The 68,039-nt window shown below is 46.8% G+C and overlaps 9 protein-coding genes across 12 annotated transcripts; 4 read left to right on the top strand and 5 right to left on the bottom strand.

Annotated features, from left to right (window-relative positions):
* Positions 1-15,578: 15,578 nt before the first annotated feature.
* LOC101765712 (histone H3.2) lies at positions 15,579-16,343 on the top strand. The gene has a single exon (XM_004952633.3). It carries the CDS (start codon positions 15,677-15,679, stop codon positions 16,085-16,087), a length of 411 nt encoding a protein of 136 aa, XP_004952690.1. The 5' UTR covers positions 15,579-15,676; the 3' UTR covers positions 16,088-16,343.
* A 1,273-nt stretch (positions 16,344-17,616) lies between these two features.
* LOC101766132 (protein FAR1-RELATED SEQUENCE 5) lies at positions 17,617-22,136 on the bottom strand. The gene is made up of 4 exons (XM_004952635.3): positions 21,890-22,136; positions 19,216-21,404; positions 18,482-18,639; positions 17,617-18,356 (listed from the first exon to the last, which is right to left on the bottom strand). Exons 1-3 carry the CDS (start codon positions 21,948-21,950, stop codon positions 18,595-18,597), a joined length of 2,295 nt encoding a protein of 764 aa, XP_004952692.1. The 5' UTR covers positions 21,951-22,136; the 3' UTR covers positions 17,617-18,356; positions 18,482-18,594.
* Positions 22,137-27,210: 5,074 nt separating this feature from the next.
* Positions 27,211-31,175, top strand: LOC101766818. Of its 3 annotated transcripts, XR_001163183.3 has the most exons (3): positions 27,212-29,326; positions 29,729-29,884; positions 30,611-31,175. XR_001163183.3 is itself a non-coding variant. In XM_004952637.3 (2 exons), exon 1 carries the CDS (start codon positions 28,075-28,077, stop codon positions 29,281-29,283), a length of 1,209 nt encoding a protein of 402 aa, XP_004952694.1. In that variant the 5' UTR covers positions 27,211-28,074; the 3' UTR covers positions 29,284-29,299; positions 29,729-30,421. The 3 variants fall into 3 exon arrangements, 2 of the variants coding, with proteins under 2 accessions (XP_004952694.1, XP_004952693.1); XM_004952637.3 differs by lacking the exon at positions 30,611-31,175 and having other exon boundaries at positions 27,211-29,299; positions 29,729-30,421; XM_004952636.3 differs by lacking the exon at positions 30,611-31,175 and having other exon boundaries at positions 29,729-30,421.
* An 884-nt stretch (positions 31,176-32,059) lies between these two features.
* LOC101767757 (skin secretory protein xP2) lies at positions 32,060-33,421 on the top strand. The gene is made up of 2 exons (XM_004952638.3): positions 32,060-32,520; positions 32,913-33,421. The coding sequence occupies exons 1-2, from the start codon at positions 32,323-32,325 to the stop codon at positions 33,219-33,221; spliced, it is 507 nt and encodes a 168-aa protein (XP_004952695.1). The 5' UTR covers positions 32,060-32,322; the 3' UTR covers positions 33,222-33,421.
* LOC105913838 lies at positions 32,636-37,173 on the bottom strand. 2 transcript variants are annotated; one of them, XR_001163333.2, is made up of 4 exons: positions 35,190-37,161; positions 33,969-34,031; positions 33,649-33,878; positions 32,636-33,573 (listed from the first exon to the last, which is right to left on the bottom strand). XR_001163333.2 is itself a non-coding variant. In XM_022827203.1 (3 exons), the coding sequence occupies exons 1-3, from the start codon at positions 36,928-36,930 to the stop codon at positions 33,834-33,836; spliced, it is 315 nt and encodes a 104-aa protein (XP_022682938.1). In that variant the 5' UTR covers positions 36,931-37,173; the 3' UTR covers positions 33,696-33,833. The 2 variants fall into 2 exon arrangements, 1 of the variants encoding a protein (XP_022682938.1); XM_022827203.1 differs by lacking the exon at positions 32,636-33,573 and having other exon boundaries at positions 33,696-33,878; positions 36,724-37,173.
* Positions 37,174-38,068: 895 nt separating this feature from the next.
* Positions 38,069-39,709, bottom strand: LOC101768165 (skin secretory protein xP2-like). The gene is made up of 3 exons (XM_004952639.2): positions 39,250-39,709; positions 38,688-39,149; positions 38,069-38,335 (listed from the first exon to the last, which is right to left on the bottom strand). Exons 1-3 carry the CDS (start codon positions 39,355-39,357, stop codon positions 38,249-38,251), a joined length of 657 nt encoding a protein of 218 aa, XP_004952696.1. The 5' UTR covers positions 39,358-39,709; the 3' UTR covers positions 38,069-38,248.
* A 1,845-nt stretch (positions 39,710-41,554) lies between these two features.
* LOC101768572 (abscisic stress-ripening protein 3) lies at positions 41,555-42,369 on the bottom strand. Its single transcript, XM_004952640.3, has 2 exons — positions 42,120-42,369; positions 41,555-42,001 (listed from the first exon to the last, which is right to left on the bottom strand). The coding sequence occupies exons 1-2, from the start codon at positions 42,285-42,287 to the stop codon at positions 41,846-41,848; spliced, it is 324 nt and encodes a 107-aa protein (XP_004952697.1). The 5' UTR covers positions 42,288-42,369; the 3' UTR covers positions 41,555-41,845.
* A 1,393-nt stretch (positions 42,370-43,762) lies between these two features.
* LOC101768978 lies at positions 43,763-47,348 on the bottom strand. The gene is made up of 4 exons (XM_004952641.4): positions 46,941-47,348; positions 45,250-45,644; positions 44,950-45,143; positions 43,763-44,487 (listed from the first exon to the last, which is right to left on the bottom strand). Exons 1-4 carry the CDS (start codon positions 47,297-47,299, stop codon positions 44,092-44,094), a joined length of 1,344 nt encoding a protein of 447 aa, XP_004952698.2. The 5' UTR covers positions 47,300-47,348; the 3' UTR covers positions 43,763-44,091.
* An 843-nt stretch (positions 47,349-48,191) lies between these two features.
* LOC101769381 (protein MAK16 homolog) lies at positions 48,192-51,455 on the top strand. The gene is made up of 9 exons (XM_004952642.2): positions 48,192-48,250; positions 48,346-48,455; positions 49,798-49,916; positions 50,008-50,105; positions 50,305-50,392; positions 50,470-50,580; positions 50,668-50,758; positions 51,008-51,105; positions 51,408-51,455. The coding sequence occupies exons 1-9, from the start codon at positions 48,192-48,194 to the stop codon at positions 51,453-51,455; spliced, it is 822 nt and encodes a 273-aa protein (XP_004952699.1).
* Positions 51,456-68,039: the final 16,584 nt, after the last annotated feature.

The following is a 68,039-nucleotide window of genomic DNA, read 5'->3' on the forward strand; positions in this document are numbered from 1 at the left end:
TCGGTTCGGTTTTGGTTCCAAATGGCTGCTCCAGGACACGTGCTATACGGTGCGGACGGCGTTTCCCACTCGACGTGCTTACACATTGAGGGTTTTCCTGCTATTCTGTGTGACACCTTAAGGTGGTTCGGGTATCAGTCCCCGCCTTTGTACGTGGGACGGATGTACCAGGAGCACGGAGTACAGAGGTGCAACGTGCAGGCGGTGGTACCTCCACCCCCTGTGCGGCCCGAGTGGCCCCAGCTCGGAGTCTCGACTTGCGAGCACACTCTGGAGGATACGTGGGAATCAGCTGCTTTGCAGATCCTCACCCAGTTCTGTCAACTGCACCCGCTTGAGGTCACCTTGGACCCAATCGGCCTATTTCCTGCCAGAGACCGGATGGACCCGGCTTGGCTTGATCGCGTCAACAACATGGAGGTGCTGGCAACCTCCCACTCGCTGGTCACCGTATCTACCACCACCAGATGCATGTCAGCCTTATATCGGCTGATCGAGCTTCAAGGCCGAGCAATGGCTGTCTTGGCTCGGATAGCCATAGACACCCAAGGGCTCTTCAACGCCACCAAGAGAGACTTCGTGGGACAAACATATCAACTCATCCAGAGAGGCATACAGATCCACGACATGCAAGACCGAATCTCCGAACTCGAGGGAGAAGTGACAGATGTGGTGGATGGCATGATTGAGCTTTCCGAAAAAAAGATGGAGGTCGAGATGGAGTTAGCAGTTGCTAATGCTCATCTGGACGAGCACCACGCCGACCTCGATACCATGCATGCCCTTGAGATGCAGCTGGACGAACAAGAAGATCCTGAGGAGGTCATGGGAGCGTCCAGCATGGACATTGAGGATGGCAACGACCCTTCTCCGACTCATAGTGTTCCCTCATAGGTTGAGAGCTGTGGGAATCTAATCTTTTGTTGTACTCCTCGGCAACCTAAATTTTGGATAGTAATGTAATAGGTTAGCCTTGAGTTGAGTATTCCTCCTGTGTTTTAAGACCAGCAATGTAATGACCTCAGTGAAAATAGATCTTAACTTGACCTTTGACTCTTTTGCGACACGCTTGGGATGCCAGGTTGTGTGAGTTTGTGCTATGACCACACACCTGTTTTCTGTAGGTCTGTCCAAAGTTTGGCTGACCCCGGGTCACGAGGTCGGACGCGCCCGACCCCTCAAGGCAGTTCTCCGCCTTGTCCGACCCCTTCTGGTGCGGTTCGCTTCACCCGACCCCTTGTTTCACTGTTTCGCTTAGCCCGACCCCTCGGCCTAAGGTCGGATATAGTGGAACTCCTAGGATATGGTTATGGTTCGCCCAAGGTTGTGTGCAGAACCAATCGAGTGGCCAACTAAGATGGCAAGAGGAAGTGTGTATCTCCTTAATAAGAGATGTGATTGTGTTGCCTTATTGGCAAGAGTCGCATTTGAGGATTTAACATATGCGTTCCCACATAATTGGAATACTTCTGAGATTATGGAATTAATGGAACGTTGGCTCTTGCAGATGGTGCATCGCACCCGATCTGGCTCGGTGCCCAGCAGTAGCGAGCAGAGGCAGGATCTTCCTCCGCCTCCGCCCCCGCCTTCGCTGGAGGCGATCTTAGCGGCTCAAACCGAGCTGCTGAGGCATATCGTACAGGGACAATAATAGCAGCCCCATGGAGGGAGAGCCCATCAACAACCCCAAGTTGCTCGTTATGAGGACTTCTTGAGCACTCAGCCTCCTTTGTTCCAGAAGACACAAGACCTGCTCGACGCCGACGCCTAGATTTGTGCCATCGAATCCAAGTTCTCCCTCCTCACCGCCCATTGCCCGAAGGAGAACAAGGCTCGGTTCGCCGCGCAGCAACTGCGTGGTTCTGCCCTCCTTTGGTGGGATCACTACCACGCCATGAAGCCGACCGACCATGTTATCAGCTGGGAGGAGTTTAAGACGGCGTTCAGGGGCCACCATATCCCTGAAGGTCTCCTAGAGCGTAAGCTCAACAAGTTCCTAGCCCTTACCTAGGGAAATCGAGATGTCCTGCACTATGCGCAGGCTTTCAATGATCTGTGCAGATACACTGGGTATCATGCGGACACAGATGAGAAGAAGCGGGACAGGTTCCACCGAGGGCTGAGCTTGGAGCTCAGAGAGAGATTAAACCCGATAAGGGTGGATATGTACAACGAGTTGGTCAACTTGGCCATCTCACAAGAGGCCTGCATGAAGGCTCTGGCAGCCGAGAAGAAGAGGAAAGCTCCACTACCAACGCCCAGCCCACCTGCACAACATTTCAGAATGGTTCCCCCACAGGCGCCCAGCCGACCCCAGCAGTCGGGAAGATGGGTTGCCCAACCCCCACCAGCGGCAGCACTTCGTTATCCGGGATTTCAACCTCAGGCTCTGCGGCCAACCCCACTGCCACCACCGCACCCTGCAAATGGTAACCGCTGCTTCACCTGCGGCAATATGGGGCATTTCGCCAAGGACTGCCCCAGGAATCAGAATCAGCGCCAGGGGCAAAGCAATGCAATGCTCAATAAAGGGAAGAGGCCCAAGATGCAGGTTTGCCAAGGTCGGCTGAACTTCACCAACGCAGCAGAGCTTCCTGAAGGTGCGCCAATAATGACGGGTACCTTTCTGATTCACAGTTTTTCAGCTTTGGTTTTGTTTGACTCGGGAGCCTCACATAGTTTTATTGGAACAAGGACTAGTGATGAATATGGGTTACAGGAATGCCAAACAAGAGGATCTTTTAGGATATCCACCTCGGGTGGGGTAATCACATCTGATAGGATGAGTGTCAACGTGCCTATCCAGCTAGGCCAAAACCTTTTCAAGGAGAATCTTGTTATCCTCGATCTAGAGGGGATTGATGTCATCCTAGGGATGGATTGGATGACCAGGCACCAAGTGGTGCTAGATATCCAAGCCCGAGCTATCCACGTCAACTCACCCCACCAAGGCACCTCTGTTGTCAAATTGCCTCGCCGAGAAGATGTGAATTCTTGTGCGTATCCCGCAATTGAGACCCGACCGAAGGACATCCCTGTAGTCTGTGAGTACCCCGACGTGTTTCCCGATGATTTGCTGGCATTCCACCCGATAGGGATGTGGAGTTTTCCATAGAGTTGATCCCCGGCACCGCCCCTACCGGATGCCACCCGCTGAGCTGGCCGAGTTAAAAACCCAGTTGAAGGGTCTGTTGGAAAAAGGCTTCATCCGACCTAGTACTTCACCTTGGGGTTGCCCAGCCCTGTTTGTGAAGAAGAAGGATGGGAGTCTACGCATGTGTGTGGACTACCGACCCCTCAATGCGGTGACTGTCAAGAACAAGTACCCCCTTCCCTGCATTGATGTTCTGTTTGATCAGTTAGCTGGAGCAAGAGTATTCTCCAAGATCGATCTTCGTTCTGGTTATCACCAAATCAAGATCCGACCCTGTGACATTCCCAAGACTGCCTTCTCCACCAGATATGGACTCTACGAGTACCTGGTCATGTCTTTTGGACTCACCAATGCACCCGCCTATTTCATGTATCTCATGAATTCGATGTTCATGCCTGAATTGGACAAGTTCGTGGTGGTGTTCATTGATGATATTCTGGTGTACTCCAAGAGTGAAGAAGAACATACCGAACATCTTCATGTGGTTCTCCAACGGTTAAGAGATCATCAGCTCTATGCCAAATTCTCCAAGTGTGAATTTTGGTTAGATAGTGTCAAGTTCTTGGGACACACTATTTCTCGGGATGGCATAGCAGTTGATCCCAGTAAGGTACAGGAGGTCATGGACTGGAAGCCGCCCACCTCAGTTCACCAGATCCGAAGTTTTCTTGGATTGGCAGGCTACTATCGGCGCTTCATTCCGGATTTCTCCAAGATAGCTAAGCCGATGACTGAGCTGCTGAAGAAAGAGGTCAAAATTGTGTGGGACGACAAGTGTGAAGAAGCCTTCAACACCCTGAAGCACTTGCTGACCTCAGCCCCGGTTTTGGGGCAACCTGACTCTTCTAGGCCGTTTGACGTGTACTGTGATGCCTCTGGCACTTGACTTGGGTGTGTTCTTATGCAAGACCACCGAGTCATTGCCTATGCCTCACGGGCGTTACGACCTCATGAGCTGAACTACCCGACCCATGATCTTGGGTTGGCAGTAGTGATTCATGCCTTAAAGATATGGAGGCACTATCCGATGGGCACCCACTGTAACATCTACACTGATCACAAGAGCCTCAAGTATATTTTCACTCAAGCCGACCTCAACATGCGCCAAAGAAGATGGTTGGAGTTGATAAAGGATTATGACTTGGAAGTACATTATCACCCCGACAAGGCCAACGTAGTGGCAGATGCTCTTAGCCGCAAGACCCTTTGCAATTGCTTGTCGGCAACCAACTTCGCCGAGACTCTATGTCATGAGATGGGAAAACTTAAGTTGGAAATTGTTTCCCATGGAACCCTCGGTCACATCTCCTTTGAGTCTGCTTTGGAGGACCAAATTGGGACGGCACAGTTAGAGGATGAGGAAGTAAGGCGAATCAAAAGGAAGATTTCATTGAAGGATGAATGGTATAAGCATTTCCGATAGGATGAGACTGGGAAAGTATATTATGGAAACCGACTTGTTGTACCATCCGACCCCAATCTAAGAAAGAAAATCCTAGATGAAGCTCACTTCTCCAAGTTCTCAATCCATCCTGGCAGCAATAAGATGTATCATGATCTCCGTCAAATCTTCTGGTGGAGTGGAATGAAGCCAGAGATTGCACGGTATATTTCAGAATGCGACACCTGTCAACGTGTCAAAGCCAGCAATTTAAAGGTAGCAGGTACCCTGCAGCCCCTACCTATTCCCTCCTGGAAATGGGAAGACATCAGCATGGATTACATTGTTGGACTACCCCTTACATCGCAGCGACATGATTCCATTTGGGTTATAGTGGACCGCCTGACCAAGTCTGCCCACTTCCTTCCTGTCCACACCACCTACACGGCCAAGAAATATGCGGAGTTGTATCTTGACCGCATTGTTTCCCTGCACGGTGTGCCTAGGACGATCATCTCTGATCAAGGAGTTTAGTTTGTAGCGCGTTTTTGGGAACAGCTACAAGCATCACTGGGCACCAAGCTCATTTGTAGCTCGACTTACCACCCTCAAACCGATGGACAAACCGAAAGGGTAAATTAGATCCTTGAAGACATGTTGAGAGCTTGTGTCATCCATTATGACAAAAATTGGGATAAGTGCTTGCCATTGGCAGAGTTCTCCTATAATAATAGCTACCAGACTAGCTTGAAGATGGCACCATTTGAAGCCCTATATGGTCGGAAATGTCGGACACCGCTGAATTGGTCACAAGTTGGCGAGAGACAGACCTATGGCCCTGGCTTGGTGATAGAAGCAGAAGAACGAGTGAAGATAATTCAAGCGAATCTCAAAGCCGCCCAATCTCGACAGAAGAGTTACTCCGACATGAGGAGGAGACCCCTGCAGTTTGACGTTGGTGATCATGTGTATCTTCGAGTCTCCCTGACCAAAGGAGTGCAACGGTTTGGAGTAAAAGGAAAACTGGCTCCCCGTTACAATGGCCCTTATGAGATTGTGGAAATTTGTGGACCCGTTGCTTACTGGATCCAACTCCCAGAACAGCTTTCGGCCATTCATGATGTTTTCCATGTCTCTCAGCTGAAGAAAATTGGCCAACTCCCAACTGAGATCTTGGGACAGAATCAACTTCAAATTGAGCCTGACCTGACCTACGCTGAGTACCCGGCCAAAGTTCTTGACCGCAAGGAGAGGCATACCCGACGCCAAGTGGTGAAAATGTACAAAATCCTATGGAATAACCACACAGAGGATGAAGCAACATGGGAGACAGAAGAGTATTTGAACAAGCATTTCCAAGGTTTTCTTTCTAGCCAAGGAGGTAAGGACTGCTCACCCCCACTGGTTACCCCTACACCCGAATCTCGGGCCGAGATTCTTTTTAAGGGGGGTAGGCTGTGACGACCATGGTCAAATCTTTTGAGTTAATCTTAATTCGAGTCCCTAATCCTTCTGACCCAGCTCCCCTGAGCTTAAGTGCTCAACCTCCAGTTCCAGTTCCGACCCCTGAAGACCCCAACCAGGACCCCCGATTCCTTCTAAGTCTCCACAACAGTGTCCCTTTCAATCTTGGGCAGAGGAGAAACCGAGACTGACGGGTGGACCTGCAAATCTTTTTCCCAGATCTCCTGAGGCAGACGCACTCGAGCGGCCTGCACCACTCCAGAGCTTCTCCGCCGCGTAGCTCAACTCCTCCGACCCCCGCCACTCCGCCCAGTCGCCGGCCGCGACCGAATGGATTCCCGCGCCCTCCTCCCCAATCGCAGCGGAAGCCCCTCTGCAACCTTTCTGCAGCGCCCCATCTCGCTCGCGCCCTCACCGGCCGCGCCTTGGTGCTCCATCGCCACTGTGGAAGAGCTTTGCCGCCTGCTGCATACCTCGCGGTTCACACCCATCATCACCTCGCCGGACCCCCGGCTGCAAGGCCCAATGCCTTCCAGCTTTAATGCCACCTCTCCACAGTCGCGCCGCCCCGAGCTCGCTACGCGACGATTCCTCCATTGCCAACCACGACCCCGACCGCGACAGCTCCTTTTCCGCCTTGCCAGAGCTGTGCCCCGGCAAACCGCTGTTTCGCACTCGCCCGCGCAGCCGCAGCCCGCCTATCACTTCGCCCGTTGCAACCTCGCTTGTAACGCCGTTCTCCCTGTCACACCAATCAAATCCACCACTCGACGACGCCCGCCTCCGCCAAACCTCGACCACCGGCAAAACCGCGCCTGCGCCGCCCTGTCTCCAGTGCCCAATGGCCGAAGGCGTCATCTCCGAAGTCCTGTTCCGCCGCCCATCGCTGCTCAATCGCCGCCATGGCCGCGCACTCCATCCTTTTCTTTCCGGTCGTCGTGCTGCTCCAACTCTCTCTCTTCCGCGCAGCTATAAAAGGGAATGCCCGAGTCCTACCGGAGTTCCCTTCGCCATCGCTGCCTTACCGCATTGTTTCTATGTTTCGTGCTCAAGCGCTGCCACCTAAGTTCCTGAGGAACTCTCCTCTCCGCTTAACACCCGCACCTCCCAATCCACCCAGCCGCCTGCTCCTCCGCGCTGTGCTAGAGCTTCCTTGTTGCCCACAAGAAACTCCATCGCCACCGGAGCACCGCCGGACATCGCCGCCGCCCAAGTCTTAGTACTTCAGTTCTTCCGCCCAAGTCTGCTCCTTCGCGATCTCAAAGCTTCACCTATAAACCGAAGGTAAGCTACCGACCCCTTTTTTCGTCTCACCCGACCCTGTCTGTTCGCTGACCCCTTTTTCCATCTCGCCCGACCCTGTCTGTTCGCCGACCCTTTTTCCGTCTCGCCCGACCCTGTCTGTTCGCCGACCCCTTTTTTTTCCGTCTCGCCCGACCCTGTCTGTTCGCCGACCCCTTTTTCCGTCTCGCCCGACCCTGTCTGTTCGCCGACCCCTTTTTTCGTCTCGCCCGACCCTGTCTGTTTGCCCGACCCCTTCGCCGTTTTACCCGACCCTGTTTGTTTCGCCGACACTTTTCCACCTCGCCCGAGGACTCGGCTGTATCCTTTTCCTTAACCCGAGGGTATATGTGTAAAAAAATCGGGGACTTCTCCGCGTTAAGTCTGAGGACCCCAGCACAGCTATTCCTCCAGTCTAAGGGTCAGATCATGAGTTTCTTCCAATACGACCCTTGGTCTTGTCCTCTATCCACTGAAGCTTGAACCTCCACACTTTTTTCGTAGTTTTTGCTACAAGTTTCCGGGCTAAAACTTGCAAGTGTTGCTGTTGAAATAACCGTCTAAGTGCTAACTCCTGCATTTGCATTCGTGTAGAGCTAAATCTCGCCGACGGCGTCTACGAACTGCATTCGGTGCCAGAAGACGGAGCAGTAGCTGAGCCGCCGACCGCAGGAGCTGCAGCAGAACCCTCAGAGGACCAGTTTCCCTCCCCTCCGCTTGAAGGCAAGCCCCGGAGCATGAGCCCAAACTTTCTAAACTTACACATGCCTTCCATTTGTTGTATGTGCTTTTAAGTACAGGAGTTGTTTGAAACCATAGATGCATGACTTAGTTCCCTTGATCTGAACACTAGCCTGATGAGTCCGAGTAGTTGCATTGCTTAATAGGACTCGGTAAAAGTCGAGTGATTTCCTGTCACTCGCGAGTTATAGGAGTTGGTTGTTCTCCTTCTGGTTACAACTACAAGGACGATGGACGGGGCAGGGCCTGGTGAACTCTTTTGGTGGTCGGTGGATTGCCCTGTCTATCTATATGAAGTTGCTAAGGTCGAAAAGTGTTCGTGTTCATGATCAAGTGTTTGAAAGTACTAATCTCATACCTAGTATGGGATGGGGAAGCCTAGTACCTGATTGAACTAGGGCGTGGCTTATACCCCTGCTATCCCTGGAACAAGGTTCCCATGGTGCATCATGTGGGTGCAAGTGCGGTCACAGTACGGTAGAGGTCGGGACTGTGGAGCATTGCATGCCAAGGGAAGTTTGGACCTGACACGTGCCTCGGAATTGATGGGGACGGCCGACACAGGAAGCGACCCTTGTGGTGCGCGGATGTCGTGAGATTAGGTTCGCCATGCATGGTTAAGAAACTCGAATCGATTCGTCTGCCTCTCACAGTTTGAGACTGCTTAATCGCTATGCTACACTGAGTAAAGATGGAACATGATGATGATATGAACTTGATACTTGTTCTATGCTTTTTTGTTGGAAACTATGGTTGTTTAGCATAAGTCGCCAACACAGACTAGTTAATGAACTTAGAACTTGAGCTAAAACTTGAAAGCAAGGACCCACAGTAGTCGCTTTTGGCAAACAAAACCCCTCAGCCAAAGAGCCTTGCATGTCTAGAAGTGGTGGAGTAGTTTACCACCGGTCGGTTAAGTCTTGTTGAGCTTAGAAGCTCAGCCTTATTTGTGGTTCTCTTTTCAGGTGAAGTCGCAGCTCCTGAGTTTGTTCCTGTTGGCACTTGGCCGCCCCAGCTCCCTCCGGGTTGGACGGTCGAGTGGGATCCCTCCTCGGACGGCGAGGAAAGGGATCACTGATGTCTTGGCTGGCCTCACCAAGGACATCCGACCCCGACGAGTAGCTTCCGCTTGTTTTTATCTTCTGTTGTTTTCTTCAGAACTTGTTAAACTCTGATTTACAACCAAGTGTGTAACAACTTGTTAATCTTTTGGTGGACCTGTTGTATTCTCTGGAACCGCTCACCTTCGTGTGAGTTTGCTAACTCGGTCCTGTTAAAGTGGTTAAATCGGATGAAACCCGATGGCACTTCGTGTTAACTTGACTAAGGTATGAGTGTCGCGTGTTAGGCGACTTAACCATGCTTTAATCAAGCTAATCCGAGGTGGATCCGCCACAGTTCTTTCCAAGTAAAATGGTATTTCATCCCAAAGAGTCAGAATGAAACACCATTTGTCACCTCTCGAAGAGCGCAAAGAAACTGGATGGTGAGGGGCCGAGAACCAAGCTCCTCAACCGACGAAAACTCGTCCCACCCAATAGCAGACCAAACAGAGGCAAAGTCGATATCCATACCAATTTTCTCCAGAAGTTCCGGTTCGTAGGCCTTGGTGTGACCGAAGGCCCGGTCCTTGAGGATGGCGTAAGCTTGCTTCTCTCGATCGCCTTGCAGGTCGAGGTAGGGGGCATCACTTGCGTCCACCCCCATAGCTTTGGCTTGCGGTTCAGCTTGCCCTTCTTGCTCTTCTTCATAGTCCATCGAGGTTGGCCTCAATGTTGGTTTGGAGGAGTGCGGAGAGCTCACATTAGCTCATGAACGGGACAAGCTTGAACCCGTCATCCTCCTGAATGCACCAGCAACCCGCTTCATGCTTGCCACCGAAGACAAAGGAAACACAAGAGCAACTTGGAATGGGTTAGCATAATCAAATGAAATTCTTACCTAAAGTTGCTCCTCCAATGCTTCGCCAATCTTGCAGCAAGGAAATCAAGACACAAAGATTGCTTACATTCAACTTTCAGCAAAACTTCCAAGAAAACTCAAGAGCAAAGAGTAGAGAGGGAGAGACTGAATGAAATGTGTTGAATGGGTGAAGCTCACCCCCCTCGGCCTCTATTTATAGAGCAATGGGGACAAACGGTCGGATTCCGACCGTGCTCAACGGCTACTAGCCGTTGGCGCAGGTGGGACCCAGGAGCTGTTGCGCCTGGTTCGGCTGAACCCAGGGGTCGGCCAACCCCTGGTAGGCCCCACCAGCTACCCCCTTGGGTCAGAGGCTCCCCAACAGCTACATGACGTCACGCCTGGGTGCCTCAACCAAAGTTCGCTCCATAAATGCTCAAAAGATTTTTCAAAGAGATATTGGCTCAAAAATTATTTTCAAAATTTTTTACGAAAAGGGAAAAATGGCTAGAAAAATTTCAGCATGCAAATGTGGGTTGGAAAATCAAATATGCATTCAGAAAAATCAAATGATGGGACAATCAAAATTTTGAAAGGAAAATATAAGATAACTACCAATTTTACCTTTCGACAAAGGGCTCACCATTTTGATTCCGACAAGTGGGACTCTTATCCGTCGTGTTTTACCACTCGACGTCCCATCCTGGAGAAGTGCATGAAGACGCTCATTCCACCTTCTGCACACCTTCTTGGTCTTCTTTGATTTTATCGGTGCGGTCGATGACTTCTTGGATTGGGGCTGTGGCTCCATCCACTCCCCGTGCCACTCATCGTCTTGATGGATCAGGTAGCATTGCTCCTCCCTTGGTTGAAACTTGAATATATTGTTCTTCCTCCCAATGCGGAAGTGGACTTCTCCAGCTCCAACATCGATCCTTGCCTTGGCGTCATTCAGGAATGGTCGCCCGAGAATGAGCGGCATTCCCAAATCACCTTCCATATGGATGACCACGAAATCCATGGAGACGTAGGAACCTCAAATTTTCACCGGAAGATTCTCTACTATCCCTCGGGGTATCAGATCGTCGAGTTGGCTAGCTGCAACCTTATCAAGGTAGCGAAAATAGTAGGTCACAAAGGGCCTGCTTGATGTAACAGTCACATATCAAATAGCTGATCGTCGGATATCCCAGATCTTCTTTGCTTGTAGCTACTAGTTCATCCCATGATTCTTTCCTTGGTGTATGGGCTTTTTCTGCATGGTTAGCAACAAATGGCCTTCGAGATGGCTTACCCCATCTAGCGGTCACCACACTAACATTTTCAAAGAGAAGACTCGAGTTGCCCCGGAATCTTCCCGATCTTAGCAGAAGCAGCAATAGTGACCAACTGAGCTAACTAAGTTTCTAGCATTTTATGTGGTTTTTTGAAAGCAGAAGAAAGACCATCAAATTTTATGTGGAGGCTATCCAAGGTTTTCTCATTGGCAGCTAACTTTTTAGTAAAACTTTCATTGATCTTAGCTTGCTCAAAAATAAGATCTCTGAAGGAGGGTTGGTTTGGATTGAAAAAATTATCATTATTACCTCCTTGGTAAGGGCGTTGTTGATTCCACCCTTGGCCTCCTTGTGGACGATATCCGTTGTTGTTGCCGTTCATGTACAACACATCCTCCCGAGTCTCAGGGCAATTATTCTTCGAGTGTCTAGTATTTCCACAAACCTCACATGTCATGTGAGAATCCATAGCTTGGATAGTGTTGGACATGGTAGCTTTCTCTTTGGTGTAGTCATCCAATCTTTTCATAAGGAGGTCCATCTTAGCGGTAAGCATGTCCACTTCCTTGACAGTATGCGTACCTCTCTATCGGGGTTGGAGTTGTTCATCGCTCCACCCTTGATTAGAGACCATCTTCTCGATCACTGTTGTAGCAGCATCAATGGTAAGAGAAAAGAAGGCTCCTCCAGCAACAGCATCAACATGGCCTCAGGCTGTCAGAGTCAACCCGTTGTAGAAATTCTAAATAATGAGCCATTTATCCATCCCGTGGTGAGGAACGGCCAGGATGTACTCCTGAAGCCTTTCCCACACCTCGGGAATTGATTTTGTAGCTGCTTGCTGGAAACTTGAAATACTCCCACGAAGGGCATTGGTTTTGCCCAATGGGAAAAACTTCACGAGGAATGCCACAGAGCATTTATCCCATGTATTAATATCCAAACGGCTCACATAGAACCATTGCTTCGCTCTCCTGAGAAGAGAAAATGGGAACGGTCGAAGATGAATAGCATCTTTACTCACCCCTCTAATGGTGAAGATGCTGCAGAGCTCAAGGAACTGTTGCAAATGGGCGCTAGCGTCCTCGTTGGCTTTCCCACAGAATGGGCTAACCTGTGCCATGGTAATGAGACCTATCTTGATCTTGAAGCTTGCATTCCCCGTGTCCACCTCAGGACCTTTCAGCACCTGAGAGGCTGAGGGAGCGAAGTACTCACGAAGAGTCTTCTGGGCCATAGTTTTTGATGTAGATGGTGCAAAGGAAGCTAGGCCGACTGCCGAGAGAGTAATCTGAGGAGAAACGACACGAGATCGTACCCTTCTCACAAGTGACTCCGGATTCTCAGTGAAATTTGTCGGTAAGTCAAAACCGACTAATACACTACCTGTCTTCACATCAAAGATAGAGAAGACATATCAAGGTTAGCCTGCTTGAGTAAAGATCTACCAACTATGAATATAAACATATACAAAATAAAAAAATTTAACCAGTGCCTTCCCTGGCAACGGCACCAGAAATGCTTGTTGCTATATTTAGTGATCACGAATAAATCCGCAAGTGCATGGATATACCATTGTAGCATTTCACCCAAGAGTATTCCCAAGGGTATCGTATTTCCCAAAGGAAGGCGGGTAGGTCAAAAGAGTTTACTATGCATATGAGTATACCATAGATGGATAGAGACAATACTCAAGGCAGGGGTAAGATAGATAGATATGTAGTATGGCACACACAGGAATCATCTCAAGATAACTAAGTTAGGGAGAAGGAGTAAGAGTTAGCTCTAGGTTCATATGTACTTCCTATATACTGCACAGATCATACAAGCATAACATACATACATATTGTATAGAACTCAAGCCTATGCACCTAGGCACACACGGGGAGACAGTACTCGTACTGGTTCCACCTAGTAAAGTTACTGCTAATTACAAACTCTTACAGCGTACCTGAACGTGGAGGATTACAAAGGACCAACATGGCTGTCATCACCTGCGACCTACCTCTACGGCCTGTGGGGCAAACTAATATCCAATGAAACTAAGCAATCCAAGCACCATGCTTGCATTGTTAACAACACTCCAGCTGACCCGAGCTATTGTGACAAGGGCTGAAGCCACCATAGAAATGGTCATTGAACCAATGTCGTAGCATAGATCAACTAAGCTATACAAGGTATATATGCACACAGAGTATGTACTGAAGCATGGTCTCAAGGCATACATGAGCGCATATAAGCCTATACAATGATAGCAAGGGTAGTTTGTGTTCTCCGGTCGAATTTCATAAGGCATACATTGGTGGGTCCCAATGGAGGTTGTGTGTGTTCTCCAGTGGATTGAGCCGATTGTGGTAGTTTGTGGACCCTTCAATCTATGGGATGCACACGTGACAACCTCCCATTGGTCAGAAACGTATTTTTTGGATCCATAGAGTGTGCTTTCTCCATCCTTTTATGCTATTTCACCTGCAACCAAATATTTTCTAAGGACAAGTGGAACTACATTATTCGAAACCAAATATGCATGTAAGAAATGTCAATCCTCCTTTATTCTTGAGTATATTGATGGTCATATTTGGTACTTAACAACCGTCAACAAAAAGCAAGCAAACCCGAAAAGGCATAAAACTATAGAAGGAGATATTTAGATCGCTAAGAATATGAACACATCTATTACTTCACCATGAATGATTGTACATCACAAGATCACCACCGGGATCCTACCTTGATCTTTATTACTCCTAGCTCCGAAACTCCGGCATGGATCTTCCTCGCAGGGTGATCACGTCGGCCAGGGCTTAGCTATGTTAATCCCTAGATAACTGCATGGCCCTGGTTCTCCAAAGAGGTGTCCCTCAAGCTCCTTCTGCTTCTCTGCTGCTTCACTTCGAGTACGTCATCTTGGATATGGGGCTCGGTAGATTTTTGGAGTATTTATAGTCTGGAGAGCGTGTGGCGAAAATTGGAAGGCGAGAGGGCAAAGGAAACCCCTGGGCTAATCGGCCTAGGTGGGTCCAGGCCGATCGCCCTGGGCCTTTCCTTTGGCCCCTCGTGTCCTGCTTCGTTCCCAAATCATCTCAGGTATTCTAGAATCTTCTTTTCACTTGCATGTGGGTCTAGCATGACGATAGTTTCAGGATGAGATTGATCTTTGATAACTTTCCAAATCTCCACTTGATCCTCTTTGATCCCGAACTGATCATTGCCATATCTTCATAAACTTAGCCTTTAAGTCATCTTGGAGGACTGCTTGCTAGAAACAAGCTCGAGAGGGGGTCCTTAAATCATCTTCCTGGGTCTGCTGGCCTTCGTCTTCGTTTAGTTCGTTGCTTGTTTCAGGTTTTATCAAAAAATGTACCTTTAGGTCAATTTCCTACAAAAATAGAATATCCTTCAAAATATGATACACATGTGAAAATGACCGGTTTATTAGGTATGATTAATAATTTACTTATCAAATTCATGTCTTTATTGAAGATAAACAGGGGTAAAAGTGTGTCAATAATGAGCGTCAACAAGGCCATGCGCGGCTGTGCTGCCGGAGGTCGCCGCGCAGCTCTGCCTCGTCAAGCGCCGGTGTAAAAGTTGAAGGGAGATAGAAGGGAGAGAGGGGGAAGAAGAAAGGACCTCTTACTCATTGGCAAGTGGACCCGATGTGTCAGGAGAAGAAGAAAGGGGAAAGGGGATCTACTGTAGCATATCTACTCAAAATTATCAAATTATGAAAGGGGATTCCCCTGTTAGATGATAAAGGGGAAAGAGGAAGATCAATTTGCCGGAGATGCTGAAGCTAGCTAATCATGAGCAGCATGCCACCGTCCAAATAAGGCTTCCCAACAAGTCAAGATCAAAATTTGTGTCATGCTTAAAAAAACCCACCAGTTTGCGTAAATCTGGAGGCAGGAGCATTACGCAGTAATCCCACAAGCTGCGCGCGCCATTAGCAATATTTTCGAAATCGAAATCATAATTCAGCGCCGAAACACGAAACGTTTTTCCATTTCCGCAAGCCGCCCACGTAGCAGTACTTCTTTCCGCCCGCGTATTTTTACTTCTCCCCCCGGCTCCTCACCGTTTCGTTTTGACCACCAAAGTGCCCAAACCAAACCAAAGCCGCCAAAGCTGGCGCGGCCTCGAAACAAACCAAAAACCACCTTCACTTACCGACTTGTGGGCCAGTGGATCCTCCACGACCAACGCCAGCCAATAGGAACCCACCGCCACCCATCACGCGGATCGCCACACCGTATCCGCATCATCCGCGCCGTTCATTCCCATCCGACGCCTCTCCCTCCACGCGCTCATCCCCCGAAAAATTTCCGACTCCCGCTTCCTCCCCCGCTCCCCACCTACAAATACCCGCCTCACTTTCCTCCCAAATCTCCCAGCAAATCAAATCCTCCTCCAAATCCCCCGCCCTCTTCTCCCCTCGCCGCCGGCTCGCCGTCCTCCGCCACCCACCAAAAGCCCGCGATGGCCCGCACGAAGCAGACGGCGCGCAAGTCGACGGGCGGCAAGGCCCCGAGGAAGCAGCTGGCGACCAAGGCGGCGCGCAAGTCGGCCCCGGCCACCGGCGGCGTGAAGAAGCCCCACCGCTTCCGCCCCGGCACCGTCGCGCTCCGGGAGATCCGCAAGTACCAGAAGAGCACGGAGTTGCTCATCCGCAAGCTCCCCTTCCAGCGCCTCGTCCGGGAGATCGCGCAGGACTTCAAGACCGACCTCCGCTTCCAGTCCTCCGCCGTCGCCGCGCTGCAGGAGGCCGCCGAGGCCTACCTCGTCGGGCTCTTCGAGGACACCAACCTCTGCGCCATCCACGCCAAGCGCGTCACCATCATGCCCAAGGACATCCAGCTCGCGCGCCGCATCAGGGGCGAGAGGGCCTGAGCGACGCGATCTGCCCCCATGGTCGTCGCCGCTGTTGCTTCCTTCCTTTTGGTGTCTGCTTGTAGTTGTAGGATCTGTGTTTCTCTTGGGTTCCTCCTGGTCGCTTGTTATTAGTATCGATATGGTTGTGTCAGTAGTGCTGGGAGCTGTTTTCGGTCGCTTGGTAATCTTCTTGTTTATCTTGCACTGATGATGCTGCTGCTGTAATTTGATATGTTATCTTAATGGAAATGAAATGTGCTTCTCAAATCTTCAATCTTGTCATTCTGGCCTCCGAGCTTCTGTGCTGTAGTTACCATGGCGAAATGCAGTATCAGGGCAATACCATTGTGAATTTGTGCTGTATGTTATGGATTCTGTAAGCATCATTTTGCTTCTGTTAAATTTCAGGCAACTAATAACTGGAAGACCATTTTAGGATTTCTAGAACTTATAGCTGACTGATTTTTTCAAAAATCCTATCTGAAATCTGTTTTGGTCTCATCAGCATGTTCAGTGCTGACTGTTAGTTCAGCAGTTCTAAGGCCTCTTCCTAGTACCTAGCTCTAAGCACTCTTAGGCTTCCTAGTACCTAGCTCTAAGCACTCTTAGGCTCTAAGCACTCTACTCTAAGAGACAATCAAACAAAATTCTTCTGATGATCTAGTTTTTAGCACTTTAGCACATAGCTTATAACATGAATGACCATGTCATCCTCACATAATTTTGAAGTGTGTATGAGATATCTCTGGTCAAGAGGTAGCTGTTCTCTCTTCTCTTAAAATATAAGAGTTAACCATTGGAGGAGGCGTAAGTGTTTTCTTGGAAATGCGTTGTGGAGGTGTAAGTGTTTTCTTGGAAGTGCGTTGTGAAGTTTTGGTTAGATTTTTGTTTTAGGGGTGTTTGGTTCTTTAGGAGCTTCTAAAATTCCTGTACATCGAATGTTTAGATACTAATTAGGAGTATTAAACATAGACTAATTACAAAACCAATTGCACAGATGGAGGTTAATTTGCGAGATGAATCTATTAAACCTAATTAGTCTATGATTTGACAATATGATGCTACAGTAAACATGTGCTAATGATGGATTAATTAGGCTTAATAGATTCGTCTTGCGAATTAGCTTCCATCTGTGTAATTAATTTTATAATTAGCTCATGTTTAGTTCTCCTAATTAGCCTTCGAATATTCGATGTGACATGAATTTTAGTCCGAACTAAAGATCCAAACACCCCTTTGACACCCCTTGGATGGTTCCCAGATTCGTAGTCAGTCACCATCTTAAATTGTTTTTTGAGGTGCTACCATTTTCATTTGGTACTTGTGCTGTGCTTGATGAATGCTGGATGAATTCTGTGCTGTATGTTTCGGATTCATGAGACAGGATTTTGCTCACATTACTATTCAGCTGCACCATTCTCAACAAATCAAATGGCCATTCTAGCAACCAACGAGTTAATGACCTGAAGAAACCATCATTTCAAGTGTTTCTGGACATATACCTGATTGATTTATAGTCCTGCGCAAAAGAATTGTAAATTGACATGTGCACAAATACAAAGCTGGCAGAATTCGCAAGTATAGAACATGAATCTCCTCATCAAAAGGTAAGATCCAAACAAGGTAATGTGAAAGATTTGTACAGTTAGGCCTGTGCCATCCATAATAGTAGCAGCTAAGAGCCTAAGACTATGCTATCTATCCTAGAAAACAAATCTGGTTTTAAAAGGTTATGCACAGACTGTCGTCTACCACTACAGATTCTGCTCGACTGCTACTTCTAATAGCTGTACAGAGCGATCACAGTTAGGGGCTGCTTGGTTCCTGGCCTCCATTGGCCACGCCACGCACGCCCGCGCCACAGCCTGTGGCAGGCTTTCAAGGCGCCACAGCCAGCGGGCGCAAATGCTGTTGGCTATGCTGTGGCGTGGGTACTGTAGCTGTGGCGAGCTGTGGCCAACAACCAAGCACCCCCTTAGTCACAAAAGATGAATGCTCCTCCATGCCTCGCGTACGATGTGGATGCACCCATGTGAATTAGTCTGAAATAGCTAATCAGATTACATCTGAATTTAAGGTGCCAATTGCTGATTGATGCACAGAATCAGTCTGAATTTCAGAAACCAGCCAGATATCAGACTTCATTTCTGCATGCTGCGTGGCTTGTGGAAACTCAGGAAGGCAAATGCTGAGTGCTTCCAGTCACTGATTGATAGATAGTAGATATTATCCTGACGAGGTGGTCGGTCCATTGCATCATAACTGTTATTTACTGCAACTACAAGCCCTGAAAAATATGGAAAACAAACAGACGAAACCAGCAAGTAATTTTATCTCCTCTTAACTGATGCATTAAGCATAGTTGACTCAAACAGAAAAAGGCACGGAAATAAACAACTGTACATCATATACCTGCTGATTATGTTGGCTGTAACTTGATGGATCAGAAGCACAATATGGATCAAGACCTAAATCCTGAAAGGCTATGACTGTGTGAAGCTAGGGCTTAAGCCTGGCTGCATTTTCTAATAGTGCAATTGGCCCATTGGAAATGGACTTGAAAGGCCTTCCTGTACAAAAAAAAGAGGAAGAATCAGCCTTACAATATATTTGAAATGAAATGAGCATAGTTTTCTCAAAATACATGAATATATAAATGGAAAAGCTAATAAATCTCACCCGAGTGTTTTAGAGGGCCCTAACATCTCACGGTGAGTACATAAGCTAAGATTAAAGCGTTTTATTCATCTTAACGGCCACCCCCTCCTCTCGTTGTCCCTGAGTGCTACAGATTTTCTATGCTTCCAGGGAAGTTCATATGACATATCAAGTACAACAATCTGAAGAGTTCCATACTATGCTTCACTCCTAGATTACTATGCAAATATAAAGCACAAGTCAAGGTTTTGATTCTACCTACTTAGCTCCCATCACAAAGGTGAAGCATAGAAGGACTACCCCGAAAGGAAATCCAAGGATTTGCTGCAGGGTTTAACGGAAAGGAAGATTTAATAAATAGCACATTCGTGCCATTAATGAGGGTTTACACATGGATATTTTTCATCATAAATTCTAGCACAATGCTCAACTACAAGAGACATATAATGCAAATCCACCACTATAATAAAGGACAATGATGAAATTACCCTTAATGAATCCTGTACAGTTTGGGTAGGAGTATCCAACATGAAAAATTGCACCGCAGGTTGTTCTAGCTGCAGTGTTTTCTTATTCTGCAACCCTTTTTTGATGCAACTTCTTGTTTGACTTTTATCTTTATGACCTTTCTTTTTGGTTTTCTTTGATCTTTTATTGCTTGAATAATTCATTGCATGTTCTGACTCATTGTCCGTGGCACTAACAGACAAGGATATCTGGATGTCCACAGTATCAGGCTCACAGGCTGATGCATCTATGCTGGTTTGTTTCCGAATAATTCCTTCAACTTTCTTACTCATTTCTACTGAACATTGCTCTAGAGCTCTGTATGATTCCTCACATACTGATGCCCTAGCAACAAGTCTAACAAATACAGGGCACAAGTATTGGTAGCGATTAGAAAATTCTAATGTAGTATCTTCCTGAACTTTTCGATCATCAACTTGTGATGTCAAACACCTCGCATATTTGGTCCACCTCTTCAAGATATACCTATGAGGCAGGTACTTTATATCCATTGTATCTAAAATTTTCAAAGCATGGCTGCACAGGAAACCAAGAGTCTCAAACTTCCTACATGAACATAAAACAGTCTGCTCGGAAGGATTTCCATAGACTTTATGCTTCCTTTCTTTATCAAGAATGGCAACAATATACTCACGGCAGGGGCCACTTTCATCACGACTCACAATGTATGCTGACTGGAACTCTTCGTATTCTTCTTGGAAAAGCTGAAATATCATATCGGTATAGGCCTCAGAAGCTTGTATCAGAATAGGAGCTCTAATCTTAAAGTCTGGCAACTTTAGCTTGGAACTGAATTCGATCTCCAATTCTGTATACCGTCTGTCATCCACCACTTTCTGAAGGTGCTTCATGAACAGAGTAATATCTACATCTGTTCTCAAATAATCCCCAACATCAGAATGCAGACGTTCATTCAATTGTGTGTTCTTCATACCAGCTGAAAATGTCCACTTCATGTACGGCCCAGCCCATTTTTCTTTTTCTTCAAATACCTTTTGCAACCACACATTGCCATGAAGGCTATACTTATTGATCATAACTTCCCAAGAAGTAAAAAGCTCCCTCTCTTCCTCATAATAATTGATGCACGCCTTGAATTCCTTCATGAAATCACAGTCCCTTTTAATAAGGTAATTTATGTTACTTTTTGCAGTCTGCTTCAGGTGCCATGTACATAGAGCATGGCATGTATCAGGCATTACCATTGAGATGGCCATCCCTACATATGCATCTTGACGGTAAAAAATAGTCCTAGGTGCACGTCCAGACATTGCATTCAAGAACGTGTCAAACAGCCAATGGAATGATTCTACAGTCCCATCATACATAAGTGCCATTCCTAGCAAAACGGTCTCCCCATAATTGTTAAACCCAACAAACGAAGCAAAGGGCCGGAGATCCATGCTGTCTCTGGATACAATATCAAAGGAAACAACGTCACCAAATTGACTAAAATCAGTGATCATCTTCACATCTGCCCAGAAAATGTTCGCAATTTTGTCTTCAGCGTCCAGCTGTACAGCATGATAAAATAAAGGGCCAGCTCGAGATTGGTCTTGGAGGTAGTTCAAAAGTGCAGCAGCTTCTCCATACTCGATTTCCCTTTGCCTCCTAGTTCTTAGAGGGCGTTGCCATTCTCTGGAAGTAACGGCATTGTCCCCTATAACAGAATTTCTGCTTTCAGGCTCACATGCACTAGTCACATTACTGGAATTGTTGGCTTGTGCTGATTGAATATCAACTAACTTCCTCTGTAAGGGATTAGCACAGGATGGAACAACCAAAGGATGGTTGTGCTTTGGCTCAAAACCATATACTTCATACTTTGTGCTATCATTGTTGCGCCTCACAGTCAGACATGCCTTACATCCTGTTCTTGTATCGGGCTGCGGAGTCTTGGAACGGTTGGTTCTTTTATCCATGGACTTAAATCCTTCCCTTGAACAAACATACTTGCTGGAGCTTATCTCTCCACTTTTCCTGCTTTTATTAGCACATTCCCTTCGGACAGTAAACCCCACCTTCCATGCATAATTAAGGTAGAACTCATATGCCTCGAGTTCAGAGTCAAATTCTCGACCCAACCTTGGCGTATAATCCCCAGCTGCCTCTTGGAGACTTGCAATGCTCCAACGAGCTTCTGTGTCCCCTAAAGTGTTTCCATGGTAAAAAGTTGAATTTCAGTCTCTAATTTGGTGATAAACCCACAACTCACAAGAAACTAACATTAAAAATTTAGGAGCCTGATCAACGTGGAATGAATGGATAACATTAGTTTTTCAGGTGTCGAATAAGGAATAGTCTTACTTTGTCTCCTTGAAGAACTTAATTTTACAGCACAGCTGGTGTGGTAGTTGAAGCAAATTACTGAGTTTAGCCCTAGTGCAGGACAGAACAGCAGGACTACTTGCCCAGCACATTTAAAATCAGGAGTTAGACAGGTAGGAAGCATTATTGGCTAGGCAATATGGAATTAGGGTGTGCTTGCGCACACTGACTAGCGAATTTACTCCATTTCTAGGCGAATCCCGAAACGGAACCCACATAGCTACAAGAATAGGATTCGTAAGTTTAGGAACTATTCTAGCGATGGAGCCATCGACAAGTCAGTAGAAAGGGTCATAAAAGAGAGACCTGCTCGGGCCGGTGGCGGCGCAGGAGGATCCGGCGGGGGTTCCCTCGAGGTCGAGCCCATCGCCGGAGTCTGCGGGCGAGCGGTCGGGCGGCGAGGCAGCGAGGGGGCGCGAGGACGCTGGGAATGGAGAAGTCCTAGAACCGTGGTGCGGTGTAGGGCAGGCCGCTCTCCGGTGTCCGGTCGCTGCGCGCCCGGGCTTACCGGTCCCCCCGGCGGCGAGGTTGGGTTGGGTTCCTTCGCTTCGCCGGCGAGAGAGAAGTGATCTGTGGGCGAGACGTGAAGTGGGCCGAAAAGGCCAGCTGGTCCGTTTTCCTGGGCCAGGCCCATAATCTGCGGCCCGTTATCCCCATCTTCAAGTTCAACGGCTAAATGCATTTTCTCCGGAAAAGGAGGCGGAGATCCGGTGCAGTGGCACGATCCACTGCAAGTTTAAGCACTGCTGCTGCATGCAATCCTGGTCATCCATTTCTCCGGTGAACGATTCAGATTTGTGCTACAGTGTTCAACAGTTCTGTACAATAACCAGATGAATAGCGTCGCACAGTATCTATGATGCAGAACAGTGTCCCCTCAGTCCCTCACAGCAGCCGATTGCTTGAGTTGCAGCCACTGCGTGGGATCCTCATCTGAAGAAAGGACTCCTGCTAGATTGCAAACACGAGATCTGCACACTGCTCGAGCATTCGATTCGAATTTCAATAGCTACCTCTTCCTAGTGTCGACGCGAACACGATCGAATCGTCTCGCAATGACATTGCTCAAGTCAGTTACGAATAAATTTCAAAAGAAAAAAGTCAGTTACGGGAGGGAGAGGTGAAAATATACCCAACCACTTTGCCACTTGCAACGGCGAGTATGCAATAGGCAGAGATGACCATTCCATCACTTTCAAGCAGAAAAGGCTTTTTTTAAAAAAAAATGGCTAGAGAATCACGCCCAGGATTCTCATTTCTCAAGACGATGCACAGAATTCCCTTTGTCGTCGTCGTCAGATGTCCAAATGCTCCTCGACCGCGTGTTTGTTTTTTTGGCTCGCGATCACGCCTAACTTTGCGCCCGTAATCGACGAAAAAGAAACCCGAGGCGCGGAACACTGTTAGCTCTGTCTGAGCCGCCGGTTGCGGCGGTTGGCAAAAACGAATCGGGTTGCGTCAGTTGCCACTACCTCCGGTCGTCGATCGTTCCAGTACTCGTTCACAGCAATTAAATTGATCGCATGTTTTTCCAAGGTGAAAGCTACACTCGCTCGAGTGAGGGATGTTTGGATACTTAGATGTTAAACTTTAGCAGTATCACATCAGATGTTCGGATGCTATTAGGAGAACTAAACATAAGCTAATTATAAAACTAATTGCAGAACCATGTGCTAATGATGGATTAATTAGGCTTAAAAGATTCATCTCGCAAATTAGACTACATCTGTGCAATTATTTTTGTAATTAGCCTATGTTTAATATTCCTAATTAGTATCCAAATATCCGATGTGACAGGTGCTAAACTTTAGTGGGGTGTATCCAAACACCCCCTGATTTGTGCACGTGATGTTGCGTTTCTTCTCCAACTCTGACTAAATTCTAACAAAATTAGAGGTTCCGAGTTAGAGATTCGAGTTAGGGGTTTCTAAGGTGAGAGCTCACCGGCAACTCTAGGGGGAAGGTGGGCCCGGCAGAGGTAGCGAGCGCGGAGGGTGGTGAGGCGCGTTGGCAGTGGCGCGGCCGATCGGGAGGCCGGTTGGGCGGTGCTGGGGTGGGGGAACGACATCCGTGATGGCGGTGGTGGGAGCTGAGGTGGCGGCAGGAGGAGTAGGAAGGCGGCCGCCGTGGGCGGGCTAGGGTCTCGCCGGGTGGGGGCATAAGGGGGTGGCGGGCAAGGAAAAAATACAGCAGCTAGTTGAAGCTGATAGGAGGTAGAAGATACATTTGAGCCGTCGGATGATAATTGGATGGCTCAAAAATTGAGTGAGGAAGCTTTTGTTTCAAGTAGACGGGCCATATTCCAACCCAAAAGTCTGTTACCGCTCTTTACATTTCACTATTAGGTGATTCCTCTGAACGCACGAGCTCATATACGAGTATTATATATTTTTCTTTCTGATGGCAAAGAGGTTATTAGGTCTTCGTATGGAAGATGGACTGAAAATTGATGCCGTCGTGCCCGTCTTTTCTCCTCCTACTTCCTGTAGCCTGAAGGTCTGTTGCAAGGAAGAATTCATCGGCTCAGAGCCCTGCCAACAAAGTTTTTTAGCGGGATATTGAATTATTTGTCATCCTTACATATGGCACGGCGCGGCTCGGGGCCAGGAGGCGGTGGCCGGCGGCGCAGCTAGGCGAGGGCGAGCAGGAGCTCGGGAGGAGGCCGGCCATGGTTGAACAGAAAAAAGATAGAGAGTAAAGAGGGATCATCTAAGGCTGATAGTGGCCTCGGCGGCTAACGGAATACAAACACTATTATTTCATCTGTCCTCGTCCCTCCAACCAAACAACGAAACTAGGACGCCTCCATCCCTCCAACCAAACACCAAGTGGGATCATCTCATCCTAAAAAAGAGGATGATCCTGTCCCGTCCCACTTGTCCTTCATCCAAACACACCCTAAATATCCCCCTTTTGGTGCCCTGTTCAGAACAAAGGAAGTCTTTTTCTCCCAATGGTATGACTGGCTGGGAAACCCTTTGAAGTTTATATGACTAGGCTACTCCCATTGTGCTGTACAATAACACTTTACATTGTCATTTTAGGTAAATACAAGTATGATAGCCATATATTGCATAGTATCCTAGTGTCATTTAAAGCATTCACAAAATTGTCTAGTATCAAATATCGAGCTCAAAATATAACTTTTTTTTTGCGAAATACTGTATCTTAATTGTTGCATATGTCTTACTGTCTATGACAAGGACCCAAAGCATCTACACAATTTTCTAATTTGGATATCAAGCCTAAGTTATATCTTAATTGTCGCACAACAATTGTACGTATGTCGACGGACCTCAAAGGATTTACGCAATTTTTTAGTCTTGATATTGGTCCAAGCTATATCTTAATTGTTGAGTGTGCAAACCTATGCCAATAGTCTAGATAATTCGTAATTTTCTAATCTTGGATATCTAGCCTTAGCTTGATTTTAATTGTTGCATGTGTTCTCCTATGATAATGGATTCAAAATGTTTATTATTTTCTAATTTTGGATATCAGGCCCAAGCTATATCTTATACCTATGCCAATGACTTTAAATCATTTACATGTTTTCCTAGTATTGGATATCAACTCCAAGATGTATCTTGATTTTTGTATTATGGTATCTATGACAATGGATCCAAATCATCTATAAGTTTCTAATTTTGATATCTAGCCTATAATGTATCTTAGTTGTTGCTTGTGTTGTACTATGACAATAGATCCAAAGCACTTATAATTTTTGAGCCTGCTTGGTTGGGTGCCAAAGTTTGCCCTACCAAAATTAGGACATGCCTAAAAATTTTGACCATCACTTGGTTCATAAAAAAAGTTGCACCAACATTTGTAGCCAAAATCATGGCAAGACGTTAGAAAGTTCTTGAAGCTCACATGAAGGAAAATATTGGTTGCCATATTTTGGCACTAAACCAAATGAATACAAAATTTTCTTGCCCTAATCTTGATAGACCTTGATTTTAGCTATATTGGGTTGGCAAAAGTTGGTATCCAACCAAGCAGGCTCTTAGTCTTGATAAATGCCACATACTATCTTATTTGCATGTCTTGTACCTACGACAATGGATTCAAAGCATTTATACAATTTTCTAGTATCAGATATCAAGCTGAAGATGTATCTTAATTATTGCATGTGTTGTGTCTACGCAATGGATTCAAAACATTTACAATTTCCCACTCCTCTCAACACATTCGAGAGACCTACATATTTTCTTGATTGGGTACCGTTATGCTGTGGCGCGGCGCTGATCAACGCTCAGGCTTAATGTTTTCTCTTAGCATGTGATTTGCAAATTACGCAACAGAATAATGAACGTGAATTAGACCAGCCTAATTAAACATATCATCCTCAACAGAAGGAATATAATCCCGAATTTATTTTTTTTTAACACACTCCGTATTCTTCAACTTGTGCTTGCCTGGCTGTCAGTTCGTTGCACGCTGACATTTGACAAAGTAGGGATGCTTCAATCATCTGCGTCATGCCTCAAGAATTCACAACGGAGGCGGAACTATTTTTTTTTCCGACTATATTTATTTAACAGCCTACTCGTAGGTTCAGAAAAGGTGGGGAGCAGGCAGGTTGGTAACCATCGCTCTACTGCTAATCCCGTGACGTCAGTGGCCGAAAACGACCCCATCGCATCCTAATCCAGTGAATAAAAGCAGTAGCAAGGTTCTATGAATCCCATGATAATAAACTCTCTAATACTTCATTCATTCTAAATTGTAGGTTATTTTAACTTTTTAGTTCGTAAATATTATTATGCATCTAAACACACACTATATCTAAATGTATAATAATATCTATGAATTTAGAAAACCTAAAACGACCTATAATTTGGAACGGAGAGAATACAATCATTTGCCTCATTGTCGCCGTCACCGCTAGCGCCGGCTTTGAAGGGCACTATGACAAATATATAAAAAAGAATACACTATTTTTTGTGAAGAGAAAAATTCACACCGTAGACTCTTTAGCCTATACATACTTTTGACTTGCAAAAGTAGTTTTTTTTTGTGCATAATTCCTCTTCAAATTGTGACACAAATGAACATGGGTGACATAAACCAGGTAATAAGCGGTTAGCCGGTTACTTGTAATGACATGTTCGTAGCTCTTACTATTGCTGAACGATGTCAATATTACATAGAAATTCTAAAAAAAGAAGACAACAAAATGGATCTTTCAAGTTAAAAGGAAAAAGACTTGCTGGTCCATTCCTTTTCTTTTGGCGAACCGACTTACTAATTGATTTGAACACGCAAAGAGGCAAGAGCTTTGAATCGAACCATTACCAATGCATCTCCAAGTTGAGGAATGGCAATATTTGCAAAGTGAATTGATTGCAATTAGTGACAAATGACAAACCGAAGACTTACTGATCGCAGAGATTAGTCACCGCCTCAGTTTTGGAAGTACAGTAAAGAGTAAACATGGCCTTGCCGCCACAGCGAGCAGGCGAGAGCTTGGCAAGCGACGAGCGTCTTCGTTTGGCCCACACCAGCCACTTTCCAAGCACACCTCTCTCACCTTCAAGCGGGGCCCGCCGCAAAAGCGCTGCGGACGTGTGCTTGGGTGCGTGCCGCACACACTCCCCGTCGAGGCCAAATGCTCCGCACCGAAGGATCCCCCTCCCCCAGCTCCCCAACTTGCCTGTTTCGTCTCGTTGTTTACTCCCTTCTTCGCAAGCGATCTTGGAAGCGTCTAGGATCTAGCGTTTTTTTAATTAAGCGCCTCCTCTTCTTTTATCAGCCTCCATCGTCACCCTCCTGCGCTAAGCCGCTAATTAGCCTCGTCTGTTTCTCCTGCCTTCCTGCCCGTGTCTGCTCTGCTGCCAGTCGCCACCAACCGAGCCAAGAGAGGAGGAAGATGGCGGCGAAAGAAATCCTGGAAAGCTGACCCCTTGCTTGATGCACATGAGGCCCCCCTTTTGTTTCCGCCCAGATTAGCTGCTGCGATTCCTCACCCGATTTGCCTCTTCCTCCCCGGCCTCGAGTTTGCATTCTCTGCCGCTGCTGCGACTCGCCTCGGTATGGTTCTTCCCCCATCCTAGCTCGTCGTCTCCTTCCTTGGTCTCGAGGATTTCGTGTTCGAGGATGGGGGATTGATTTCTCGTGCGCCGATCCGGTTTCAGGCTTAATCTTTGTGCCTAGGATTCCCCTTTCTTGATTCCGTCGCCATAATTGCCGTGCCACAGATTGCAGCAGCAGCAGCAGCAGCCCGCGCTTTGCAGCCCCTTCCAAGAAACGGCTGCAAGCTTTGGCTGTTTCCGCCTGCCCGCCCCACAAATCCCGCACGAAACCCTCCACCGCCCAAGAAAAAGCGGCGGCTTTTCGGCCGGCTGGCGTCCATCTTCTCACGAGTTTGGTGAGGTTCTGGAGCCGGCGCAGGCCTTTCTGCCGAATATCCCAAAGGCCCTTCCTGGTCCTTGGTGTCGGAATCGGAGAGCTCCGCGCTCAGGCCGGAGCGGGTGTTTTTCTCGTCGGAGATGGAGGGGAATCTGCCGCCGCGAGCGCTGATCCCCGGCGGAGCCCCCTTCGATCTGGGGCAGCCGTTCCACTTCGCCGCCCAGCCCCAGGCGGCGGTTCAGGTTCACCAGGGCGCGTTCGCTGCCCCCGCCGCGAACCAGATGCAGGAGCCCGGGAATGCGGTGAAGGCCTCCCTGAGCGACGAGGAGGCCGCCGCCGACGGCCACCACGGCCGCGGCAAGGCGGCGGCGGCCCCGGCCTCCCAGTGGCACCGGGTCAAGTGGACCAGCGACATGGTGAAGCTGCTCGTTTCGGCCGTCTCCTACATCGACGACGACATCGACGCCGACCACGGCACCAGCAGCGGGAGGAAGAAGCACGCCATGCTCAAGAGGAAGGGCAAGTGGAGGCTCGTCTCCTCGGCCATGACCGAGAGGGGGTTCCCCGTGTCACCGCAGCAGTGCGAGGACAAGTTCAACGACCTCAACAAGAGGTACAAGAGGCTCACTGAGATCCTTGGCCGGGGCACGGCTTGTCAGATCGTCGAGAAACCGGCACTCCTCGAACAGGTGAGCCTATCTGCAAAGCTCAAGGAGGAGGCCAAGAAACACCTGAACTCAAAGCACCTGCACTACGAGGAGATGTGCTCCTACCACAACCATAACCGGCACTGCCTGCTTGATGATCCGGCCCTTCAGAGGTCGCTGCGTGTGGCGCTTAGGAGTCCGGATGAACAGGGAAAGAAGTGCTCGTTTGGATATGATGATGAGGATGATCAGATGTTCCTTTTTGATGACGATGACGATGATGACGGGTTCAATGATGATCTGGAGGCCAGTGCTGAAGATCATCTTCACCACAGAGTTCATGGCAACAAGAAGCTGAAGCATGACCATGAGGGGGGACACTGTGGGTCTCATCTGTCAGAAGTTGCTGCCATTGACATGAATAAAATGTTTGCTGAGGGTGCTGGTGGTTCTGCTGCTGAGAAGAATCTAAGTGGTATGAATGCAACTCAAATTGAGAGAGAACGTCTGAAGATTAAAGAGGGGATGCTGAAACTCGAGCAGAGCCGTTTGAAGTGGCTGAGATCCAGCAAGGAGAAGGACAGGGAACTGGAGAAGATGAAGCTGGAGAATGAAAGGATGCAGCTGGAAAATGAGCGGCTGGAGCTGGAGCTGGAGCTTAAGGAAATTGAGATGGGCATCAAACCAAAGAGGATTTGGTGATGACATGGTGGAAATGGTAGAACTAGAAACTCTAGAGTTGCTGGTAATCCTTTTGTTTAGTGCAGTAGCTTACATATTAGGATATATTACATAAATTTTCATCTTAGCTAACTGCATATCGGTTAAGTTAATGACTCTTCCAGTGTTAGTCTTAAATTAAGTACAGTTTGACATCTGAATATGGTACTTGGTTTTATCATTGCTTATGTTATCCATCTCACTGCAATTGGGTGTGTTATGCGTTGCTTGAGCTGTGTATTTTCTGTTCCGTTTGCTGTGGCATTATTATGGCATCTCTGATCTCTGCAATTCGAGGATCTGTCCTGGTTCATACCGCATCTCTGGGATATCAGGATATGTCGTTGAATCATTATCTCAATGTGTTTTATGCATGTCATTGTTATATCAATGTCACCAGATTTTGTATCTTCACCATGTTTTCCAGGTTGTTAAGGATAGTGTCGGGGGAATATACCGGCAGTCCCACCACGGGGCTACCCACGGTGGTAGATTATTTGTGGGATCGCCAGACCAGGAGCAAGATGGTAACGCAGGGACACAAAGACACAAGATTTATACATGTTCGGGCCACCAGATTAGCGTAATACCCTACGTCCTGTTGGTGTGGATTGTATTGCGCCCTGCGCTCAAGTATTTTGGTGTTCTAGGCTCTAAGTCCTGATGTGGTTCTGCCGATCTAGGGACCCCTGCCCCTCCTTGTATACTCCGGAGGGTAGGGTTACATGGAAAGTCCTAGTCGGTTACAACAAGAGACCTAATTGATTACAATAGGAGTTAATAGGAGTCCCAGTTCGGACTCTATCTTCTACCTTCCTTGGTACCCGGGGGGTATATCCCCCGCAGATAGCTCACTGTTAAGTTTCAGCAATGGTGTGTTTTTTTCACTGATGTTTAGGAAAGCTCAGCTAGGTTCGTGTATTGTATGCTGTATCGGCCATCTCAGGACTAATATACATGACTAATACTAGTGTACTAGCAGCTATTCATCTCTACAAGCTACCATTTAAAAGCAATGGTGTGTTTTTTTCACTGATGTTTAGGAAAGCTCAGCTAGGTTCGTGTATTGTATGCTGTATCGGCCATCTCAGGACTAATATACATGACTAATACTAGTGTACTAGCAGCTATTCATCTCTACAAGCTACCATTTAAAAGCATGTTCTGCATCTGTTTGGTTGGACAATTGGTGGGCCACAAGCCTACAACTCCTGTTATACACATTCTAAAGATTTTTAATCTGTTCGTACTTCTGTTTATATTCTGATGGTATGTTGATGCATGTAATATCTACTTTGCATGTCATTAGGCGACAGTAGTTCCTGGACAGAGTGGCCAGTTTTGAACGGAAATGGATGAAGAGGTTGTGATTGCTTCCTTTGAGGTCCTTTTGCTGCTTTCACTTCAGGGCAATTGTATATACAGTTGACACCTGAATAGGATATGTAATGTTATAGCATTACTTTGTTAATCATATCGATTGGTCGTGTGTTTGTGCGTGGCTATATTGATCTCAATAACAAGTGTATATCTTCTTTGGCTTGCTACTATTGTTGTTCTCTGAAGAGTTTGTCCAAGGTCTGTCCTGGCCAATACTACTCAACAATCAACATTGATATCACTGAAGAGTTTGATATCGTCATGGTTTCCAGGTTGGCTAGATCTAAGGTACTGCACAGTTTGAGAAGCCATTTTTCACTGATGTTTAAGTTGGTACCATGCACGATTGTATTGTATTGTCACTAGTCTTTGCGGACTATAACTTCAGGAGCGTTTGCTGTCTTATGCAGGACGATTGTACTGCACAGTTTGTATTGTACCAGCTATGAGCTAGTATAATTGAAAACTCTGCGGGTTATGCATTTGCTTTGGCAGTTGGACGATTTCTATGCAGTGTCCTTGATATTGTGATATATTTTGTTTGTTGGTGCTGGTGCTGCCTTTTGCGTGTAATAACCTGATCCTACATTCCTACTGCTTCCTGATGTGGCAGACAAGAGTGCCTGGTTTTGCTGAAAAGGGTTGAAGGCTCTGCACTTGCTGCCTTTGCGGTCCAACTGCCTTTGAGGCTGAGGCTTTGACCTGAGAACCTGATGTTTCTCTGAAACGGTATGCAGTGGAGATGGTGCGGTTACGGACTGGTTTTCCAGTTCTTGCTGTTGCTGGATGAATGTCTCTGAAAGCAGTGCTGTCAAATGTCTGAAACGAACTGCAGGTGTATTTCCCTACCATTTTCATTGAACTGCATGTTTTCTGAAGAAAACACGTTTGGAAACAGCAATCATGGTGGGAAATACATCTCAGACAGACTGGATGTTTTCTGATCCGGATACAAGGGACCATAATTGCGTCCGGAGTATACTAACAGGAAAGGAAACCACTTGTGCGTGATCATGCCAGAAGAGGGCCCTCGGGGCACGAATGCTCTTCTGCATTTGCATATGGAATCCAGAAATACAGAGAGTCATTTGTCCGTGAAAATTCAGAGATTGCAAAGGCTGCTGCTCCCTGGTGTGGTGGTGTCGAGTAAGGAAATTCTGGGTGCTGTCCTGCAGATGGCTGAGAGATGCAGCACTCTCCTGCTCCGGTAGCATTTTGTTTCACTTATTATGCAACCTGCTACCTGCAATATGATTATGATACTGCTAGTATTTCTTATTTGCAACGGGGAAGCATGCTGGCTGGCTGTGTTGGAGTACAGCAATAGAAACGCGAGCTGCCCGGCCGGCCGGGTCCTGCGCCCCAGGACGCTTGCCGGAGGGACCCCTGACCCTTTGGGGCCTAAAAGTCTCTTAAAGACTCGCACGCTTTTGCAGTTTCTCAGCGCTGATGATGCCGAGGCCGGCGGCAAAGCCACATTGCCCGCGTTCTCCCTCTCGCTACATATACAAACGCACGCATTGCTCTCTCCATTGACCACTGTCCACTGGGCATGCTCCACTAGATTAGATAGGTTGATTAAGCCGGCCCGGACCTCGTCTCCTTCATATCTCTCTCACACTCCTGCTGGTGGTGCTGGCAATGGGAGCGTGCGCCACGAAGCCAGGTGACCTCAAGGTCAAGGGAGAGGCGCCGCTGGTTGTGGAGGACGCCGCGGCGGTGCCGGTGGTGGTGGCAGGCGAGGAGAAGGCGAAGGCCGACGGGGTGGTCCCGGCGGCCGCCGAGGCCGACCCGGCTGACGCCAGCCGCCGGAGGTCCCTCAGCGACCTGCTCAAACAGGTGAGCTGCAGCAGCTTTGTTTCCTTTACTGCTTCAGGCCCCCCTTGGCACGGCTCATCCCTCCTTTACTGCTTCAGGCCCCCCTTGGCATGGCTCATCTCAAAGCGGCTTCACCGGTGAAGCCAAAACCGGTGAAGCCAAAAAAAACTAGCTTCATCCGACTTATAGTTCATTTTAGTCCCAGCTTACAAAACGGCTTCACGCTACAGTGTCTCGATTTGCGTGAAATAGATGAAGCCAAAGCTGAAATAAACCGTGCCAAAGAGGGTCTCAGTGCTTGAGTGCTGCCAAGCTTCAGCTATCTATGCTTCTTTGAAATGACAATGGAAAAAAAAAACAGCTAAGCAGCAAAGGATTAACACAGTAACCAATCGCTGCACTTGCTGTCTCAGGATGCAGCGACTAGCGATGGAGAGGCTGATCAGGAGGCAGGGAAGGTTGTGGCTGTGGAACCAGAGGGCGACGACGCCGGAGCAACGACGGTAGCACAAGCACCAGTCCAGGCCTCAGCCGCAACCGAGCAGCAGGACGACGCGGCCGGCGAGCTGAAGGACGATCCGCATGGCGACGTGCAGGCGGAGGACGAAGAAGAGAAGCGCGTCGATCCTGACTCGGTCCAAGTTGTTGTTCCTCCTCCTGCTGCTGATGCTGCTGCCCCAAGTGCCGAGGGAAGCAAGGTTGCTGATGATGCCTCCGCCTGAAGAAAAAAGAAAGGACATTGTCTTGCAATTCTTTCTCTGTTTTTTTGGGTGGGGTAGTTCGGTTTAATGGCGTGGCGTGAGATTGAGAGCCTGTGCTTGCAAGCTTATCTGGAGCACTGGGACTTGGGAGGACAGTTGTTGTGGACCAGGGTGTGCATCGCTGGATTATGTTGCTGTTTAAACAGATTTTTCTAGGAGTATATCAAGTTGTTCTTGTGCTATAAATGTCTTAAACAACTTCCATTTGCAATCGGAGCGAATATACTCGCAGATTGCAACCCCCGTCCTCCACCACGCACCCTGCTCCGATGGCCACGTCGGGGCCGATCAGATCAGGCACCCCTCACCGATCCTGGCCGTCTTGGAAAAGTCAGTTGCTACGAAAAATGGTTACGCCACAATGGAGACCGCAAGAACCTTTATTTACCTTCGTGACCATAATTCTAGTCTCACCACTATGGGTCTTCTGAAATCTTACGAGCTCAGCAAAAGGGTATTCACTTATGTTATCACAGTTTAGGACGAAAAAGGGTTCACCAGATCCATCCACAAGCTTATGATCAGCAGTCCCTAAGCTAGGGGCTCTGTCTATTGTGACTGTGACTAAGATTTTCACGCAAGATCCTCCTCAGAATCCTTCAGTAAGTTGTGCATATCCTGAAGAAAATAAAGAGGCGGCATCATTTACAGCATGAAAACCAGAGTACAAAATGACCAATTGCCATACTAATCCCTCATGCTGTTTACCTCTGGATGGTAATTGATGGTTGGAACAATTTCTGTCACACCAACATGCTTCAAAGCTTCAATCTGCTCATATTTGAAAAGAAAAACAATTTGAATTCAAAGCATCCTTTTGCACATCAGTTGAAAGAATAACTTGTTTGGAGCACACAATGCATAATTGGATGTACAAGTCATCTGCGCAATGATTAGCATAGTTGGTTGGTTCAGCATCAACATCATGAGCTTGGACATAAATTAGAAAGAATAAAATTCAGAAGAACTTGCTAAAAGTCCACTTTCTGTTATGACTTGTTTACACAAAATACAGATGCTATGGGAATGGCATCAATGATGCCCTGCGTATGAAGAAAATGCTGATTTTATCAAATGCAAAGTTTGGGTCCATGATTTTGGTTTTGGTTTTGGTGATTTTACATAGTACCGATCATTGAGTGAAAGAAATAAGAAGGAACTCTTAAAAAACCGATGAACCTAATTATGTGCATAATCTACTAATATGAATTATGGCCCTCTTATATAATGAACTAAGATGCCCACATACATGGGTTTGTTAGCAAAACCCACTAGTGGCTTCATGATAATATGTATGTCAAAGGCAGAAGTCAATTTCCATGTCCTCCAACAAGAATTAGGGCCTTCATGTTGAACTGTTTGCTTCCCTTTTCGATGATGTTGCGGCACAAAACAACCACAAAGACAACAGTGCTCTAATTAGAACATGGGGTAATAAAATCCTAAAATGGCATTATGACAAACTCACTGTATGAACAGCTATCCCAAGTCAGAAACAAGCCAAATTGGACTTGAGAAGTCGACGAAAAGGACATTGAACGTTGCTATGGAAGCCAGGAAATCATTATCGATTATATTAATAAAGCTGTTAGAAATGCCGGCTCCAGCACATGTGGGCATACAAATCTCTTTGTGAAGTTGATAACTGCCAGGCTTCAGGGTAGTAACACCTTTTCTTTCTCCCTTTCTTTAATTCATAGCACGCCTGTTCCAACTCGGGCCATCTTGCTCAAATGCAAGAATGGAGTGAGAGCACAAATAAAAAATTTCGGCATGCGGCATTCGCCTCGATTTCTACTACCACTAACATTAATTAGACAAGCGATGAGAAACAGTATTAGATCGTTAGACAAAATGCCTTGAGACCGAAGCTTGCCCACATCGTTAAAATAGCATCAGGGTTGGGAGGATGGTGGAAAGCGATCTTACCTGACAAGCGAGCCCACCGGGGGGGGTCGGGGGGGGGGGGATTCGTAGACCGGGGCGGGAGGGGCGTTGCCGGCGACGGAGGAGGAACAGGGATGTCGTCGGAGAGCCGGGGAGGCCAGGGCGAGGCGAGGCGACGCACGCGAGTGGTTGGTGGGGGTGGGTTCGGTTCGGTTCGGTTCCTTCCGAGTTCGGTTAGAGAGGAGGCCGCCGCGGCGGCCCGCGGGCACAGTGAACATGGGCCGCTTGCCGCTTTTTGTGGGCTTCTTGTGCATAAATTAATTGACACGAGCATGCCTGATCTGATCAATTAGGCTGTGATTGGAGCCTGGCTAAGAGTAGCCCATAGCCAGCTCAAGCCTGGCTTAGTGCATTTCCAATGGACTATCCATTTTCGATTCTCTATTTCAATTGGCAAAAAGATTCCTCTTCATATTAAGTTGCTCGTTTCAACAGACTATCCATTTCTCACTCTCCAAATTCCAACAGCCAGTTGCCTCCACTCCCTATTCCATTTCCTTTTCTTTTCTTTCCATTATTTCTTCCCTCTCTTTTCTTCTCATTCTCTATCTTTTCCTCATCCATTCATTTCTTCCCTTCTTCTCCGGCTCCCTCTCCCTCCCAGCGCCTGTCACCATCCCTCTTCTCCGGCTCCCTTGGCGGCGCGTCTTCTCCGGCTCCCCCGCGCCCGCGCCACCATCGTCGCCGTCATCCAGCCTCTGCACCCACGCCCGCCGCCGCCTCTCCCTCTTCTCAGGCTTCCCGCGCCCGCGCCACCATCGCGGGATGGCAGGCGCGTGGGGCCCACACTTGGCAAGCCAGTTTGGCCAGCGGGATTGGCTTGCCAAGTTTGGCAAGCGGGAGGGTCAATTTGGCTAGCCGGATAGGATAATAATTGAGATAGTAAGTGATTTTAATGTTGAGTTACTACAATTTTAGCTCGGGGAGTTGGATGGCAACTCTGTTGGAGTTGCTCTTATAGAGTCATTTTGGCTCGTGATTGGTTTGCCGCTAGGCCTGCATTGGTTTGATCGTGTTCGTTTGCCTACTTTGCTTGGATATAGTCACCTTATCTTTGGTAGGGTGAGTTTAACTCCATCTCTCACCATAGGAGAGGAGTGTAGGTTCGGTCTTCTCCCAAGAAAGAAAAATTGCATATATAATCAAGGAGAAGAAGATTAATTACTCCATCACCGGCCAGCTTCAATACGGAGGGTGTAGCGCTATCCGAATGCTCCGCATGCTGCTCCTAGGCCACAACTACTCCGAGGCCACGCACCAGAACCATCCATGTGTTATCCTAATGCTCCTCCGCCTCCTCTCATGTTCGTGATGAACTCAATTTAGACATTGTCTAGCTTCGATTCGAGGGTAGGAGCTCAATTTGGACTCTTGGGAGCTAGATTTGGTGCTGTGGAGGCTTGATTTGTGTACTGAAATGCTGGATTTGGTGAACGGAGAAACAATCAAGGTCAGCCACAGCTATTTCCTATGGTCTGCGGTGGCTGAAGCCTCGATGGGGGAGGAGGACGAGCACCTCGACAGAGTGGGCAGAGCCAACGGCGGCGAAATCGACGAGCAAAAGCGCCGCGCCTTCACGCACCACGTGCTGCGATCCTCCAGCAGCTTGCGGAAGAGAAGGAGAGCCCGAGCCGCCGCCTTGTCTCTGGCCGCCGTGTGCCGCAGGACCGCCGCATTGCTGGACTCCAGCACCTCCCCTCGTCGGGGGCGCCGAACTTGGCATGCCTCAGTAGCGCCGCCTCTTTGTTCCCTCCCCTGCACATCCCCTTCTCGAGCATGGCGTGAGGAGGTAGGTGAGGCAGAGTAGCACGCCGAAGGTGTGGAACGACAAACTCGACTCCGCGGGGCACTAGCTAGGCTGCATAAGCGGAAACGGGACTGGTTTTCGTTTCCAGCTATGCAGGCCGGACTAGCCTTTTTGCATAGCTTAAGCCTGGCTCACTGGCTATGCAGGCTTCCATGGTGGTCTGCACTATACAAGCCTGGACAGAGGGTAATGCACCCTACCAATCATTAGCTTAATGGTTGCCTTGGGGCTGAGTGATGGAGCCCATGAGTCTCACGCGGGCTGATTAATTTAGCGGTGCGCTCCGTGTGACCGTGCAGCTTGTCACGTGCACTGAGGTCGTCGTATAATTTCGCCCGGCAAAAGTCCCCGTTTCTTTGTCTACGTCGACCTGGTCTCCTCTATCTCCTAACGAGGGTGAGGGGTTAGGGCAGTCCCAACTCGGTGACTAGGATTGTTTCTATAGCACTAAAAATAACAGGTTATGTAAGTAAAAGAGTGACGTGGCATGTGAGTTAACGAAGGGAGAGAAGGAAATAATTTCTCATGCGATAAATCATGTCCACAAATAATCCAAGAAATAGGGAAGGGAGATTGAAGAGGAAAGGAGAGAGAAAAGAGGAGATTGGTTAATACTTTATTTTGAACAAACTATTTATTGCTAATGTCTATATGATATGACATGTGTAGAAATTACATGGTGATGGTGGTGTCTTGGTTGGGTCTGACTCGGGGACACGGAAGACTAGAGTTCTCTCCCACCTTCATCTTGCCCGTGGCGTGGCATGCATTTGCTTGAGAAGGACTGCTTCGAAGACGTGTGGGCCATGGGCGGTGACATTGGTGGGTGCTGAACGTTGGGGGGAAAAAAGGTTAGCATCCAAAGACGTCACTGATCAATCGCTGGACAACAATGATGGACCGAGGAACCGTATCACAGTCTTCCTTTTTTTTTTCCCCTTCCTTTTTGGCACTAACCCTCTACGTTTTGAGTCAGTGTCACTGCATATACGAATATACTCCTACCACGCAGTGCTTTTTCGCTTTGGTGCACATCAGTCAGTGAACGTAAAAGGATGACAATAACGTGCGTGGCAGATAAAAAGGAAGACGAGCTTTGTTTACAGAGGATTTAGCCGCCGCAGAAAGCAAGAACGAGAGAGAAGAAAGGAAGAAGCTTTATCTCTACTACAGTGCTAGGTAGGACTACTTTAAAGTTCAAGCCGCATGCATGCATCTACGGATCTACCAGAGCTTAAAGCCCAAAAGACGCCATCATGACGATGAGCCCAAGCAGCAGCGGCACCAATCCGGCTCGAACCGAAGTGGCTGCTCCCACTTCCTGCAACAAGAAAAATGATGGAACAAGTCAGATACATGACGAGAGAATCAAAATGCAAATAAAGGACCAAATGGCACATGATAATTGAGGAGGAGAGAACGCAATGATCCAAAATGGCACGTGAGAAGTGGGCTGTGGTGCATTTTTTTTTTCTCCTCCAATACATCTTTTAAAAGTTTTTAGCAAAAAGAAGCACTCCTAAAGCCAAGGATGTGAGAATCAGCAGAGAAAAGACTAGGTAGGTAAAAGCGTGCGCGATGAATCATGGAACCATGATTTTATTTTTGGATAAAGATGATGTAACCATGCATGGGCGGCGGCGTCGGAGTGGCACTAGGGCACTAGTACCTACCTGCCGCTTCTCGCCGGGTGCCGGCATGGGCAGGATGGTGGCGGTGTCCGTGACGCCGCGCGGGACCGGCACGGCCGGGCTGCTCTTGATGAACGCCGAGCCGCCGCTCCCGGAGTCCGGCGCCGGCGCGGGCGCCTCGGCCCCGGCGATGGGGGCTCGGGCCGGTGCGCCGGCGCGCGCGGGGCCAGGGCTCGCCGATGGCGCCGTCCTTGGGGCGCGCGCGTCGTGGGAGGAAGCCGCGGCGGCCGCCGGGGGGTGCGCGGCGCTACGCCTGACCTCGCCCCTGCCCCGGCGCCAGCGCTCCGTCGGCAGCCTGGGCCTCATGTCGTCCCCGCCGCCGCCGAACACCGGCGGCGGCGCGGCGAGCGGCGCCGGGGGCAGGTTGCTGCCGGACAGCTCCGGCGAGGGGTCCGGGACGATGACGGCCAGCGGGACCTTTTCCTCCTTGTGGCCGCCGCGCAGCTGAATCACGTTACATTGTTCAGGCACCGACAGTTAGCAGCTTACTCCTGCATGCGACTTCACCGACCGAACAATGGGCGGCGTCTGGTGCTTTACGTACCTCGAAGGCCTGCGATGTGTGCAGGAGCTGGAAGCAGAGCAACAGCGCGAGGAACGGGCGGGAACGCCCCAGGACGTTGCACGGCGTCGTCGTCGCCGTTGCACCCATCTCCTCTTCCCCTCCGGTCCTGATGAGCTCTCGTGTCCTCCCACTACTCTACTGTCTACTCCTCTTGCGATGCCGGTGCCGGTGCTCTTCGGTTGGTGGCTAGCAGTGGGCAGCGAGTGGGAAGCCTTTGAGGGCGTCGTTGAAGAAGGAAAGGGAAGGGGAGGCACACGGTGGTGGGGAGCAGCTAGCGCAGTGCGGTGGCGACTGGCGAGTTTGGTGACCTGTGCGCAGTGCAGTGCAGGGACTGCAGGGGCTAGGTAAAAAGCCAAAGCCCAAAGCCCGACGGGAGCCACCACCGTCGAGACTCGAGAGTGAGAGCACAGAGCATCACAAGAGGTCAAGAGCTAGGCGAGGAGAAAGCAAAGCCTGGCACAGGATAACAACAAAGCGGGGGCAGCAGGCTTTGCCACTTTTCGGGCACCATGATGATGGGGCAAAGGGTTATGTTAATCGGCGGCCAGATCTTCATGTGGATTTGCAGCTAATCACCCGGGCCTTTTGGGCGGTTAATCACCCGCGGCCTCAGCTCAGGTCAGACGCGGACAAAGAGAAGGTGGTCGGCACTGCCGCACTGGGCAGGGCAGTGCAGAGCTGTGCAGACTGCAGCGTGGGGTTCCCGGTTCCGGTCGCGGCTTTTGTTTGAAGGCCAAGGCCTTTTGCTCCGTGTTTCGGATCCGGATGGGATTCCGATGGGGGAGGGAGGGAGCGCGCGTGGGTTCCGAGGACGAGGAGGGCGCCTTTTTGGGCCCGATAATTGCGACATCAATGGCTGGCACGGGGGCGCACGCACTCGCTTTGGTTCCCCCTCTACGGCTCTACCCTCCTTGCCATTGCCACCCTCCTCCGTCCTTTCATAGGCCATAGTGCCATGGCGGGGCCCCCTACCACCGACGAGCTCTTCATCAACAGCCGAGAGAAAGAGAATCTCTCTCGGTGTCCTGGGAAAAATGTATACTGAACCCACAGCCCTGTTCAAGCTGCAAGTTCATTTCTTTCCAGAAAAAGGAAAAAAAAAACATGCGGAGTTCAAATACACGTCTCGTCAGCTCTGCACCAGCAGCCCAGCTTCACCGCGCGGCCGGATTGCCCGTCACCGGAGACGATCCTCTCATCCTCTGCAGTTAGTGTGCCCGGACTCACACGTCAGTGACCCAGACACACCAACTGCACCGTCACCTGCGCACACGCGAATCTCACGGCGGGGAGATGCGGCCGGGAGCAGAAGCTCGACGGGCCAGGCCAGCAGGGGCAGGTCCAAACGCGTACGGACAAAGGCGCTCGGAAGGACTCAATCATGGTGTCATCATGTGGATGTTTTACATGCTGAAGCTGCCCTGCCATCATCATTATAACGGAAGGATGGTGCAGTAGCAAGAAGCAACCGGTTGCGTGCGTACTCTACTGTTGCTTTCTTCGTATCACATTCTGGTTGCCCCTACCAGAGTCGTCGTCGTCACTGACTCGTCGTTCTTCCGTGGATTCCTAGTGCCACGGTAACCGAGATATGCGCTGCGGTTCGCCGGTGACTACGCGATGCAAAGGCGAAAGAGACCCTACTCTGCTGCTGCTATCGGTCAGCCCCCGCTGGCGCCAAGGCAAAGGAACTTTGGGCCCCCCAATTGCTCAACCCGGCGAAGTCAGGGAATCCGCCCTGCTCTGATATCGGTCAGCCCCCGCCCGCCGGCGCCATTAGATAGCCCGCGAGTGCGACGTGCGATTCCTTGGGCCATGCTTCCCATGGTCGGTCGGTCTCACACACCAAGGCAAAGGAGCTTTGGGCCCCCAATTGCTCAACCCGGCGAAGAAGTCAGGGAAGCCGGGCCTGGGCCTCTGGCCCCCTCGCAGGCCGGAGATCACCAGTCACCGCGACGGCCGATGCGATGTCCTACGGCGACTCCGCCGGCGCCCGCGCCACCGAGGCAGAGAAACGCTTGCTCCACGTTTGATTTGCAGCACGCGCGGTACGAGGAAAAGGGTTAAAACGTAAGGCGTTCATAGCCCGATTGTGTGAGTACTCCCTTCATTTCAAATTGTAGGTCATTTTATTATTTTTAGATTCACATATATTTATAGCTGGATAGATTCATATACATTTATATCCGGATAGATAGTAAAAGTTATAAATCTAAAAATAAAAAAATAATCTACAATTTAAGACAGAGGGAAGTACCTAGCGGCAGCTAGCAAATCAACGATGTACCAAATAAGTAAGAACTAGACATGTATTTTAGTAATACATATATTACACATCTGTGCAGAGGAAACAGACACAGTTATTTTAGGAATACGGATCGGTCGAGCCCAAGGCGATCTGGCACGCAGGAAACCAGTGCCAGAACGTCGTCCATGGCTCTGGCGCGTACAAGGAACAAAAAGGACGACGACGAACCAATCTCACAATCGCGAAAAGCAGAACAAGCAATGGCGAAGCAGGCAAGCAGGCGCCTATATGAATTTATTTATAGCTCATCATCATCATCATCATCGGTCAGTTGTCAGCGGCGTGCTTCTTGGCGTCCTTCTTCTGGTGGTGCTCGTGGAACGCGAAGCCGGCAGCGCCCAGCGCCGCCACCGCCGCCGCCTCCTCCTTCACCCGGTGCCCGTGCGCGTTCTCGGGGTCCTTCTTCGCCTTGTGCTTCTCGTGCTGCATCATTTTTTGGAGTCGCGTTCAGCGCCATATACGCATAAAACACGCGTGCGTGGTCAGCACACAGTACGAGCAACGACGAGAATCAATGAATATGCGTGCGTGCTTAGCGTACAATGGCGTAGGCGCCGGCGGCGATGGCGCCGAGCCCGCCGAGCTGCTCCAGGTGCTTGTGGTGCTTCTCCTTCTTCTCGTAGTCCACCTCGCCGGCGCTCGCCTCCTCCTCGCCGTCGTCCTTGCTGTGTCGGTGGAACAGGTGGTGGTGCTTCTTCTCCTCAGCCATGGCCGGTCGTCGAGAAACTAGTGATGACAGCTGTAAGACCTTTCGATGGTGTCTTTGGTTGTGGCGATGGATATGAATCGGGAAACCACCGGTATTTATAGGACGAAACGAACCCTCCGTCTGCTCTTCCAATAACACCACCCCCACTAGCCAGTCAAATACCACCATCTCTCCACTTGCGTTTCTTATATTGACCAAAAACAAATTACGCGTCCTAATGGTGCTGCGCACATCGCATCGATATTTTCAATAGCCAAACGCTGAAAAGTACCTTAAAGCAGGTGGATAAGAGAGGAAAAGAGAGGTCGAAAGTATTGGTTGCTACTTCCTCTATTCTAAATTGTAAGTTATTCTAATTTTTTTAAGAGGTCAAATCATTTTATGTTTGATCAAAATTATAGAAAGGATTACAAAAATTTATGACGCCGAATAGATATATACTATGAAAATATGTTTAATGAAGAAACTAATGGTACTTATTTGGTATCACGAATGTTAGTATTTTATTATTGTATAAATTTGATTAAATTTGAGATGTTTTGACTTTCAAAAAAAGTTGGAATGGCCGGAGGGAGTACTTGCTATGCTTTCTATGGCCGGTTGGAAAAAACGGGAACGCGCTATCAATTGAAGTCTTAATCTGTCCTGTCATTGTGAACCCACGAGGTCATGACTTGGTTATTGTCAGTCCAACGCGCACGGCCCGAATGGAGCCAAAGGGAAAGGTACACATCAAATGGCCATTTCGCCAGTTTTCTTCGGAGCTAAGGATGCAAATCACCTTATCTGATTCCGATTTTTTATTTTTATTTTGGGTGTTGTTAACATTTCTACCAGAGAATTGGCAACAAGAGGACCGCCAATTTCAATTCATACTGCATAAGGTTCCGGTGCTCTGAATGTGAACCCTGAACACATCGAGAACTTGGTCTGTATAAAAACTTCCTCAGATCCAGTCCGCGCAAATAATTCTAAGGAACAGAAACTAGACTTTGAAAATGTAAAACTGATGCTATATAGATACAGACAGTCTGCAACTCCCTCTACCGCAATTCGAGGGCACTTTTTTTTTAAGCGAAGCGGACAGGTTAACTGACGGTCTATGTATTTAGATCAGTCTCAGTGCACAGTTTTATATTATAGTTACCAAAGCTGATAACTTGGTAACTATGTCTGCTGGATTTCATCATATATGATGAAACTCCCTCTCCTCTCTCCTCATAATGACCTTGCCACGTCAGCAAAATTGATGATATAGCATGTTATTTAATAGTTATAAAATTTTTAATGAAACCTCCACTGAGACTAGCCTGGTAGAGAAGGTGTGGCAATTGGAGGGCACTAAACCAAACATAATTGCAGACCATTTCTAGGTAGCAGCCACCGATGTGCGCACAAGTTAAATTATGTGAAAGTTATCATATATAGTCAACTGATAGAATGCTTTTGAAAATAAGAGCTGCGTATGCATCATGTATGTACATCTCAGCTTACAATATTTCTCATGAAAAGTTAATCTATACAATTCAGCTGACAATATGTTTTATGTATGTAGCTGCCCCTGTCAAAACAAGTTCTGCTTAGATTATTGCACTAAAATCCTTTACAATTGTTGCCAGCCCCTCGGCTTGGCATGTCTTATGCCCTCCTTCCTTAGTACCCTAAACAACCTTTGAACCGAAAACCAAGTATCAAAAAAAAACCCTTTGAACCGAAAACCCATAATTTTTAACTCACTAAGCTGACTAAAATAAGCTCCTCCTAAAAAGAATGGGAATGCCAAAATTGGTGGGACATCAAGAAATCATCCGTCATTGGTTAGTGTGAATGCCAGAAGAACAAACAAGAGGATGAAAACAATCGTAGCTGCAGCGAAGGAGAAGATGATGCGCTGTGAGAAGCCCTTCTTTTCTTGACCAGCCGACTCAACCTCACTTAGCAGGCTCCTTATTTCAATGATGTCTGAATCCTTTGCAGAGTGGAATAGTCTGTTATGAACCTCATCAAGCTTGGCAATCCTTCTAGATCGATTGGTTTCCCTTGCAGACCAGAGGAACCCAGTCATCCTCCACAGGAGCATTCCAACGTAGATTGCTACGATGCAGTCAGCGCTGTAATGATGACGCTCCCGTATCTCCCTCTGAGCGCTGTGGACGACGAGGAACCATATCACAACAGAGCTCCATCCCCCATATGCTTCCTGTGAGGTAACGTAGAATGATAAGGCACTAAGGTGTTAAAATGATATTTGTTCAAGGTGACATATGAACACATAGATTCAGCAAGACAAATTAAAAAGAGGGAAGCTATTGTTAAGTCTTCATTGCAAAGTTCGCAACTTAGCATTAGTTATACATACCATATATACCAATGTATTGATTTGTTTTTGAGGTAGCAATGAAATGGGTTGATAGACCAGTAATTATCACAGAGTATCTAGGACAGTACAGAACACATTATGATACAATTGCAAGGAAGTAAATACAACTTTATATATAGGATGTACAAGTCTATCTTTTTTTTTCCTGTGCACAACATATCCTAAAATAGGATGATTCTGGCCAGTTAAAATCTATTTCAGTTGCAGCAGGAGTGCAGGAAAGGAAGGTAAACACATGGCACAAACAATCTGGTCAGTTGGGAAGATGAAAACATCGCATACCATCCATGCCATAGCAGTTAGGACAGCAACAAGCATATGTCCACTATACAGAAGATCACTACAACCACCACTTGATTTCTTCAGCAAATGATACCATGAGGGCCCCTCTCCAGTGCTTGGCCTCAAAATGTTTACTAAGAAGCTCATCAGTCCCCACTCAGGTTTATACTCATCAGGGTAGTCTTGAGGAGTAGCTTTAATCAGGAAGGATGAAAAGCAAATGAGCTCATACTGGTCTATCAAAGCAGCTATATACCTATAAACAGCTAACAGTAAGGGTAATAAGCTGAATGTACTGACCATATGGCATGCCCTCTTTCATAACCCTCCAGATCATGTACCGATCAGAAGCATATGGAGCATAATATTTCTGTGCCCAAGGATGTGGATAGTCAGGTATTTGATATCGAGCTTCAGCACACCAAGGTCGTGCAGACGGAAGAATTGTAGCAAGAAATGTTATGGTCCGGAGCAAACGCCCAACTGCCATAGTGAACATATATCTTGAGCCTATTCCAAGTCCAGGACCTTTGATGCAGTCAAACAATGCCGAAAACCCCAACATGATAAACAACATCAAGTAATGATGAAGAGCGATGATGCGAGCTCTGAGTAGATAAACCACAGTTTGAGGAAGCTTCTCATTCAATGCTAGAAGAATCCACTGGCCAGTGTCAGGAAGAGGAGCAGTAGATCTGTTGATAACAGTGGACCTGTCTTAGTGTAGCTTCTTTGATAGTGAAATAGTTTTATTTATTTAATGAGAGTGATAGTGAAGAGTTCTTATGCTTTAGAAGTGCAGAATACTGATTGCACTGAAATGAATCGAACTGAAATATCTACAAAGTGTAGGTTGAGGAAAAATAAAGCTACTAATAGCCAAAGGTTTTTAAAAAAGAACATGTGTCTTAGAATATGTTGCAGACTTGCAGGCTTATAAGATATCATGCTAACTAAAGAAATCATTCAATTTTCAACCAGAATAACACTCTATGCAGGGTCACTAGATGATGACACCACAATTTCTTTAGTTCTTGTCTGCAATTGGAATGGGATAAGTTGATGTTCAACCAGAAAGCCTGACCATGGACAGATGGTTTCATATACGCAAAAAGGCTGATGCAGCGATGCCTAATTTCAGAAACTATTGCTGCATTAAGCTGCATACTAAACTGTAGCCAAAGTGAAGACAAGTAGGTAACTGCTAAAGACAAGCTAGAAACAGGAAGTACAGCCTGATCCCGTCACCACTCGACCATTAAGTGAAATAGTTTGGTAACAGCAATAATTTTTCCAATTCTGAAATGCCAGAGAGTAGAAGGAACTAGGAAGGAGCTGGCCACATCAGGTGTTGATGTGAAAAAAAAATCAGAGCTTATCCATGTATAGGGCAGTGAATTTCACTGTCATGACAATCAACGCCCAAAATGCCAAATTTCCACATTGCTATTTACTAAGCCATACTTCTACTAAATTTTGATTATAAATAACCATAATTCAATATACCTAGTGCGCACTGCAAATTGCAGTCAAACACCAAACTGCGTTTGGTTGCTTTGCTTATTTTTAGCATGTGTCACATCGAATATTTAGATACTAATTAGGATTATTAAACGTAGACTATTTACAAAACTCATTACACACATGGAGGCTAAATGACGAGACGACTCTATTAAGCCTAATTAAACCATCATTAAATGTTTACTGTAGCAACACATTGTCAAATCATGGACTAATTAGGTTTAATAGTTTCGTCTCGCCGTTTAGCCTCCACTTATGTTATGTAATGAGTTTTGTAAATAGTCTACATTTAATACTCCTAATTAGTATCTAAACATTCGATCTGACGGGTGCTAAAAATAAGTAAGAGTAACCCAACCAAACCTAAACGCCACCGTGGATGTACTAATCACACGTTTGTGTAGGAGAATCCGAAAACGTTTCAACATTTGGTCGGTTTCGCAATGCCTCAATCACGAGGAGGAGCTAACCTATGCCACTGGAGGCCGAGCACGGTGTTGATGAAGCGGACGGAGATGGCCTCGCAGAGTAATGCCGCGAGCATGAACACCAAGGCGGCGAGGAACCGCGGCGCGGCGCGGAGCTCAGCGTCCCACCGGCGGTAGAAAGGCGCGCGCGCGGCGGTGGCGAGCGCCAGGGCCGCCCAGAGCGCCGGGCGCAGCCGCCCATGCCACGACGGGGATAGGTGCCGCAGGTAGTCCACGCCGACGTACGCCGCGGCCGCCAGCCCCAGCCCGCCGCCCGCCGCGACGGGTCGCCAGCGACCTCCTGCCCCCCGCCGCGGCAGCGGCGGCACGGGCCTCTTCGCCTTCCCCTTTGGCTTCGGCATGGCCGGGAATTGGGGGGGACAGCCTCTCTTGGGCTTGCCATGCTCATCGGAAAATTCAGAATTGTTTGCTGTAAATAGCGATTGTCCAAATATAGCTGTGACTAATATCTCAACAGCATCTCCGTTGTCCACTGTAAGATGCCATTCAGAGATCCAAACATTCTTAAGCAAATACATAATTACATCTTCCTAGCATATGCCACGGTTCCTACATTGCGTACAAAAATAACTCTTCGCTCTTCTGAGTTTCATCAAAATCTAATTTCAGAAAAGAAAAATAAAAAACTCATCAGAAAGTTTGTGGTACTTTAAAATCAATAGAGGTTAAGATATCCACTTTGTTCTTAGTCAGAATTTCATCAAAATCTCATTTCAGAAAAAAAAAATAATCTCATCAGAAAGTTTGTGGTACCTGAAACTCAATAGAGGCTAAGGCATCCACTTTGATCTTGGTCAGAAGTTTTATCAGAAGTTCTTAGCTCACGGAATGCTGAAGCAAATGAATCAGAGTCCAGGTGTCAGCAAATGCTGTAATGAACAATGATGACCATTGAATTTTCCCTTCCATAAACAGTGTGATACGTGTCAGGATTCTATTGGTTGAAAAATTGACAAAAACAGCAAAATCCCTCTAGTATGCACTATGTAGTCTCCTCCCAACCTTAAAACAGAAACCCCAGGCTTATCTCGAAGCCCAAAACTTCCAGCCCGGCCCACACCCTCAGAAAAACCCCTTCATGCACGTACTCGCCGCGGTGCCCCTTCCCCCTGGGCCCTGGCCAACCCATCACCGGACACCAAAACCTCGCCGCCGTCCAAAAACCCTAGGCAATCAATCAAGCATTACTAGCAGGAGAATACCCAGCCCCCAGCGTCAGCGCCGTCGTCGAAGATGAGCGACGATGTGGTGTGGCACTGCATCCGCCACGGCCACTGCAGCTTCATGGCCAAGTACGACGGCGGCCGTCGTATCTTCTCGTGTTTATAATTTTGCTTTTTCCCCTTCTTCTTTTCTGATGATGGAGCGGCTGCGGCGTTTCTCGCAGGATCGAGACGGGCATCTTCTGCAGGAATCCCTACAACGTGACGGGCATCTGCAACCGGAGCTCCTGTCCCCTCGCCAACAGCCGCTACGCCACCATCCAAGATCACGATGGTGAGTGATCGATCGCCTTTCCATGGTCTGATGTCGCCTCCTATCGGTATGAAGTTACCTGAATTGTTTGTGTGTTTGGTGATTCATAAAGTGATGGTAAGCCTTAGTTAATGGCCGTGTGTTATGGACCTCATAACCTATGGTCATTTGTTATTAGTGCATAGTATGTGTTGTTTGGGGATATATACTACTTTATTTTCCTATCACGTCTGACAGTGTCACGATGTCACGAGTGAAATTTAGTTCTTAGATGTGATGATTATTTAACCAAAGTTAATTATAGTGCCCAATTGTAGCTTGTGCAACAATTGACTGAGCATAATACCAAGGAACATAGTCTTTACCGTCTAGCTTCGGCGTGTAGTCCCCAAAGCAACTGCTCCCCAATTTGGACATAATCTAATCAGCTACGGCCAACAGATTGTTAATGAACCAAGTTAGAATTCTATAACACCAAAGTTAACTAAGACGTTTTGGTTGCAGCCGACGCACCAAATGATCGACAACTAATGGACCAGGTTACTCCAATAGATTGATGCTTGGGTGTATCATTAGAAGTGTAGAACCAATGTTTTCAAATCGCAAAATTGAATCTAGTCGCTTGGGCAACAAATAGTTGTTATAGTGCTAGTTGATCAAATCGACTAGCTGGTTCAGGTCAGCCTATCGCCTACTGTAAATCTAATTCAAGATATTAACATCTCGTAGAGCATGTTCTGGTATATATATTTCATTAATTAAAAATTAGTTGATTATTAGTCGACTAGCCAATATAATTGAATCGGTGCATCTGATCAGTGTGCAGGGAATGATTTTTTGATTAATTGAGCGACTTGACAATGATAATTTTTATACTGTTTGTGTTATTTACGAAAAAAAGTTGTATAACCTACAATATAAATGAACAATCACTGTTGACAAAAAATTAATAGTTACCAAGCAGTTCTAACGATCAATCTTTATCATGTAAGAATTGGTTAGTTCGGTTCTGAGGATTATCTGATTGTTGTGGCTGTGCTATATATATCCTATTGATGATGTAGAAGGCGATATTGAGGCTCATTTATCGGTCATTTTAGGACTAAGGAGAATGGAAGAGTATTGTATCATCCTAACAGCCCTTTAAGTTGTGTTTCTTTATGGGTCAAATTAGCCCACAAGGACGAGTTAGTAATAGAAACATTGGAGTTGAGGCATCTTTTTGTCCAAGGGTGTCCTGTTAACTTGCCTATCAGTTCTAGTTAAGCTCTTGATCTTTTCAATTGTAAGCTATGCATAGTTATCATATGAATATTTTTGTGATATTGTTATATATTCTGTTTTCCCTTTACGGGCTATGCAGGAATTTTTTACTTGTACATGAAAACTGCGGAAAGAGCTCATGTGCCAAATAAATTGTGGGAGAGGGTTAAATTGCCAAGGAACTATGAGAAAGCAATAGAAGTTATCAACAAGCATCTTGTGTGTATCTCTTTATGTTGTACTTTGTATTGAAAACTTCAAGTGTAAATTTTCTCAAGCCCTGATAGCATGCCTTTATTCCTTCCTTTAGGAATTTTGGCCACAGTTACTTGTGCATAAAATCAAGCAGCGCCTGACAAAAATGACTCAGTATCGAATAAGAATGAGAAAACTTCAACTGAAAGTGAGGTGGGTACTTCTGCTACTGATTTCCATACTATGATAGTTTCTATCATCATCATCATCATCATTATTATTTTGCTTCTGAATGTGATAAGAAAAAGGGCTATGAATGATACAGCAGTACATTGTTGTAGAAAAAACTTATTGATTACTTTATTCTCTGGCATATGGAAATACTGCTAATCATATTTTCCCACTCTTTTAGGGAGAAGTTAATGACCGTACCCAGGAAGAAAACTCAGATTGGTAACATGAAAGCGAGCAAAGCTGAACTGGCTGCAAAAATAGATAATGTCATTTTCCTGACATTCTTTATCAGGTCCCGATTATCCATTGACACGTTCTAACACATGCACCTCCTAGCTTGCAGTGTATTCAAAGTGAATTACTCGAACGTCGGAAGAAAGGCATATATTACCCCTTCGACAACATTGTTGAACATGATGGAAAAAATGTTGTTTTTGTGCCAGAAGATGAAGAAGTAAGCATTCATAGTCACAAGCTCATTTTTTTGTTTTCTCGCTGTTCACATGCATTCCAATATACTTGAGTTCACTTGTCAATGCAGGAATATGAGATGGAGTACATTGAGCCTGATGAGATCCAAATGGAAATGGAGGACATCGAAGACTTTGAAGGCCTTCATAATGGTGAAGATGGTATAAGAAGCTCCCATCTTTCTATTGATTTATCATGTAACCATTGTGGGAGTTGTGCCTTGCAAAGATTCTTCTCCTATGTTCTTGGTCCAGTAGTTTCCATGAAGAAACCGCATGTCACTCGAATTCTTGATTCTAAACCTTGCCTAGGCCTGCTTAAATATGTTACCAGATGTGAGGTTTACTTGGCACAAGAAGGGAAAAATACCAATTTTAATATGATTTAAATGTTTTTGAAAATAGTTGCAGGTTATACAGATGCTGATGATGATCTTTTAGATGAGCAAGCAGCAAAGAAACAAAAGAGATCAAAGATAGGGAAGAGGTCTAGGAAGGTTACGAGTGAGGTAAAAACGTATAAATTCAGTCTGAATATTCTGACTCTATGCCAGGTCATTTTCAGTTTCCACAATAATTACCTTCCACTTCTCGAAGACCAAAATGCAAAACAAAATCCCATAGCTATTTCGTCACACCTCCATGGTACCACACACAAATAAAAAGTTCTGTGAATGATTTCATCGCTGAAACTTGTGCAGACGCATGCATTGGGGTTCACAGGACTAAACTGCTGAAGAAAATTTGAAGCTGGTTTTGTGTTTTCCATAATTTCTGGTTTGTTGACTCATTCTTTTCCTGTATGGAACAGCTGGAACAAGATGAAGACACGGATGGAAGACGAAGGATGCTTGTGTGAATTTAGCAACCACGACAACCTCTCGATTGTCTGCTTGGTGCTGATCGGTCGTAGTTTAGATCATTTGATTATCTTAGTCTGACTGATGAAAATCGACATGGAACTTTTATACTGCTGAGACTTTGGAGAATCAACACGATCTGTTGATTGGAACACTATCTGACCCAATTACACAAACCAGGGTCGTGCCTTCTTGATAAATATGCACTCTGCCGAAGTGACCTTGTAGTAGTAATGTGGTAGATTTATCATGAGCAGGCCAGGTAGAAAATTGTGAATCTGGCGAATGTTGTGCCCGCGTGCACGTAGCCGAGCGGGGGTAGGCGAGATAGCTTTCTTGCGGAATACGGGAGAAGCTGATGCCCTGAGCTGATCAAAATCAACTGCACGTCAAACAATTCACGTGACGGCAGCTTAATCGAAAGTGAAACTCAGTTGTGTCATGTGGAAATTGTTCTTGGTGTGTGTCCGCTGTGGTGCTCGTTTTTATCAATAATGCAACCTTAAGATCAGGGTATTTATAATTATCTCGTGGGCTGCAGCCTACAGCCCATTTGTTAGTTACATATTCATCCCCACCCCTTTGCATGGAAGTGTCTTTAGTTTGAAAATTTTCTAGAAACATATTCCTCCTCTAAAGTAAATGGCGAGTAATATGGACCATCACTTTAAACGTAACGGTGTCGTACAGGGTAACAACAACAACAACAACAACAACCGCCTTGTTAAAGCCTAGTGAAGGACCGAGGGTAGGGATATATAGCCTTGGATGATTACTAATATCTGGTCTGCATGTCCACATGAGAGGCAGGAAGAGAGACGCCAATGCAAGCTGTAGCTGCTATCTATAGAACATGATAAGCTGTGGATCCCAGCATAGTTGGTGTAGGATACAATACTGCTTTCTTTGTTTGCTTGGTGGTCGGTTGTTTTATAGCCTTATAGGAATTAATGAGAGGAATCAGGGATCTCTGGATCATGTTGCTCGTGTTCCTCACAGCAACACAGTAGTTCGGGGCTGTGCACGACGAGCAATAAGCAGTGCATTGCAACCAGGGTTCTCCTCGTGTTGCGGGATCACCCACCCGTACTCTGGATGCATCCACCGAGGACTGCATATGACGGCGAAGACTTTACCAATGCCACCATGTCGGCAGCCCATAGTAATACAAATCGTGCATGTGTTTGGCTTAGATGTTATTGGAGATGTTGAGGCAGAAGTATATTCTCAACATGATTTGGCTGTGTTCTCTCAAACCCTTAGTGCAATTTCTTATTTGACATTACAAGATAACTCAATTTCTTCCTTGGTCCTGAAAATTTTTCCCTCCCTAATATAATCAAGTTCTAACTTTCATTCTTTTTTGACATTCTTTATTTGACATTCCCGTCACTTTTATCAGTTCACTCAGGCGAAATGATATCCAAATCACCTCAAAAAATGATGAATCTTTTTGCAGTGATAAAACAAATGAAGATGAACCTTTTTTCATAAAAAAACTCACGTGTACCTTTATAGTTTTGAAACTAAAAATTCATGAGATTAGGCTACTTTTAAAACTTGTCTGAATTTTTATGGTAATAAAACACTTTAAAAAAATTATAGTAAAATAACTAATATTCCTCATACTAGATTCATTAATGTATAAAATTATTGCCTAGCGTAAGTTACATAGAGAACTATGAAGCATGGAAATTTTAGAAGAACCTCATAATTCTCCATTTAGCTTATGATGAGAAATAATTTTATAAATTACTACATCTAATCTTCTAGTGTATATCGGCCACATTCTTTTTACCCCTCTAGCTATACGTCAACATTTTATTTTCTTTTACTTGATTGTGCTTAAAACCTTCATGCTTAATTTTTTTTAACCTGTGGTAACTGGTAATCTGTACAGCAAAGAAGCATCTATCGATCACTTCAACAGGATCTTTCAAAAGCATAACAACATCAGCCAACTTATCAGGATAAGAAACAACTGACTAAATTGGAAAGTCTTTCAAAATTTCTCATGGCATGCCACCGAATTTTTATCCCCAGTTGATACTGAGTGGGTGAGTGGCTAATCCTGTGACTGTCACACGTTAGAATCGCTCGTGTATTGGCGTAGCAGATCATCATGGTGTAGATGATGCTTCCGTAATTTACCGCCCTCTCTACAGAAATGGATGTTCATTAATTTGGAAAAAGCAAGCTTACTTTTTTAAGAAAAAATTAGCTAGACTATTAATATGGACAAAACCATTGATGGTATTGTAGGGAGAAACAACCACCACCGTTCTCTTAGTTAATAAAGCCTTGGATAGGTGAGAGAAATGGTCGGATAGACGTGGCCATGTAAGCTGTAGCTGCTGTATATCTAGAGTGTGACAAGCTGTTGATGCATCATACATGGTGGTGTAGAGAAAACATTGTTCTTCTATTTCTATAGGCTTGGGAGGAATCAGGAATCTGTGCATCCCAATCCTCTGTTTTCAGGCCACGGCTCCGAGCAACGTCTCTGTGCACGGCCAGCCACCAGCAGCGCATCGCGACTAGGTTGTCGCGCTCTTGTAATGTCGGGTGAGGTAATCACCCTTATTCTGGGTGCACCCACCAAAGCCCAAAGGCTGCACCTGACGCTAGGCCTGGCCCATTTGGAAATCTTTGGCCATGGGTGCATGCATGATGCTAAACTTCATCCTCTGTCGTCACTCTCTCTCGATCGTGTAGTGATAACTAGCAAAGAAAGACAAGCCAGGATTTTGCAAATATGGAATTAAAGTCACTCGTGCGAAAATAAAAATAAAAAACGTTTGATGTGCTACTGGATTTGTTGATCACCACCGGCAAGTGGGTCGTGTTTCTTTTTTTAACTTCTGTGCTTAATTTCAAGTTTGACTGCAAGAGCACATCCTGTGATTGTTACATGTTAAGATCACGCTTACTGGTTCCTGACCGTAGGGTGCTCATTTCATCGACAAGAGATTTATAAAAAAAAATAACGAGCAAGAGTATTGATACGGACAACACCCAGTTGATGGCATTATCAAGAGAAGCAACAACTACTGCACCTCTCCTCTTAAAGTCAAGTGGAGGACAAAGGGTGCCATAAATATGATGAAGGGAAGGATGAGATCATGAGACACCATAGAAGCTGTAGCTACTATCTGGAGCATGACAAACTGAGGATGCTTCATACATGTGGGTTGACTTTATTCTATAGGCTTGGGAGGAATAAGGAATCTGTGCATCACCGCTCTCGCTTTCCAGACCATATCATTGTACATCGTAGCTATGCACAACGAGCGATCAGCAATCCATCGCAACTAGGTTGTCCCTACCTTTTTGGAAAAGGTGGAAATCAACCGCATTCCGAGTGCATCCACCAGAGATTGCACATGATGCTACTGATCGCACGATACAAGGTGAGATAGTGGTGTAGGTAATCTCGTCAGGTTTATCTAGTGCTTGAAAGAATTTTGTTTTCATATGGTATCCTAATTAACTTCTAATAATGCAAGTGGTTGGATGTTTTTTTTCTGGAGCAAAAGGAGGGGGCTGGCCCCTACTAGTTAATATATTTTAAAATAAAAGAAGGGTTATAAAGAACTACTAAAGATATAGAAAATAAAATGGAAACTTCTGACACCAGCCAATATTGTGTATTCTCTTCATTCTAAAAAGAATGCAACTCTAGTTTTGTCATAAGTCAAATTATCTTAAGTTTGACCAAATTTATAGAGAATAATATCAACATTCATATATAGCACCAAATAGACATACTGTAAAAATATATTCCATGCTTGTCGGTACTTATTTTGTGTCATAAATATTGATAATCTTCTCTATAAACTTGATCAAACTTTAAAAAGTTTGACTTTGGATAAAAACTAGAGTTGTATTGTCTTTTGGACAAAGGGAGTATGCATTATTCTATAAGAGGAAAGTAACTCTTGTTTGCCCTATGCATAAGGAGAGGAACTCATGCTTAAATTTGAAATCTTGCTATAGTTAAGGTGGGAATTTTACTATTGAAGATATAATCATTCCTTGTTATCCAAATGCTTATAACAATTAAATTATATCGGCTCCAAATGCTCCAGGCAATGAGTACAATTATATTTGCTTGCCTGTCACCTCCAATCACCCGTGCCAGCCCACACCCCTGCTCATCCGTGGCTCGACCCCACCACTGAACTCAGTAACTCACCCTCACGGAGTCGCGCTCGGTGAAATGTATCTCCCGGCCAACCTCTGCCAGATCTTAGCCTTGGCCATTCCCTCAAGGACAGATTCTACATCTATGATGCTAGCATTACAGAGATGAAGGGCATGCATATCACAGAGAACAAATGGGATGGATCAGTTAGGGTTGTGCATGACAAGTGATAAGCAAAGCAATGCAACTAGGATTCTCCCAACCACCCAAAGCATCCACCAGCCGTCAGCCTTGCTGGCCATTGCTGTCGCTGACCAATGGCGGTGGCGGTGGCGGCGACCATCTCCTCCCCATCTCTCCTCCTGCTCTCTCATATCTCTCACTCCTCTCATCCCTGGTTTCGGTTCATGTCCGTGTTGGGTGAGGTGGGACTTGCATTCAGCATGGGTGCCTAACGGCACTGGTGTGTGGTGAGATGTAGGGGCGAGTAGGTGTCTAGATCTAGAAGTGGTTGTGGCCCCATGCGTAGTGGTGTGATGAAGATCATGTTGATTGATTAGGGACACATCTGGTGGCAGGTGGCGAGTTTGTGCAGGCTGCAATCTTACCTCCACAAAGGGAAACATCATCAGTGGAACGGAGAAAGTGGCTGAAAGAGACCCAGGCTCAAAGGAAGGAGTTGAAAGAGAATCATATCCTAAGAGCTTGCTCAACAGAGACATAGGGTTCATGGTGGTGAACCTGGAAAACAACTCCTCATGTCTCTGATTTGGTTTGCCTCAATTGTTCATTTCTAGCAAGTATTCCTTCTTCCGCTTCGATGTATTTTGGTGTATGTGGTTGTGTTGTGTGAAGGAACTACTTGAACCTCCTTGAAATCATCTACAAATCATATATCCAAGTTTAGTTTGTGCTAGAACTCTTAGAGGGGCTTGAACACTGATTTCATGTGTCACTGCCCAAAACCGGCCTGACAGGTTTTGGAAACACGCCTGACTGGTTTTGCTCTGTTAGCAGTGTTTTAGTTACTGTTTGGGTTAATCTCCCTAAAACTGGCCTGACCTGTTTTGGAAACCTGCTTGACCAGTTTAGTTCTGACAATTGGCAGTTAGTTTCATTGATTGCAAGATTTATCTATTTACCCTTCACCTCTAGGCGACATCTTAATCCTTAGTTGTATACTGAGTGTGAGATTTTGTGTTGCTTAGAGCACACTAAGTCTCATTCGTCTTGGGGCGCGCTAGCGCGCCCCTCTTGGTTGGTTTTTCTCCGCAAGCAGAGCAAGCTAGTTCACATCCGATTAGTTCACATCCGATTATCCTTACCGCACTAACCATTGCAGGCGAGGTAGCCTTGCTCTAACGTCATAGAGAAGACTTCTACCATTTCTTTCTTCTCTCTATTTTATATAGGCTGCGTGTATCGGCTTGCTAGAAAGGCCAGAACTTTATTTTTAATAAAACTTCTTTCATCTAAAAAAGCATATGGAGTTATCTTGGTGCTTCCATCGAGGGCTCTTGTGATCGCAAAGACTTTATGATTGCCACCACGGCCGCAGCCTACACTTGTACAGACTGTGCATGTGCTCAGCACGCTTAGATGACATTGGAGACATCTAGCCAAATGCATATCTCAGATGGTGTTTTGTGCTCTACGCAATAACCCACATCGTAGATTCTCCTTTCGATGCCTGGTGTAAGGAAGCCTCTGCTAGATGTAGTGTTTTGTTGTGCCGATGTTCTCTTAGTTAGTCTACTCGGGTGTCTTCCTAGACAATCAGTTCCAACCCTGTGTGTTGGTTTGTTGTTCTGGTCTATATTATATGATCATAGGTAAAACATTAAATCTGGCTGAGATGGTTTAAACTTGTATTTTCATTGCTTTTGCAATAATGAAATTCAGGATTGTCCGGTTATGGGGAAAAAAAATCCTTACCGCCATAGAAGCTTTGGTGCTAGGTATTGATGGCTGCTTTCTTTTTTCCCTTGTAGTTTAGGTCAATTTTTTATACTTTCACTTGACTGAGCTTTAAACCCATTCTTTTTTTAATCCGTGGTAAATGATAACCTGTATAACAAAAGAGCATCAATCGAGACACCATGCTCTTTCAGAAAGAAGAAGAGCATCAGCAGAATACCAACTTATCAGAAAGCAGAAACAATGAACTATCATTTCTGTAGTGGTATGTCACGGAATGCATCAATCGAGACACCATGCTCTTTCAGAAAGCAGAAGAGCATCAGCAGAATACCAACTTATCAGAAAGCAGAAACAATGAATTATTATTTCTGTAGTGGTATGTCACGGAATGCAAGCGACCGCCAGGACGAAACCTTTTGAACACCAAGACGAATCTTTTTTTGTAGTAGTGTGTCATGGATTTGTGTTAGTGGTACCGTCGTGGCTACGGGAAATGGATGTTCTTTAATTTGGCAAATTTCTTGTAAGCTTACTCCTTTTTAAGCAAAAAAACGTAACTAGTAAGAGCATTTATCTGGACAACACCACTTGATGGTATTGTACTGAGAAATAACAACCACACCGTCCTCTGAAAGCCAACTGGAGGACAAATAGTAGCTCGCCATAGCCTTGGATAGGTGAGAGAAGTGATCAGATACACGTGAGACCAGAATGAGGGGATGTACATGTAACCTGTAGTTGCTATATATCTAGAGCATGACAAGCTGTTGATGCATCATACGTAGGGTGTATAGGGAAAATTGTTCTTCTATTTCTATAGGCTTGGGAGGAATCAGGAAGCATCATCGCTCTCGGTTCCCAGGTCACAGCGCTTGAATTTGATTCCGTGTACGGCGAGCCATCAGCAGCGAATCACAATTGGGTTGTCGCAACCTAGTGGTGTGATAGAATCTGTTAGACGTTGTGACGAATATTTGTACGAGTCGTTACAAGGTGATTTGAGTTGTATTTAGCAGAATAGTGTAGAGTTCGTGTCATACTCTATAATCCGAGCCTCTTTATAAATATGAGAGGAGGGCTGCTGTTGTAACCATAACGACAAGCTCGCAGGGGGAGGGGAGGGACGGCATGATGCCGGGACCCCGGAACGACCGGTGTTGCGGTATTGGGGAGGAGCACTCATAATCATGCTCCGGGGATCTAGGCTTTGGCTGAATCTCGTAAACAAAGATCGTGTCTGCATTGTCATCTGTGATCGTGCAAGTTGTTTCATAGATCCAATTTACGTTTTCGTTGGTGGAGATTAGCGGGCCGCGAGAGCTAATTTTCTAACAATTGGTATCAAGAGCTATTAGATTGGATTTAGAGACTATGTGGAAGATTACCTGAAGTCTCGAGAGTTATGCATCTATAAAGCGTCGTGCAACGTACGGTTGGTGCGGGGATACGATGCAAGGTATGGCAGTGGCAGGACCCGTGGTTACAACAGGTCGATGGTATTATCGGCGGTGACTAAGCTAGTCGTTGTCGTCATCGAAGACATACGGTACGGATGTATTGCGAGGAGTCGGCTGCATGTCACGCATGCGCATGCCTCGGAAGGCAGGCACGGCGATTCGTCGTGGAAGCCAGGGTGTTAGCGTGGACGGCGTACAATGCAGGGACTCGAGGGCAACATTCAGCAGCAGGCGCAATGGTTGGTTGCCGCAGCTGCAGCGTGGAGTCGGTGTGGACGTGCCTGAACAGGAGGCCACGTGCGGCGTTGGCGAGGTAGTTACCTGCTCGGTTACGTGTGGGGGAAGTGTCCGATCTACGCATGCTGCTATTAAAATTTTTTTTGGCTGAACAGGAGGAGAAAGAAAAACAAGAATCTTTCTACTAGGAAAGGGAAACATTGTTTATTTTTCTTTGATTTTTCTTTTTGATCTCGACCAGGTACGCTACGTGTAGCGTGGATTTTGTAGTGTGCAGGTGAATCAGACACGGACTATTGGGCAGCGATGCAAATCGATCAAGGAGAGGAACATGGCAACACGGGCGGTGTTCCTGGAATCAGCAGCAGCTGCTGGTGTGTGGGCATGCGACTCGCGAGCGGGTGGTGCTTTTGCAGGCATGAAGCAAGGATCACACAAGTTGACTCGATGATGACGTATGGGTTCAGGGAGGAACCTAGATAGACTGTGAGAGACAGGCTGGGGATCCGCAAGCCACGTCGGTCGGATCGGCTTATGGCGACAAGATGTGTTGTGCATAGTGTAGCAGGGTTGTATTCACAGCGGAGCTACAGAGTGCGACAAAACATCATGAAAGCTGATGGAGAATTGCAACAGGCGAAGGAGGAGAGGTGGCGTTCAGCGGACCCGATCTTAGGCCGGTGTTGCGGGCTCATTGGCAACGAGCGGAGGCTATCGATAGTGTGTTCACTTGTGGCGCGCAAGGCAACCGATTGGAGTTCAATAGCAGTTTAGTGGGTGCTCAGGAATGACGGAGTCAGGTAGCAAGTTGACATGATCGAGGTGTGGAGCAGCTTACTGGGGTCTACCTCTAATGGATAGATCGAGCCAAACAGTTCACGGGGCACATGACGGACAGTTCATGATGGCTGGCGGACAGTTCACTTGGAGGATGAACATACCGTGGTGCATGGTGGAGAGAGTAGCGTTGACAAGCTGATCATACCGCGGTCAGAGGCGACGATATGATTAGCGATGAAACCATAGGAGTGTGGCGACTGATGGGTTGTTGTTCTCTATGGTGTGGCGACACGTGGCGCGAGCTCAAGATGTAGGTTTGCATGGGAGGAGTTTGCGTGCTTCCAAATCAGCAAGGGCGCAAATTGATTCGAGATGTACATCTGGGTTTCTGAAGCATGGATTGAAAGGTGCGAAGAAGCTTTAAGGGCTAAACTAGAAGGAACTATAGACTGTGGTGTCTGTACTTGCAACTGGGGTAATCTAGTTGGTCATGGCTGCAGGAGGCTACGATGTGAGACGTCAGGCGTAGCATGGTAGCTGGTAATGGAAGAACAATGCTAATGTGGCAATTCTGATATGTGACTCTAGCGATTGAGAGGTTCTTAGTATCATGTGTGCAGTCAGCTTGAGCATGGTGTTAGATTCAGTAGTTGTTTGGTTGGAGATAAATCTAATTTTGCTTGATAGAGATTGTGGTGATAGAGGAGAAGTGTGCACAATTACAGGTGGAGTCACGGAATTGAGAATTGCAGGGATAGCAGTGTTTCTTCGGGCAGCTCTTCATAGAGCGTCAAAGGTGATAACTCAAGTTCGGTGTACATGGAAGTTCGTGCATAACGGCTTCAAAATGGTGGAATATTTGTCAAGGTGGAGTTTGTTAGATATTGTGTCGAATATTTGTGTGAGTCCGGTTACGAGGGGACTTGAGTTGTATCTAGCAGTATAGGGTAGAATTCGTGTTATACTCTATAACCCGAGCTTCCTCATAAATATGAGAGGAGGGCTGTTGTTGTAACCATGATGACATAGTGACAAGCTCGCATGGGGGAGATGGCATGATGCCGGTGTCAGTGTTTTATACCCGGCAACCTACCAAGGGGTATCCCGAGGTAGTAGATTGGTTGGTGGGGGATTGTCGGACCTGAAACTTGAAGGTAAAAGCGAGGATACAAGACACAGTTTTATACAGGTTCGAGCCACAAGAGTAGCGTAATACCCTACGTCCTATTTGGGGTGTTGTATATTGCGCGTTGTGCTTGGGTGTTGTTTGTGTTGCGTATTTGGTCCTCTGTTGTGGTTCTAGGAGGTCTTTGCCTACTGATCTAGGGACCCCTGCCCTCCTTTGTATACTCCAGGGGGTGGGATTACTAGTCAGTTACAATGTGTGAGTGCTAGTAGGATTACAGGTGAATCCTAGTAGGAGTCTGTCTTCTTCCTTCCTTGCGGGTACTAGGGATCTATCCCTGAAAAGCCTTCGAGCATTTCATAGCTGAATGTAGCAGTCTTCGAGTACTCCTCAGGTACTTTGTCTGGCTGAATCTTCAAAGTTCCTTAAAGCTGCCATGAGGCTATGGTGTGCTTAAGCCCTTGATAGTCTTGATTTTGTAATCATCATCTTAGGATTGTGATATGAAGGGCGGCGAAAGTCACACTCCATATGGAGTAGCCCCCGAGCCTTAGGTTGAATCGAAGAATTAGGCTGAGGTCAACAAAATCTTGAATCCTTTTTCTTTGTCTTGAAAAAATCAACTGTTGGGTGTAGTTTATCAGCCCTCGAGCCTTGGAATGATTAAATAATCAATCCGATGGTCTCGAGAGTAGTTTTGCGGTGTCATACAAGTCATCATTTGAGTAGTTTTGCGGCGCCCAGCCCTCGAGCTTATGAGCCAGGTGAGCCGTAGAAGCCACGTTGAGTAGTTATTTGGTGCTTAGCTCCAAAGCTTGGGAGCTAGCTGAGCCACTGGAGGTACGCTGAGCGTCTTGGAGAGTCGTCGTCGAAGCTTGACCTAGAAAAAGAGATGCATACATTATGTAGCATATTTGTAGAATTTTGAGGATACTACCGAAATTTATTCAGTGATGAATGTAAATGTTGTGTTATGCTCTAGGTTCGGCCATATTTTTCCCGAGTAGTTAGCCTATTACATTTAGGCTCTCATTCCCTGTTTAGCCATTGCTACTGCATGTGAGATCTTTGTCTCGTGTACGCGTACTGGCGCTGCTGCTGCGGAGATCTTTGTTTCGCATCCTAGCGTTTAGGCATGACAGAAGATCCAAGACTTTCACGAATTGAGGCATGTTCTGCTCGAGTAGATTAACAACCGCTAAGAGAAGACATTTAAAATAAGTAGTCGACATTGCGAAAAAAAGACTGCGTGATTGCGCATATTGTAGTCTTTGAGACTTCTCTATCTTTTGGTGAGGAGAGTGCGTGTTTGCCGCGCATAGGATTTGTGCCTCACTAGGGTGTAACCGCTGTGAGCCTCTAGCACTCAGTGCACCAAACTTCATGGCAGAGCCTCCTAATTCGGTGTACCAAGCCTGTGGCTATAGCCTTCATAATTCGGTGTATCAAGCCCATGGCTATAGCCTCTGTAATTTAGTGTACCAAGCCCATGGCTGTCGGTTAACATGCCCCAGGAATAATAGGCGAAGTGTAGCTCTAGAGGGTAATTACTGTTGAGAGGTGTACACAAAAAAGTATTCAGCGCGTTGCCCTGCATGCGGAAAACAAGCTAGAAAAATTATATAAAATAATTAAAATAGTGACTTAGCTTGATTCGTGGATGATTGTTAACGAAGCCGTGGCGGTCATCGTTAAGCCGCGACGGTTGTTGATGAAGCCGACTAGTTGGAGTCGATTATGACTAGTTGTCGATGGTGTGAGACCTATTCTCGACTAGTTTTTAGTTGAGATGAGTAGTCGAAGTAGTCGGCGGCGAGTCGATGTGGCCAGACATCGATGCAGTTGTGCTCGCGTACATCTTCTATGTACATTAGGCGCGAAGATCTTGGAATCTTGCGGTGGTCTTCCGTGTGCGTGTAGCACAAACCAAGTTGAATTTTGTGCCATACGAATGGGGGCAGCAGCTGGATGCTCTATTCCGTCTCGGTGTATGTGCTGACACTCAATTCCGCTTCCTGTATTTGGACGTCAGCAGTGTGCGGTGCCGCAAGTTTTGGAGATGGATGGATTCATTGCGGAGTGCTGCTATTCTGCGATAGACTTTTATTCGGAATCGACAAGTCCCGGATTGCCTTGTTGCCGTGCCTTTGCCTTGATCTGGAACAACGCGTGGAGACTTCTTTTCAAATTCGATGAGTCCCGATGATACCGATGACGCGCGCCGACTTGCTTTCGCACTCGATGACTTCTGGAGGTGACAACGACTTTTGGTTTTGAGGATGAGGTCCTTCAAGCTCGCCCGATGATCTCGACAATCACCCCTACCTGGCACGCCAGATGTCGGTGTTTTATACCTGGCAACCTATCGAGGGGGTGTCCCGAGGTAGTAGATTGGTTGGTGGGGGATCGTTGGACATGGAACTTGAAGGTAAAAGCGAGGATACAAGACACAGATTTATACAGGTTTGGGCTGCAAGAGTCACTACAAGGTTTTACCCCTGATGCAACGGCCTAAAAGTATTGCAATATACCAAAAATGGTTGCAATAGATAAAATTGCAACACAAAAATTTCGTTGGCAGGCGTTACCACAGTAACCATGGTCTGAAGTTTGCACCACGACCCATTTTGGTGTTGCAATAGGTTTTCCCCTATTGCAACACAATGGAGTGTTGTTGCAACACCATGTGGTGTTGGAAGCTATAGTATATACAACCATCATTGTGTTGCAATAGTATAAACAACCCGGTGTTGCCAGAAATACCTGTTGCCACATATCCAAAGAGTGGCAATAGGTGCACTAGCAACGACAATGGGTGTTGCAATAGACTTTATTGCCACACATCAATGGAATTGCAATAGATGGACCCTCTATTGCCACGCTATCTCTGTGGTTAGGTGGAACCCTCTATTGCCATGATAAATATTTGGTTGCTACAGTTGGCCTCTCTATTGCCACACTATCTATGTGGTTGCTACAGGTGGAACCCTCTATTGCCATGGCAAATATTTGGTTGCTAGAGGTAGCCTCTCTATTGCCACACTAAACATTGTGGTTGCTATAGGTGCAACCTTCTATTTCCATGATAAATGTTTGGTTGTTAGAGGTTGCCTTTCTATTGCCACGATCAATACTGGTTGCTATACCTGGACCCTCTTTTGCCACGCTTACTATTATGTTCCTACAGTCTGGAGACTCTATTGCCATGCTCACTATTTCGTTGGTATGATGTTTTTTGCCACACCGTTTGTTTGTTGCTATATCATATATTGCAACGTCAAATTATTATATCGGTAGTCCATTGCATGCCGAACAATATATGAAAGAAGCATTTAGACATCCTTTTAATCCAAAATATGCTTTGTTCATACAAAGCCTTACTGAAACCATCCAATGTCAAACTTAGTCGATAACACACGCACAACTAAAACACATAAGGTATCCGACTCACACTAGCTAGTTTGAACACATCAAAATGTAATAAGCTATGTCTAGCACTGTAGCAAATGTTGGCTTGACATTGACCGTCCCATCACTTGTGCGCTCCACTCAAACTCTATCTTTCTCTTGAAAAAATCATTAACATTGGTATATGCATCAGGTAAACTGAAATTGTATTATTTTAGCAACAACAGCATGGACTGAACCATTTTGAAGGTAAGTAATTTTTTGAATGAATAAAACCTCCGAGGTTCTTTGCGTACATACTTCCTTCTAGTCACCTTGCTCGAGCTATTCCTAACACTCAGGGGCTGTCTGATCTGTTTGACAGACCACTCGCTTTCATATACGTTAAACCAATTAGATCACTTGTCTTATCATACAGTTTGATACATTGCAAGTTTTATGTTACAGGTCCAACTCCCTAACGATGTTTCCTGCTACATCATTAAACTCCTTGGCTAGTTCCGGAAGCCTCTCTATGTCAAAGTCCGACGCGACCCTTGCACAAGCACGCTCCAAAGAAATCCACGGGAAGTGTATCTTCAACACTGCCAAGACATTCTTGACGCACTCCATCGCGGTGTCCTTCAGCAGCTCTTTGAGCCGACCAAGCGCAATCATAAGGCGATCAAGAATTGGTGTCAGCGCGATCGGGTTAGTTTCTGGTTGGACCATGTCCATCACATAGCTGGCCGCATTGCGCAGATCTTCCAGCTCCATCTCCAGCCCTGCAATCACCAGTTGGTCATGCTGAAGACTTTGCATTACAGCTTCTAAGCAGCGGTTAGTATCTTTGCACAAGCTAGCCTCGTAAGCTAGCTCCTACGACACAGCGTACTCACGGAGAACCACCACGTCGTGATCTTGCTGGAGACGAGCATTTGCAGTTTTGCATTCTTTGAGGTGTCACTTTAGCCTATGCTCCCTCGCTTCGGCATCTGCTCATTCAAACCAACACACATCAGCACCAAGGCTTCGAGGATAGAACCGAGTCGACAGATCGGCACAATGTACCTTTCAACTGTGCAGCAAGGATATGCTTCTGCTCAGCTTGCTCTAGGTCTTTTTGCTTCAATTGCTCTGCGACATTCTCTTTGGCCTTCTTGAGGTCAGCTTCAAGTTGTTACGCCTTAGGGCAATATTCTTTGACCTGCTGAATCGTGTCCCCCCTCTTATGAGTGTGCGCGGTCAGATTCTGTTTACACTACAAATCAGAGCACTGCAAAGAAACAAGATTTAAGATATAGGTTCTCCGGGTTGATTGGCATACTTACAAATAACAACTCAGAAATCCTGGAGGATGACTGCCGGAGCTCGACAAGATCTTTCTTGTCCTCGGCTACATCCCCAGCAAGGTTAGTCTTCGCAAAGTCCAAAGTATCAGGATCACCTCCTCCTCATCCCCAGAGGACGTCTCCGGTAGTGGATCATCCCTGGGCAACTCTTCCAGGTGAGACTTGGCTCTGGCTCTCTCACCAGACACCCGCTCGGCACCGGAGCTGACCACAGCGGCATCTGCAGCAACCGCACTCGAAGATGCAATATCCCCGATGACGCCTTGCTGCGGCATTAGGTTTGGTACAACTTCTTCTCGAGCGCGACCATCTTGATCCCCCTGGTCTCCGGAGGCTGCGTACTAGATTCATCATCTAGCACGGCCTTCCCGTATTGTCGGTGCGAGAGGCAACTTAAGCAAGATAGGCAGCAAAAGAACCACAAGATAAATAACATAACCAAATTGCACTTACATGGTGCTCTGCTTCACCCAGAACTTGGGATGCAAGGGTGGTGGTAGCGACAACATGTCTTCACTCAGCCCCCTGCAGATTTTTGCCTTCAGCGTCTTCTTGATCCGCTCCGCGTCAGTCGCGGTCGTCTCAAGAAGCTTGGTCTTCTTCTTCTTGGTGGCTAGGTTCGGCGCGTCCGACTCATCGTCCGCTTCGCTGGCTGACCTGCCTGCGGAGGCTGTGCTAGGGGCACCCTTCTCTATCTTACTAGCCGCCTTCTTCCTTTTGTCGCTCGGCTTCTGAGATTTGGAGGCTGAAAACTTCTTCACGACCTGTCGTGTTTAGCGTCCAATTGGTGCGGAGTCCTCGGCCCAGCCAACGTCATCTGGCACATCCTCGTCCGACCCAATGTAGGAGTCTGACTCCCAATCAAGGGTGGCAGGCGGCTGGTCGGATTCGGTGGTTGAGCGGACCTTGGGTCATTGCTGCTCGGCCCCTTCTGGATGTGGCGCCAGGCAAAAGAATTTAAACTCACGACTCTGGTCAATCAACAAGATTAGTCAGAGACAACACAAAAGCAAAATGGGAATTCCAAATCCATGTGGTTAAGATCATACCGCGTCAGCTGGCCTCTTGAGGGAATACGTCTTGGGGCAACACTTGTTCTTGATGACACCACCAAAGAACTTGCATATTCGATTGACAACTTCTTCTTTGGTCACCTTTCGCTGCACCTCTCAGGTTGGATCTAGTGGTCCTATGTACTCATATGCCAGATGGACCTTGTTCTTGATTGGCTGCATTAACCTCCGATAGAAGTTGATGCTCACAACCCCGGCTGTGAGCCCATGCCTTTTTAGGTTGATGATTTCCTCCAAGAGCTGCTTCACCTGGACCATCTCCTCTGTGGTCGGCTGGTTCGACCACTCGGGCATAGTAATCGGGGCGTATCCGGTACGCAGTGGGAGCTCGAGCTTCTGATTGGTGACCGTAAACCATTCCTTGTGCCACCCCTTGTTGGATTCTTTCAACTCGAGGTCGAAGTACTCCTGCCCTCTTTTCGGCCGCAGTGAAAATCCACATCCCCCAATCACTCGTGGCTTCCCCTTGGTCAACACAGATTTCAACTGATATAGATATTTCCACAGATCGTAATGGGGGAATGCCCAAGTATGCCTCACAAAGGTGGATAAAAACTGCGATATCAAGAATGGAGTTGGGCTTCAAGTGTACCAACTCGATCTTGTAGTAGTTCAGTAATCCGCGGAAGAAGTCCCCGCAAGGAATCCCAAATCCACGCTCAAAGAAGGATGCGAAGACCACCGTCTCCGTCTTGTCCTCACTGGGAAACTCCTGCTCGGCGGTTGCCTTTCATTTGAGCAACGCCTTGGCTCCCAGAAGACCCCGGTCGATGAGCGCCTAGATGCGCTCCTCCATCATCACGGACTTTACCTAGACTGAGGATGGATCTGGTGCCTGTGCTTGGGTCATTTCCTCAGTTTCTACTCCCTGGCACTTGGATCTAATAACCGCGAGGCTCTTGATTCGCATACAATGGCACGGCGGCTGACTTGGGTGGCGGCGGAGGAATGCGCATGAGCAGATTGGAAAGTACGACGGTGCGGCCTAGGGTTCACGGGTGTGACGGCGGTGTGCTCTATGGACAGCGGTAGCGACAACGCGTGTGGCTAATGGAAATGACAATGGAACCGCGCCCCTTAGGCTTTTGAAGGACGTGACAGCGTAAC

This window comes from Setaria italica, chromosome I (genome assembly GCF_000263155.2).
Source record: "Setaria italica strain Yugu1 chromosome I, Setaria_italica_v2.0, whole genome shotgun sequence".
NCBI classification, from domain to species: domain Eukaryota; kingdom Viridiplantae; phylum Streptophyta; class Magnoliopsida; order Poales; family Poaceae; genus Setaria; species Setaria italica.

Bases quoted from the DNA above. Each gene is read 5' to 3' on its own strand.
- LOC105913838 (XM_022827203.1), bottom strand. From the start codon at position 36,930: ATGCCAAGTTCGGCGCCCCCGACGAGGGGAGGTGCTGGAGTCCAGCAA. The intron at 34,032-36,723 runs GTGCTCGTCCTC...AAATATGAGCAG, and splicing joins GCTCTGCCCACTCTGTCGAG to ATTGAAGCTTTGAAGCATGT. The intron at 33,879-33,968 runs GTAAACAGCATG...TATTTTCTTCAG, and splicing joins CCATCAATTACCATCCAGAG to GATATGCACAACTTACTGAA.
- LOC101767757 (XM_004952638.3), top strand. From the start codon at position 32,323: ATGGGAGCGTGCGCCACGAAGCCAGGTGACCTCAAGGTCAAGGGAGAG. The intron at 32,521-32,912 runs GTGAGCTGCAGC...TTGCTGTCTCAG, and splicing joins TCAGCGACCTGCTCAAACAG to GATGCAGCGACTAGCGATGG.
- LOC101768978 (XM_004952641.4), bottom strand. From the start codon at position 47,299: ATGCCGAAGCCAAAGGGGAAGGCGAAGAGGCCCGTGCCGCCGCTGCCG. The intron at 45,144-45,249 runs GTCAGTACATTC...TCCTGATTAAAG, and splicing joins GAAAGAGGGCATGCCATATG to CTACTCCTCAAGACTACCCT. The intron at 44,488-44,949 runs GTATGCGATGTT...GTTACCTCACAG, and splicing joins TAACTGCTATGGCATGGATG to GAAGCATATGGGGGATGGAG.
- LOC101766818 (XM_004952637.3), top strand. From the start codon at position 28,075: ATGGAGGGGAATCTGCCGCCGCGAGCGCTGATCCCCGGCGGAGCCCCC.
- LOC101768165 (XM_004952639.2), bottom strand. From the start codon at position 39,357: ATGGGTGCAACGGCGACGACGACGCCGTGCAACGTCCTGGGGCGTTCC. The intron at 39,150-39,249 runs GTACGTAAAGCA...AACGTGATTCAG, and splicing joins ACACATCGCAGGCCTTCGAG to CTGCGCGGCGGCCACAAGGA. The intron at 38,336-38,687 runs GTAGGTACTAGT...TTCTTGTTGCAG, and splicing joins CACCCGGCGAGAAGCGGCAG to GAAGTGGGAGCAGCCACTTC.
- LOC101769381 (XM_004952642.2), top strand. From the start codon at position 48,192: ATGAGCGACGATGTGGTGTGGCACTGCATCCGCCACGGCCACTGCAGC. The intron at 49,917-50,007 runs GTGTGTATCTCT...TCCTTCCTTTAG, and splicing joins AAGTTATCAACAAGCATCTT to GAATTTTGGCCACAGTTACT. The intron at 51,106-51,407 runs GTAAAAACGTAT...TGTATGGAACAG, and splicing joins CTAGGAAGGTTACGAGTGAG to CTGGAACAAGATGAAGACAC.
- LOC101765712 (XM_004952633.3), top strand. From the start codon at position 15,677: ATGGCCCGCACGAAGCAGACGGCGCGCAAGTCGACGGGCGGCAAGGCC.
- LOC101768572 (XM_004952640.3), bottom strand. From the start codon at position 42,287: ATGGCTGAGGAGAAGAAGCACCACCACCTGTTCCACCGACACAGCAAG. The intron at 42,002-42,119 runs GTACGCTAAGCA...AAAATGATGCAG, and splicing joins CCGCCGGCGCCTACGCCATT to CACGAGAAGCACAAGGCGAA.
- LOC101766132 (XM_004952635.3), bottom strand. From the start codon at position 21,950: ATGGGCTCGACCTCGAGGGAACCCCCGCCGGATCCTCCTGCGCCGCCA. The intron at 21,405-21,889 runs GTCTCTCTTTTA...GAAACACTTTAG, and splicing joins GCCGCCACCGGCCCGAGCAG to GGGACACAGAAGCTCGTTGG. The intron at 18,640-19,215 runs GTAATTTCATCA...TTTTTTGTACAG, and splicing joins CTGTACAGGATTCATTAAGG to GAAGGCCTTTCAAGTCCATT.